Raw genomic sequence first — 72,089 nt, 5'->3', positions numbered from 1 at the left:
CAAAATCATGCTAGTAGCTATAAGGGATACTATTAGATTCTCTGTCTCTGCTTCATTTAAAAGCAAAATGGACCAGTAGGCTTTTGATCTCTGAGCTACAATCAATACTCAAGAGCCCAGAGTCACCTGCTCCTAGCCAGGATTCTAAAAACAGAGACAGGATCATCCTGGGTTCAAAAGTTTCCCTTCCTGTTCTCTGGTCTTGCTCTTACAAATGCTAACATCCCACTCTGCAGACCTAGATTGCCTGTCAGTTAAGACCCACAGTATACACCAGGTTTTCTTGCCCCTTAGAAACAACATCAAAAGACTTCAGAACTTTGATCAACGCAGGGACCAACATGACTTTGGAAGGCAGGTGGTTTAACATGCCTCCTACCTCTTGGTAGAGAAGTGGAAGACTAGACACACAGAAAGAGGAACACACTTTCAAATGCCCAGTGTGTTGATTTCTCTTACTTACAGCTTAATCCCCACAGCCATCCTGCCACTGATAGAATCTGCAAAGCATCCTGGGAGAGATACAAAATGCCTATCCCAGACCACCTGCCCAACTTCCAACCTGTCCTCCACAGCCGTTATCTAGAAGAGCAGCAGACCACTTGCTATCTTCATTCAGTTTAACTGGACTCTCAATCATGGTACCTCCTAGCCAGCTTTGCCCATTGTCACCGATACCCCCCACAGAAGAGGCAATAGAATTAAAAGACAACAAGTTGTGGTATATGACGGTGATGCTATAAAAAACAGTGAGTTTGCTGTTTTAGAAAAACATGGATAGACTTGCATGAAATCATGAAGAGCAAAATAAGCAGAATCAAGAGAACGTTGTATACAGTAACAGCAATATTGTTTTAAGAACAACTTTGAGTGACTAAGTCATTTTGACTATTGTAAATACCCAAATTAATTACAAAGGACCTATGAAGGTAGACACTATCTGCATCCAGAGAGAGGACTGATAAATAGATGTATAGTAAAAAAAGAAATTTACATGATAACTTTATTACATATTTAAAACAAATAGCAAGTTGTACATAATAGATTTGAAGTTTCATGTACAATCATCTTTTTTAAATTCTACTATGCTATGGAAATGTTTGTTTTATTTAATAAATTAAAATAAAATAATTTTTTAAAGACAATATCTGGTCTTTTAAAGAACTTACACTCTTCTTCTAATTCATTTGCAATCAAGTCACGTTGAGATCTAAATCACAAAGTTATGCTGCTCAAATCTACTCACTCTGACAACCTCTCAAAATCCACGACTTTTCAATAAAAGTACTTTGTACATACATTTAGATGTTTCTTTTCTTTGCCATATCACATCTGAAGCATAACTGTACACAACTGTACAAGAGTGATGTTTTAACAAAGATGCAACAACTTATACATCAAACCAACAACAGCGGATATGAATGTTCGGTCACTGCTTCAGGATCAGAATGCTTTATGAAGTATAAGCCTGTGTAAGCAGATGTACCATGGAGTAGGTGTTGATCAAACATTCTGTACTTTGACCTGTCCTTTCAAGCTATGCTATGCAGCTGTCCTGAGTCTTCCCTTACTTCTCCATATTTATTGGCCTGACTATTTGGTTAATGCTTCTGGATTATATCTTCCAAAAAGCCTTGTACTTCATATTCCTCTTTTATCTTGGCTGCATTGATTTTGTTTATGCAAACATTATCCTTTTTCATATAATCAAGATGTGTTTCTTTTTGTGACCTCCTCTATTCCTTGTTTGGTTCAGAATTATTCTCCCTAGCCCTCCTTGTGAAAGATACCTACACAGCCTGACAGTATTATGTTCGTCCTTCATTGCCAAAGAAGACCATGTCATCAAGAAATGATGATATGACTTGCACTTGACTTGTTTTCAGTGAGGGACAGCTGTGCCGGTCACCAGCCTCACTTCCCCTCCAGAGCCATCTGAATCCGGTGACCAGATATTCATCAGGATGACTGGAGATGACCCAGGATGCACTGGAAAACCTTGGATCCTTTAGGCCAAGATCTTTGCAGGTACTCACTTAGGGTGATACAAAGTGCATTCATTGAATAGGCCTGTTTAAGAAGTAGCCAGGGTATAGCCCCTTTAATGAGACCAAGAAAAAGAAAATCAGGCTAGGTGGGAAACAGCAACAGTTACTGTTGATAGTGACTCTAAAGCTAGGAGGGTCAAAGATACTATGGAAGAGATTAATATGTAAATCAGCTTGTAGTTGATTACCTCTGAAGCACTTTGAAATTTTTTGATTCTGTCATGATGGGTGGAGCCAGTGGACCAGCCATGACTAAGGAAGTCAAGGTTGTTCTAAGTCAGAGCTGGACAATTACTCACAGAGATTAATATGAAGACGCATGAAAATAAGGTAGAAGGGAGAATCAATGGTAACTTTGCACTTCCAATAATTATCTTTAAATTCTGTTATAATTAACTTAATCAGCAACACCTATGAGCATTTTATTATGGAAAGAATAAAAGAGGATCATGTACAAAACCATGAACTTGTTACCTATATTTTGTTTTTAATGTATATTAAATTTAACACAGTATTAATTAAATAAGGCTTGTTTGCTTGTACCTCCTTCTGAACTTTTTTAATATTTTATGTTGATGATTTTCTCTTTTTTTTTTACTTCTCTATCACTACCCACTACCCACTCACTAACGCACCTGTCCCCTACAGAAAACTTTCCTTGTTATTGTCAAGAAAAACAAATTAACACTTTGGGCATGTTTGAAAATATATGTCTCACTTTATACCTCACATCTTCCAGCACCAGTCCTCTAAAGTTATGATTCCCCATGACATTGACCAGATTCCATACCTTCTAAAGTTGTTTTCTCCCAACATTATTTTGGTCATCATATCAAATTTTCTCTTTGTTCTAATCATTTCATTCTTTAACGGTTCATAAAAATCTTTCCAAGTTTCTCTGAATTCAGCATTCTATATAATTTCTTACAAAATCATAATATCCCATTATATTCAAATACCTCAATTTTGTTAACCATCTCCTAAACAATGGCTACTTTGTTTCTAATTCTTTGCTACTGCAAAAAGTATGGCTATAAATATATTTTGGTATATCTGAGTCTTTTAACCATCACTGACCACTTTGACACCTCTGGTCTAAAATAAATGAACAGCTTAGTAATTTTTGGAGGTATAGTCGCAAAATGGTTTCCAAAATGATTGGACCACTTCACAGCTCTACCAGCAGTGCAGTAGTGTGTCAAACCAATGGCTCCTGAGAGCTTTCTTTCATTCAATGGGGAAAAAAAATTAAAGGTATGAGCACAGCGATTAACAGTTATAAGTGGTTGCTGTTAAGAACAGCGTGGATGACCTGAGCTGCACACCCCACTTGGTGTTTAATTGCTATATCTTTTTTTTATTACAATTTGTTACAGCAAAATTATTCTAAATTATACTGTTGGTATGTTTTCTATTGGGCCACATGAATTGGAGAAGGTAATAAGAATTATAATGGGAAAAGAGGCACAAATTGTATTTTTGGAGATTTTCCCAGAATTCCAGGTGGAGGCAAAGTCACAAGTCAAGATTGCAATAAATTTATGAAATATTTTCTGAGAATGACTTTCCACATTCTAACCCCTTGATGGAACCTAGAAGAACCTGGGCCAAGATGCAGGGGGATACAACATGTTTGCTTAACTTAGGATAACTTCCAGAATCATCTGCAGCTAAGGATATCTATCATCCTATATTTCATTCACCCTTCTACATGCATGGACAAAGTTTAATCTTTGCTCATCTCCTTCCTACTTTACAGGTGGGACATGCTCTACTTTCTCTCTCTATTTCAAACACTATTATCTAACCACATACCACATCTCCCCCATTCTGATCCTTCTATTCCTTTAAAAATAGTCACTATGGGAAGGTATCCTCATATTGTAACGATGCTACTAAAGTGTGTCTAAATTCCCAATACATATTAATCCTTAGAATTTGGGAACAAGCAATTAGAATTCTCAGTAATTCTTGGAAGGATGAATTGTGTTGTATTTTCTAACATTTTATTTACATGTTTTTAAATAATAACAATAAAAATAGTGAATCATTTTTCTGTGATAAGAGTTATACTCAGTTTCAGAGATTTTCTGTTAAAAATATAATAACAAATGCATAGTTTGTTATTATTATGAACCAATATATTGTGACAATGATTTAAAGCATCTGGCAATAATCTGACTGATTTATCTTTTATTAAAAAATACTCCCAAAATGTTTCATACTCTATTTATTACTATGAATATCTAAAAAATAAGAAAGAGTAAGTTGAGTAGTATTTAAAAAGAACTATAGCCTATAGCAAGTAGAAAACGTTGGAAAACACCAGTGAGTATTATTGGGTAGTGTTTGAATACATACGTAACATTTATATATCTTAGCAGGGTTAACAGCACTACACAGAATCTCTTGTCAAAATTGCCAATTTAAGGACTTGTTTGCTTCCAAAACTTGTTATTTCTTGAAACAATACTCATAGAATTTATATAAATTTACAATATATTTTATATTTATATAATATATAAATTTATGTATAATTTATAAGTTTATACTACGTGTATAAACAATATTTATTTTATTTGGGAGAATGGCTCGCCGTTAGCAGCAAACAGAACCACAAACACACACTTACAGCATGGCAACAGCTATAAGAAAGATTGACTGATTAGATCATGACCACTTCTGTCCTACGTGTTCATGTCCCAGTTCCCAGAAATGTCAACCATAACCTTCACTCTGAGTGTCAGCATTTCCTGCTCTTGATTTCAGCTTGACGTTAGTGGGATTTCTTCAAACCAGTAATGTTGTCTTGATTGTTAACCGTTCAGTCTTGCAAGACAATTATAACACTTTTCCTCATTTTTTAACGGATATCATTTGTGTTCTGGGATTTAGAAAAACATAAATTTCCCAAGAAATGCTGGAAAGGAATTTTCACACGGAAACATTAGTTAGGAATCATCATCTGATCACTTCATGGTATATTTCACATTCAATTCTTCAAAATGGCTAATAAAAGGATAATGTAGTATTCTAATCTCATTTGAAAAGATTGTTCCTATTAACGCTGAAAGAATATTTTTTTACATTGTCAGATCAAAACTTTCAATAATTGAGGGCTTCTTTGACCCATGCAGATCCCAGCATTCTCATTTTGTGTAATCTTAATCCATGTTTTTTTTCCATAAATCCTCCTCAATGGTCTACCTACTTGTTGTAATAGATAGTACGCTGGACTTGGAGGTAGGAAGGCTTGAGTTCAAATCCACCCCCATATATTATATATTATATATAACCCTTGGCAAGGTACTTTTTACCTTTCATCTCACAGGATTCTTGTGAGGATTAAATAAGATAATAAATACAAAATGCTTTGCAAATTTTGAAGCTCTATATAAATGCTAGCTGTTATAATTAGTACCCAAAATCTAGAAGGCCTTATTCTTATTTTTTAGTACCTAGGGAATACCAATGCATTCCTTGGGCTATCCTTCTTTTGCCTCTCATTCTTGCTACATAACCACCAACTTATGTCTTTATTTGGTGGACACTATTAGTATATTCACAATATTAGCATTTTCTATGTACATGAAAGTTGCCATTAAAAATGTGTTGTATCCAACTTTGGCCACTATTCATGTTTCCAGTACCATTTGGGTCATTTATCATTTGAATGTGTCTGAGGTCATGGTGTCCTATGATTTGCAGCCTTGGAGTATCATTGGAAGAATAGTGGAATTTAAGAGTTGAGTTTTTATAGCAGTGAGTAGTTTGGGGTCATTAAAGGCTCTGAAGGATTTCCTAAATGTGATGCAGTCCTGAGCTCCTCTGCCTACTCAGTTCTGAGTACAGATCCATTGTCTCTCTTTAATAATCACTAAATATATACATATTGAGGGATTACTTTAATCTGAGGAGACTGTACAGTATAATCTGAACAATGGACATTTTTCAACCATTTTATTTTTCCCATTATGAATAATTGGAACATATTCTGTGGCAGGCTTAACCTAGGCTACTCCAATAGCTCAGGGTTAAGGGTTAAAGTATATCAAAGCACTCATGGATTGCAAAACACAAGAAAGTCAACTTTCGTTAAAAAAAAAAAAGGTTAAAAGATTATGAACTCAAAACTAAAAAGATATAGAATGCTACTTCCTTCTGCTTTCACAGTCACCAAGTCAGGTAGTTGGAGTTGAAGAATAACTTCAAACTCAATTTTGTTCCAGGCTGGGTCTCTGATTTTTCAAGCAGAAAGGAAAGAAAAGGAAAAGCTAACCACCCTATAGTCCCCTTAAAAAAACAGCCTAGCTCAGTCTGGTCTATAAAATGCTGGGTGGGATTCTCCATAGATAAAGAAGAAGCAAAGGGGTGGGAAAGAGAAGGGAGGAGATCCAAAGGGAAAAGAAGAAGGAAAGGCGTTTTGCCACAGAAACACAAACACAGCCTTGCCTTCTGTGATAAATGGGCAGAGCAGCATATTTGTCCCTCTTCCTCAGGGATAACCAGCAGCATGTGACTCTCTACCCCCACAAAACCAGCCTACTCCCATCACATCATGGCAAGGAAATGACCCCAGATTCTCAAAGGCTCGGCCAAGGGCCCATTTGCTTTCTTGGGTCCTAAGAAGCTTGGAAAGGCTTCAAACATGGCCCTGATAACAGATCATTGTGTCTTTCAACCCAGGACTAGGCTAACTAAATGCCAAAAGACTGATAAACAGAAAGGTGTCTACCAAGTGAACAATTTGGCTCCAACAAATCATAAATGAATCATAAGAGTAGGGTTTTGTTTTGGGGCTATTTGTTTTTTCTTTCAAATAGCCCCTCAAAGTGATCTGTATACTTAGGACAGTAGATTCCCTTTTTAAAACCATGATCTATTATAGACATGTGCATATTACATACATATATATGCATGTGTGTATATGTGTGTGTGTGTGTGTGTGTGTGTGTGTATAGATATGGATGTAGGGAAGGGAGGAAGAGGTATTGTTTTCGCAAGAGATTGGAAATAGGGGAAGGGTTGTTATTTTCTAAAAGAATCCCGAGCCCCAGATACAAAATAGGGGAACAGGTATTGTTCTCTAAGAAGGTTACAAGCTCCAGATTAATAGAAACCAGCTAGAATTGGTTCTGGGGTTAATACATCTCCAGGGGGGTCAAGAGTCATAGCTAAAAAGCAGAAAATATGCTTAATGATCTTATGATATTATCTCCCTGACCCAGGTGGAGCCAAGACTTAATTTGAACACACATACAATGTATATATGGGACAGAGGAACATGTTAAGGGGGTTTGTATGAACAAAGTGGATCGGAAAGGGGTGCACCTCTGGTACCAACCAATGGGAAAACAAGGAGGGTCCTCACTGCTGGGACAGGGATAAAGGTACCATGTTTACTACCAGGGTGTGTGTCTCTTTGTAGAACCCCCAGGCTTACAACTTCACATTAAAAATTACAAGGTTTTCTGGCTTTTATATCAAGTGTTGTTTTTTTCTAGACAGACATGTTTCTCACATAGATATAGATATAGATATCTTTGACATATTTCTCAGTCTAGTTGTTCTCCTTTTTTTCACAAGACCACAAAGTAAAGCTCCTTAAGTACTTCAGTCTTTCCCTTTTTGGAAAAACATATCAATCACAAAACCAAAATTTGCATGGAATTTTGTTGTACATGGAACTTTCTAGCCCAACATTAAGTTGAAATCATTCATGTTGGAAAGACTTCATATTTATTGCAAGGAGGATAACCCTTGCCTCCTTCGTTTCCTCTCCTTTCCTGGCAAGAGAGTGCAGCCGCAGACCCTGTGGTCTTGTCTGATGGAGATCAGCCACTTTTCAGCAAACAATAAATCACTTGCAGTTAACATAATTGCTGTTCAAGGTAGGGGTTTTTTCCAGTTTCACAATTTTTATTGGATTTCATACATCACCATGGAAATATAAGAACAAAATGCTTCAGCTCTGCTTTTGATACTAAGCTACACAAATATAAACATACAGTCATGAGCCCACAGAACCAAATGTATTATCACCAAGCCGAATTATTTCTAATGAGAAAAATCAAGTTGTAAAAAAAATAAACATTTCCAGGGCATAGAAGAAAAAAATTCCCCAGAGTCTTTCTTATCTGTGATGATATGTGTACCTGGATTCTCATAGAAATTCAATTAAATGGTACTGCTTTGGGGAGTATAATACATCATAAAGTGAGCTGCATGAAAGTGCATGGAAATAAATAACATCTAATATCATCATCATTTACTGAATAGCCACAGGGCAAGCAACTAGGAGCTTCTGAATTTATTGTGTCTGAGCCCCTTTAGGACAGACTATCCATTTATTTTTATGCTGATATCGGTAAATTATTATAAAGAGATAGGAGTGCCTCTCATATAGTCATTAGAGTATAAGCACCTTGAAGGTAGGGACTATTTTTGTTTCCCTTGTTTGTTTTTTGCTTCTTCCTAGTAATCCCAGCATTTAGCAAAGTGCCTAGCACATAGTAAATGCTTAATAAATTCTGGTTAATTAATTGATTTCCTGATTGATCTCAAGTCTAAGCCACATTGATACTCTTTGGTCTCTATAATTTCCAGTTTTAGATATAGCATGTATGTGTGTGTGTGTGTGTGTGTTTGTCCTTCATTGCCAAAGAAGACCATGCCATCAGAAAAATAATGACATGACTTGCACTTGACTTTGTTTTGAGTGAGGGAGGGCTGTGCAGGTCACCAGCCTCACTTCTCCTCCAGAGCCATCTGAATCCAGTGACCAGATATTCATCAGGATGACTGGAGATGACCCAGGATGAGGGAGTTGGGGTTAAATGACTTGCCCAAGGTCACACAGCTAGTGAGTGTCAAGTGCCTGAGGTGAGATTTGAACTCAGGTCCTCCTGACTCCTGGTGCTCTATCCACTGATATATATATATATGTATGTGTATATATATATATATATATACATATATATATATACACATACATATATAGCATGTATAAACCTCAGTGAAAAGGAATATTGAGTTTGACAATAGAACCATTATTTAAAGAAGTACCCAAATGAATTCAGATAGACTGAGAGCCTGAAAGCTGTAAATAGATAACTTCTGGATCAAACCTCCAATGTCTGAATACATTTTAAGGTAGTCTGACCACCTCTGCTCTAATTCCCCTCTAAGCAGCAAAAATGTTTGCAGTGTTCAATAGCCATTTGACATCCTCTTCAGAAATGGGAAGTCACAAACAAGAATGACTTAGCCCTGCTAACACCATGTACTTCTCTAACAACATTTAAAGCAGCCTTGCAAACAGTTCTCAAATCCATCTCATGGCTCCCTTAAAAGAGCAAAATCTGCATAGACCCTATATGCTTTCTCACTTCCTTATCCACACACTCTACCAGTCCAGTCTAACTAGTCTATCCTTTACACAAAAAATTCCATCTCCATCTGTGCCCTAGAATAAACAAATCCTGCAGAGTCCATCAGGTCTGGAAGGCACCTCCTTCTCACCTTTGAGTGTTAAAATTCCTAGTTGCCATGAAAGCTCAGCTAATGAGCACCACCTCCTACATGACATTTTTCGATTACTTCAACTAGTATGAATTACCTTATATTTACTTACTTTTCATTCATTTTGTATTTACTCTTGTTTGCCCCAACAGAATGTTTCTTAGGTTCTTGAAACGTTTCATTTCTATCTTTTTATATCCCTAGTTTCTAGTATATGATACATGCTTATAATAGTTTCTGGTCATACCTACTTCCTTCTCTACTCCTTTGGCTGAAAGACCACTAGCTTCTGCCTCAGCAAATATCCCCAGAGTCCTTTAATGACAGCTTTTTCCATGGCAATCAAACAACAACTGTGGGAATCAACTCAAAACAGTATCTAAAACATAGACAAATAGGATTTCATTTTGTCTGGTCCCGTTGCTGGATTGTTAGTAAGCCTATATTTGCTCTAATCATGGAAGGGAGTGCTTATACTTTCATGGCTGATTCACATCTGTAATAAATTCAAGCCTGAAAGTATTCAGACTATTTTGGGGAGGATAATATAAACAATATGAATATTTATAATATTATATAATATTAATATTATATACATTATATATTTTATATTATATATATTTTTCACATGACTATATGTGATATACATATTATATATAATCTTTATATAAATAAATTTATATAAAGATTATATATACATATTTATAAATAAAACAAATAAATAATAGCTTTCTGCAGCTCATCTTTTCCTACTATGTGCCCTCAGAAAGGCAGTATGGTCAGAGTCAGGAAAACCTGGGTTAAAGGCTGCCTTATGTGACCAAGGCCTAAGTCAGCACCACCAGTCATCTCTCCAAAGCAGGGGTCAGCAAACCACAGTCCAAGGGCCCAATCTGTCCCATAGCCTCAGTGCTGTGGGAGGGGGAGGAATGATTTTTGCATTTTGAAATAAAATAAGACCATTCTTACCTCACTGGAATACAAAAGCAGGCAGTGGGCCTCATTTGGCCTTCAGCCACAGTTTGCTGACCCCTGCAAGTGCTAAATTATAAACTAATTACTTATGTGCCCTGGAGAAGGAAATGTCCACACTGAAGTTCTGCATGTTGAATAAGTCATAGGTCTGGATTCCCCATCCCAGCCAGGAAAAAAAAAACCAATCTTTTCTGGATGTCCAGCAATCATTCTAGCTGCTTTTGACCTGAAATGCAGTTCATTGTACTTTTGGATGTTTCCGTTGTTTAATCTTTTTAGTTGTGTCAGGCTCTTCATGATATTTGGGGCTTTTTTGACAAAGATATTAGAGTGGTTTGCTATTTCCTTCTCCAGCTATTGTACAGATAAGGAAACTGAGGCAAACAGGTTTAAGTGACTTGCTGAGTCACTTAAAGTCACTAATAAGTGTCAGAGGCCAGATTTGAACTCAGAAAGATGAGTTCCTGACTCCAGGCCTGGCACTCTATCCATTGCACCATCTAGCTGCTTCATAGCTTTTTAGACATGTTGGTTCAAAAGTTTGGCCTTAAACTTAGACTAAATCTCTATAAATTCATCAGCTGTTCTGCTTTCAGGAATGAAAAGGATTCAGCAAATGTTTAGATATTTGAAATCCCCCATCACTACTGCATCATATCCCCATACTGGGGTTTGGGATCTGTTTTGTTTCCTAATATTCTTATCTAATTCCTCCTTCTGTCCAGGTGGTCTGGTGGTCTGGTTTACATTTCCAAAACAATTTCTCAGGCTAAAGCTAAGGTGCATATGAGGGATAGTGGAAACAGTCAATCCTAGAAAAGAGAAATTGGTAAGCCCATTTGTAATTCAAAAACACCCTTAACAATGGACTTTTTTGGTCCACACCTATTAATTCTATAAGTGTGAAATTCTTAGCACAGACAATTCCTCAGTCAATGCAGATCAACATGCAGTCTTTAATTTCCAGTCTTAAAGTGTTGACTGGGGCACTCAGAGGTTGCTCATGCATGGTCATACAGCCAGTATATTTCAGAGGCAGATCTTCCTTTCTCCAAGGCCAGCACCCCATCCCCTACACCATGATGCCTATTACATATAAACAGATAAGAAAACACAAGAAGCAAAAAACTCATATTTTGTAGCTGTTCCATGGATCTTAAAATGGAGATTTGAGGGAAGACTTAAGGTTAACATCAGACACTACCTTCAGATCCCAGTGCTTCTAGAATAGGAAGCTGGAAGACATTAGACTGCACCACAGGGAACAAAAATAGGCAATGAAGTGAAGTAGGCTGATCACCCATTTTGCTATTTAGAAAATCAGGTCAGAGTTACACAACAGCCCTTCTGCCCAAATAAGCTCATGCCATAGATTAAAGGAAGCTTGAATGATCCCTGAAAATGAGCTTGATTTCCTTGTCCCCCCCTCCCCGACATTAAGGGGGGACTGGAGAATGTGCATTCTCACTAGAAGAATTTCTAAAAGAAACTGACTTCAGGTTATAGCAAAAAACAATCCAGGACTGCCTGTTAGAATCCTTTTCTGCCTTCTTTATGAGTTTACATATATTAGAACGACAATTCTCCAGATTCAGGACTTGGCATTTTTATCTCTCCTTATCTAAGACAGGAATTTGCTTCTACCCTAGGAACTTGGGAGGTATGTTGTGGGGATTGAGAGGGGAAAGATGCCTTCATCCTTCTTCATAGGGGAAAAAGGGGAAAAAGAAAGGAGAAAAACTTATTTTTCTACCCAGAAAACCACCATCTCTAACTAGTAATATAATTAATAAGATAGAACAAGATGATAGACATCTTGCCAGTAGACTTAGGTAGAATTTCACAGCATGCAGTGCTTACTCATGAGGTGAAATATGAGATAGCAAATGGTACATTTACTACCAACACTCCTTTGGAATTTAAATGAAACATTCCTGCCTACAATGACAGACAAGTGAATGGGACACCTCATTTCCTATTGCAAACTCCTTGTTATGCACAATTCTAATTCATTGAGAGAAAGCTGGACTGATTGGATTTCAGTCATCTCCTAGGATGGAGAGTTGTCATCACACAGATGCCACAAAGAATATTCAAAAGGTCCACTAAGTTCTGCACTTAAGCTTTTCAATCAATTCTACACTAAAATAAGGAAAATTTTTAAATTATAGACTAGCTCATAATCATAGACTAAATTTGGAAATGATTTCAGATAATAGATAATAAAGACCATGATTGTGTAATATAAACTAAGTAAATTTTCTTTTATTGATGGAGTTGAGCCTTTTAGAAAGGAAGAAAACAATGAATTCAATACAGAATATTTTAGTTCCCTGAACCTCTAGGCATATATCCAATTAACCATATGCCTGGGTATTCATGGGTTGGCTAGGATCCCAGTGGCATCTGTGAAGGAAATGGTCATTCCCTTGGTTCTCACTCCCTACCCTAGAGGTGAAGTTCCAATAGCCTCAGTGACTTCTCTGGGGGTTCAGTTCATGACCACCTCAGATTCTAGGTTTTCCACCCTAGTTTACAGCTGCCTTAGGGAGAATATTGGAGGATAATTCTCCAGAGCAGGGATCATAGGATTTAAAAACTAAAAGAGACCATAGGGATCATGTTGGAGTCCAAACCCCTCATTTTACAGAGGAGGCCACTGATGGTTAACTGACCCCAAGATCACAAAGGATAGCATCAAGCAGAACTGGAAGTCCAGGTCTCATAACTCCCAAGCAAAACATTCTTAAAGGACAGGACTTAGAAGGCCAATAAGGGTTATCTCAGGGCAACCCTTGGGTTTGGGAACTGAACTGCATTCCCCAAAGGGGATCAGAAAAACCAGTGCTTCTCCCTACCATGCAACACCTTAAGCCTGGGGTCTTGTGGCCACAGCAAATCCTCGAACCTGTTCCAGTTCTAAAGAACAAATCTGAGATGACCCTAGAATTTCAAGATTCTATAGTATTGTCCCAGAATCAGAAACCAGAAAAACAGCAAACATCTAAATGGAGAAAGTACCAAGAGTCCTGTCACCTAACTGGAAAGTATTTTTCTTTGACACAATTTATTTATTTTAGTTTAGTTTTAACAGGATAGATTTAAAACCAAGTTGAGAAAAATATGGGCCTCAAGCATACTTCCCTAATAAATGGGTGCAAAAGTGATTGATTGTACATTTACTAGACAGATAGCATGATGTACTGGAAAGGGTATCAGACTCTCAAGTCTGGTTCTGGGTTCTAATCAAGTCTTATCTTCTCTCCATCATCATCATCACCACCACCACCACCACCATTATCTCATTCACCTCAACCAGTGGTTCTAACTCCTTTTTTATTTTTCTCTACCTTAAAGAAAAAAAAACCCTATGTGTTATCCTTAGTATCCATCACCAGCCTAGCTCATTCTGCACAGTAGCGTCCTGACCTTAGTCTTAGAAGACCAATGTCACTATTTTGTATTCATCTTCCACTGTCTATCTCTGCTTCCATTTTCTGTTCAGGTATTTTGAAAAGCTAAACCACTTAACATGTTGCCTATGCATCCACATTAATAAGTTTGGTTAGCATCCCTTTTTCTCTTGCATCTGAATTAATTTTTTGAGTTTATGTCTTCATAATTGGATTTTTTAAAGAATCAGTTCTTAACCTTTTCCTGTGTCATAGACCCTCTTAGAAGTCAGGTGAAGTTTGTATTGAAACAGAGTTAGCAATATATACACTTTTTAAAGAAAATAAATTTGCAGATCTCGGGTATAGAACCTCGGAGATACAGCACATATATGAAAGTTGATCTGAAGGTTGAATGGAAAGCCTAGAAGTCCTAAGAGTGCAGCAGTTGGACAAATGGTAAGGCCCAAGGGAACTTAGAGTGCAAGAAGGAATCATATGGAAATGTCTGAGCCTTTATTAGACAAAGAATGTAGTATCAGGGCAGATGATACAGCATGATGATTCTCCATCTTACCAGAAATCTTATAGTTGGTGATTCCTGGCTCAACCTAGCAGTATGGACAACCATGTCCCTCCTCTTGCCTCACAACCCAGATGACAGAGGAAGAGCCCAGGGAAGACAGAGAGGTATACTCCTACTGGTAATTCTTTCTAGTTGACTCAAATATTCACTACCATGTTTCCTCATTTCAGTTCCTGATTTTTTTCACATGAGTATTCCTTCTTAATATATAATGCTACTTTGCTACATCTTTCAAATATTCTATTTTCTTTCAATAAAATACATAACTACATTCCAGTCCTGAGTGCAATACAATTAACTCTCAGTGTACCTCTTGGGCAGTTAGGTAACACAGTAGGTAGAGTGCTCGGTCAGTAGTTAGGAAGATCTGAGCCTCTTGACACTCATTAGCTATATGACCCAGGAGAAGACACTCTGCTTTAGTTTCTACATCTCCAAAAGAGGGGTAATGATAAGACCTACCTCTCACAGTTGTTATAAGGACCAAATGAGGTAATTTTTTTTAAAAGTACTAGCACTTAATAAATGTTTGTCTAGTAAATTTACCTGTCAGATCTATGGAAAAGGGAAGAGTTTATGACCAAATGAGATAGAGAGGATTACAGGAAGTAAAATGGACAATTTTGATTATATGAAATTAAAAAGGGTTTGAACAAAGAAAACTAATGCAGCCAAAATTAGAAGGAAAACAGGAAACTGGGGGAGGGGAGATTATAGCAAGTTTCTCTGAAAAAGGCTTCACTTCTTAAACATATAGGGAACTGCCAAATTTATAAAAAATACAAGTCATTCCCCAATTGATAAATGTCCAAAGGATATAAATAGGTAGTTTTCAGAAAAAGAAATCAAAGCTATCAATATTCACACTTTAAAAATGCTTTATATCACTGCTGGTTAGAGAAATGCAAATTAAAGCAACTCTCAGAAACCACCTCACACCAATTAGATCAATTAACATGTCAGAAAAAGAAAATGACAAATACTGGAGTAACATGGAAAAACTGAGACACTAATGCATTGTTGGTGGAATTATGAACTGGTCCAACCATTCTGGAGAACAATTTGGGCTATCCAACTGTGCATGCCCTTTGTCCTAGGAATGCCACCACTAGGTCTGTGCCCCAGAGAGATAGAAGAAAAAGGGAAAGGACATATTGGTATAAAAATATTTATAGCAGCTCTTTTTCTGGTGACAAAGAATTGGAAATTGAAGTATGTCCATCAATTGGGGAATGGCTGAACAAATTGTGGTATATGACTGCAATAGAATACTATTATAAGAAATATTATTTCAGAGACTTATATAAACTGATATAAAGGGAAGCGAGCAGAACCAGGAGAACACTGTAAACAGTAATAGCAATATTTTAAGAATGATCAACTCTGATCATTGATCAAGACAATGATCCAAGAAAAGTTTTATCCATCTCCAGAGAGAAAACTGATGAACAATGAATGCAGATTGAAGCATATTTTTTCACTTTATTTTTCTTGGGGTTTTTTTTTTTGTCTTCTTTTGCAATGTAGCTAATATGGAAACATATTTTTCACGACTTTGCTTATATATTTGATACCATGTCGCTTGTTTTCTCAAGAGACTGGGGAGGGGTAAGAGGGAGGGAAAGAATTTGGAGCTCATAATCTTGAAAAAAAAGTGAATGTCAAAAAATTTTTAATGCAATCTCAAAATATTTAATGAAATAAATAAAAATATGTTTAGAATAAATAAAAAAAATTTCCTTCCTTCCTTTGAGGCAAAATGAGACTCCTTGCATTAAGATCTCTACCTTATCTATTTTCCATATTTTGCATATTTATTTATCACATCTATCCTCTATTGATAATCTTTTTTTTTATTTTATACCTGCTTTTATTCTTTGTAGTATCTAGTTTGACAGATGAATGTGAGCAGTTTTCTCCCTCCCCTTCTATTTTGAGTTTAAAGTCATCTGCATCAAAAAGCTTAATATGGAACTGAAAATAAAGAGTAACTGAAGAAATAGTAAGACAGTACCTAGGTGCTTGCTCTTAGTGAATTCAAGTCACCAGACCTAGAATAAGGGCATTGAAAGAACTGGGAAGTGTATTTACTGGGCCACTTTGGGGGAATCTCCAAAATAATTATAACAAATAGAGTGGCCCCAAATTGAAGAAAGGCAATTGTCTTAATTTTCAAAAGAAGGTAGAGTGTTCAAAAGTATAGATCAGTTAGCTTGAATTAGATACCTAGCAATTCTAGAATTTATTAAATAAGAGGGAGATTATCATTATTTAGAAAGGGAAATAGTGGAAAAACACAGGTCACACCATATATTTGTTTCCTATATAGCTTTGTTAGATTGGCTTATCTGTGGGATGACAGAGATAAAATATACCTGGATTTTAGCAAAGCATTTAACAACCTCTCTCATGCTATCCTTATGAATGAAATGGCAAGTCATGGGCTGGATCAGGAGATGACAAATTATAGTTCACATGGTCCAGTGAACTCAAATTGTTTTTACATTTTTAAGTACACTTTTATGTAAAAACATAAAAACTATTCTTTATTTAAAACCATAAAAACTAGGGCTGTCAAAAAACTGGCAACTGTCTGGATTTGGACAACAGGACAGTATTTGCTGATCTTTGCATTAGGTAGTAGTACATAGTAACAGATGGTACAGATGCATAGATTTGGAACTTTTTAAGTGTCCCTACTTCCATGAGTAACTAACAATAAAAACATGGCTCAGCATGGCATGCCCACATCAGAAAAGGTGCATACTCTATGAGCAAAGCAGAATTGAAACAGCGCAAAGGAAATATGGGATGCACAAATTTGGAGTAACCACCCCAAATGTTCACACAGACTCTCTGTGCCCAATCTGTGGTACAGCATTCCAAGTTCATATTGGTCTGATCGGCCACAGTCATACACGTTGAAACTTCACTTTATCGTGGTGATGTCATTTGGGTCCTCTTCAAGGACAAAGATCAATGAACACCAACCATAAAAACAACAAAAACAATAGATAAGTTACATAGTGCTTTAAGATTTGCAAAGCATACATTATATCATTTTTTTCTTCACTACAGTAATTACTATTCCCATTTTACAAAAAGGAAACTAAGACTCAGAAGTCAAATGACTTACAATCACTCCTACCAAGTCTAAGAGATAAAAGTAATCATTAAGTAAGTCAGTACTAACTTGGAGGACTATCACTAGCTGGTTGATCTAGGAATAAGAACACTTGACTATGTAATGTACAAAAATTTTGTAAATAGCAATAAAAGTGGTAGTGTGCTTATCAAAATTGCAAATGACTCACAACTGGGAAGAACCACTACTAAATTGGATGAGGTAGGTCCCCAAAACTGGGTCAAATTGAATTAGATGAAATTAAGTAGAGAGAAGAACAAAAGTACTTCACTTACATTCCAAATATCATCTACAAAGTACATGATGAAGGAAGTGTACGTGGCTAGATAATAGTTAATATATAAGAAATATGTTTGGTCCCATGAGGCAAAACTAAAAGGAATGGGTAGAAATTGTAGATGGGATTATTTAAACTCAATTTAAAGAAAAACTTCCTAATAATAATCCAAAAGGATTCATTAGGCAGTAATTTCCCTCTCAATTGCTATTCAGTCAGTTGTGTCCAACTCTTTGTGACCATGTGGACCACAACAAACTAACATTGTTATGGGGATTTTTTTTTTATTTTAAATACATGGAATAAAACAAGTATCTACATAACATAGTATAATAATAGAGATTTCTTGGCAAAGTTACTGAAGTGCTATACCATTTTCTTCTCCCATGGATTAAAGCAAACAGCTAGTGTCTGAGGCTGGATTTGAACTCGGGTCTTCCTGACTATCCACTGTGCCACCTGGCTGCCCTAGGGGCACTTAATTACCTTTTTTGGGATACTATATAAACCTTGGTTATTATTATTATACTTTAAGCAACTTAAATTGTCTCTTCACACATATATATGTGTGCGTACATATATATATATACAAAGTAGGTATTTATGGTTCAAAAATATGCATCATGAAATAGCTTTTCATGCATAATAGAAAATTTCAGCAACAAGAACAATCCAACTTTCTCTCAGTAAATGATACCTTAGTAGTATCTGTCAAAGAGTTAGAGACAAATAGAATTTGAAAATTGGGGGGGACCTTAAAGGTTATCTATTCCAACCACTTCATTATACAGATAAGGAAACTGAGTTCCAGAAAGGAGAAAATTTGCCCACAAATTGAGTTAGTAGCAATACTAGGGCTGGTACCAACGTCTCCTGCCTCCTGGGTCATACTTTTCCCTCTACATCATACTGGGAGGGAAGAAGGGGATGTATTGCATTACCCTTGAAATGCCCAGAGATTAACCTAGTTTATTGGAATAATGTAAGCTCAGGGAAAGGTCAGGATATCTTATAAGTTTGGTATGGGTTCATTAGACCATGCTATTAGTCTTACAGTGACCAATAATAGCTGTTATTTATATATTCCTTGGGCTTGCCAATCAATTTACATGAATTATCTCATTTGATCCCCATGAGGTAAGCTTATAATCATTGTACAGAATAAGAAAACTGAGGGTTAGACAGGATAAATGATCATCCAGATGACAAATGTCCAAAAAAGTATTCAAACCCAAGTCTACTCCTGACATCAGTAGAACTGCTTCCACTACACCAAGCTAACTCACTAACAGCATGAGGCAAGACACCACAGTATACATAACATACAAATGTCATGATGTAATTCTTCCATTATATTTTCATTTCCTACCAGCTGTACTCTTTGGATTCAACTCCACCACAGTCATGCTTCCCTTCCTCCCCGCAGGAAAAGGTCATCGCTAGGAAACTCATCATCACAGAGATTGCATCAGCTTTGGTGCTCATTCTCCCCTAATAAAAGGGAATCTCAATGCATGCTTTAGATACATCTACTGACTCCTATACAAAACAGTGAAGGGGAATTAGGGTCCCAGGTTCTAGCATCTGAACTAGATGCCTTAACCAAGAAGTGATCAAATCTCATGAAACTGTCCAGGGCTTAATGGCAAGCATTTTTAAGGCAAGCATGAAGAGGGGAAAAGAGGGATGGAAGAAGAGTGCTATTGTGAATCATATTCACAATGTGATTAGAAGAAATATGTTCTTTGAAACATAGCAGGTGGTGGAATATAGGTAAAATTTACTGAGCAGACCAGTGGCCCTCATCAAAGTTTTCATCAGGAAATGTACTATATTAAGAATAGCACGGCAACAAAACACAGGTGAGATTTATCAAGAAAACAGTACAGCAGAAATATAGCCAATTAGCCAGCTGAGGAATTAACAAAAAGTCTTCCATGCTGAATGCCAGAGAGCAGTGTTTGGATCCTGAGCAAGTCACTGGAGAATTTTATGAGAGCAGCTTATGAGGGCATCAGCTGTCACTGACATTGTCTCCCCTCTTAGATTGCCATCAGTCTTCAGGGATTGGGTGTGAGCAGGATCATTGGTAGGAAATGTGAAGTTTCTGCGCAGGGTGCATTTTTTAGATTCATTTCCTTCTTCCTTAATCTACAAGTTCTAAAATTCCTGTATCATGGAAGGAATGTAATACCTTCCCAGACCACACATTTTTCCTACCCATCGATCAGGATACAAAGTGACCAAAGAGTACAAACATGGATCATGGTCTCCTCACAGACTTCCTGAAGTGAATACACTGGTGAAATACAAATGAATTTTCCTTACAGCAAAGAGTTTCAAATAGTCATGCAACAGACTACTTTGGAACTACTGAACAATCTCCAAATAGCTTCTAATTTCTGAGATAATTGGACTGGACTAAAGAAGCTGTGTTTTATAGCCACACCAAGTCTCTGCCACCAGAAGTTGGAGAAAGTATAGCGTGGAAAGTGACTGAGATCTGCTACCCTGACCTTTGATCCTGTTTTACATATCGTTCTCTGATTTGTCAGTCTTTCAATCAATGAACATTTTTTAAGTGCCTGCTATGTACCAGGCACAGTGCTAAGCTCTGGCTATGCAAAGAAATGCAAAAAACAGTCCTTGCTCTTGTGGAGCTCAGCCTAATGGGGCAGATTACATGCAAACAAGGATGTATAAACAAACTATATATGGAACAAATTAGAAAAAATCAACAGAAGGAAGACATTGAAATTCAAGAGGATTATTAAAAGCTTCCTATAGAAGATGGGATTTTACCTGGGACTTCAATGAAGTCAGGGGAGCAAAGAGATAGACGAGGAAGAGCATTCCAAAATCCTCAGATGATGATTCAAAGGCTACTCATAGACAGCTTTGGCAATTTATAGTATATTTTGTAGGTCAGCCTAAGTAATCATGAGTACAAACTAGTGGGTCAACAGGACAGGGGATAAGAGAGGATAAAAACCATTGTTAAGTAGTATCGTAAAAAAGCAACGGAATCAAGAGACTTGTGTTTGAGCCCTAATTCTGTCTCTAACTAGCTACATGACTTATTAAACAAATCTTATAATTTCCATGAGCCTCAGTTTGATCATCTGTAAAATGAAAGGCCTGAACTTAGAGGATTTCTAGGGTCCCTTCCATCTTCAGCGATTCTAGAAGAATGTGCCCAATTATCTAAATGATCCTACTACATGTAAGACATGCTCTAGTTATTTCTGTGACAGAAAAATCTAATAGTCAACCTACATTTCATGCATCTCCTTTGTTCTTTCCAAAATCTGACGATCAGATTGGGTGTGGTATATAGCCACCATGAGCAGAACAAGTGTGGAGAATTAGTGGTGACCCAGCTAGGCAGAGGGATGGGATTACCTGCACAAAACTTTAACTTGCAGGTCACAGTTCACTTGGAAATGAAAATTTAGTCAACCAACCCCTATTCTCTTTCCACTTGTCAATGACTCTTCTGGGTATGACTTCTGAGGTTGTCTCAATCTCTCAACCTCCCTCATTGGCAAATTCTGTGTAGCCCCCACTTCTTCAAGCTTGTTTCCATAATGTTGTTAATTTGGAGCTATCTGTAAATATTCTGTTACAGCCAACTCGTGGGCTAATTAGGTTTCTGTGGTCTGTCTTAGGAATCTAAAGCATGATGGTTTCTATGGCAAAATGCAATGTGAGTTCCAAATAACCAAGTTACAAGACAACTTTTATTTTGAAACAGAACATATTTCTAACTTGGGGTCAGCTGGCATATTTTGCAGTATAGATTAAACGTGGCCTCATACTGCTCACAAGTTTTTCCCACCAGCCTGCTGTTCAAGTAGTTTTCTAGTGGGTAGAAATCACCCCAGCCCCAATTCTTGCTATACCCACCCCCTTGATCTATTCCCTGCCCCACCCCCTCCAGCTGCTAAATTATTCACTGTAAGTCCATTAGCAGCTGTTTTTAGCAAGACCCTGGGGGAAGCTCTGATTCCTGTGAGTTGCAGCTGCTGAAGACTGGGGAAGGCGAGGATTCAGCTGTGGTTTATAGCTAGCATATAAATTTACCCCATTTGGGGGAATTTTTTTTTACATTGCAGGGTCATCTTACATCTATAATCTCTGAAAGGTTTTGTATCGAAATTGCTATTTCCCAGCTTACCGTTAGAAAGAGTAAGATTCTCTCTAAAGCAGGGTCTCACTTGTAGTCCATGAACTTGTTTTATAATATACTAATAACTAGAATTCAAAATAATTGCTTTCCTTTATGATCCTATGTATTTTATTTATTTTATGCATTTAAAAATATTATTCTGAAAAGGGGTCCAGAGGCTTCACCAGGCTGCCAAAGGGATCTGTAGCACATACACACAAAGGTTGAGAACATCTAATCTTGAATAATTTTTCTTACTGTTGATATTACAGAGATTATGATGGAAGAAAGATGACTCTCTTGCTTACAGATTTCATCAAAAGCAAAAGTGGAAATGTTAGACATGAAAAACAATTTACTGCATGTGTCATGTCCCCAAACTCTCCACCTCCTTTATTTATAGGTAAGATTGTGGTTCATCCTTTTCTTTTTCAAAAACCAATGACATCATTAATGAGTGATTCGACTTGGGCGTGAATTGGATTTAAGGGAGGCAGAGTTGCACAAATTGTCAGCCTCATTCCCTCTTCCAGAGTCATCAAAGTCCAGGAGCAAGACAGAAGTCAGGACAATTGATGACAGGCGGGGATGTAGCGGTTGACCTTAGTATCTTTGATGTCTGACCAAGCTCTAAGCACTTTACAGAGCTTGTTTCAGCCACTTCCATGGCTGTTGAAACAAATTGTTTTCATGCTCCCATTCCTCCAAGCAAAGTCTTCACATGCTTGGGATAAACTAATTCACCAATGGATTTAAAGCCTGTTGGTTATCCTCAACATGGTTTAACCCGTCTGCTTAGATGGTTTATCAGCGTGTGGCCACTGTGCATACCACCACTTCTTAGAGCCACAGTTGAGAGTTGGATGACAGGTGCACACCAAAGGTGGGTGAGCAGCCCTGAAAATGGCCCAGCAAGCCTTCTCACCAAAGGTGCTAGTTCTCCCTAAATACCCAGTAAACCCTAGGTAAGATTTCATATATATGTGTACATATGTATATCTATATTTGCATATACATACCTATATATGTGTTTATGTATATAGCATAGAGATGTGTATATATGTATATATAGGTATGTATGTGTATATTGTGTTATGTGTATATATACACACATATGCACATATGTGTGTATGTATATGTATCTATGCATATAGAAACATATACAAATATAATATACGATATATATAAATATGTTAAAATTTATCATATATATTTTTAAAATATCCAGCTAATAACTGAACAATTTAGTTAAATCTCTATATATTTCCAATCATGTAGATATATAATATTCTGTGATGACTGATTGAATTTTTCATTTTTCACATATTTTGGTATTCTCTACACTAAATGTCATATCCCTCCTGGCCCTTGTCTAGAAACTCAGTGGTAGGACTTTCTTAGCAGACAACCTGGCTGCCTTGCCTGGTAGAAGCTGCCCTTGGGGTATGTATGGGGGCAGGGCGGAGAAGGGGGAAAGACGTATGAGTCTTGACAGTACCAGAGGGGAAGTAAGAGACTTGTCAATATCCAAATCTATCTGTCAAAAAAAATTTTTTTAGGAGAGGAAGAGAGACTTAAGCAGGGGCATGCTGGAGCCAGCTATACTGGCTCCTCAGAGCTGATTGTTAAATCTTTAGGGCATTCACACCTCAGAAAGAGTCCAATGCTACACATCAGGCTCAATTTATTGTTTTGTTAATTATCTAGATAGAGGAAAGGTTAGTAATGCTGATTAAACTTTATAATGTGAGATGTACAATATTTCCCCAAAAACTCAATGGCTAAACATTTACCACCATATTATTAGGTCAGAAATGAGTCTTTTCAAAAGTCAGTAAATAATATTGAGGAAAGCTTACACTAAATCAAGTCTCAGGTGTAAAGCCCAGAGAGCTACAGGTTAGATATGTAAAACAGGATCAAAGCGGGAAATAATAGGCAGCTGAGTGCAGTACTGGACAGAATCATAGGCCTGCAAAGAGAAAGACCCAAGTTCAAATACTGTTTTAGACCCTTATTACCTGTGTAATCCTGAGCAAGTCACGTTTAACCTCTCTCTGCCTCAGTTTCATTAGTCCAATATAATTCTCATCTGTAAGATGGGGAAAGGAAAAGTACTTACTTCACAGACTTGTTATGTGGACCAAATATACAAGATAATATTCATAAAACACATTGCAAATCTTAATATGCTATTGAAATGCTAGCTATTATGTTGATGAACAGATGTCAGTCAGCTTTAATCAATGCTTTTCTCAGTCTCTGAGAATAGGGGGGCCCCTTTTGAGCTGCTAGTGTCCACTAGCTACTCAGCCCTCAAATCAATAGCTGTTAATGTAAGTAATGCAATAGCAGATACTACTTATTCCTTCCACATGCTTGGGTTGGTGATGTGTTACTGGTAAGTCTCTACCAACTCTGGAGTAGAGACATGGGATGTAGATTCTTCTGGCCCATAGTCCTTCCACTTTACCAAACACCAACAATCTCTCTGGAATCTCTTTTATGAAAAGTCCTGCTGCTCTTCTGAAATGACTCAGGGAACAGGGAAGATGGGTTTGGGTTTGGCCCCATATAGTCCTCTAGTGGGCAGCTAGATGGTACCAATCAGGAAGACTCCTCTTCGCAAGTTCAAATCTGGCCTCAGACAACTCCTAGCTGTGTGACCTGGGTAAGTAACTAAACCTTGTTTGCCCAGTTTCTTCATCTTAAAATGAACTGGAGAAGGAAATGGCCAACTACTCCAATATCTTTACCAAGAAAACTTCAAATGGGGTCACAAACACTTAAAACAACTGAACATACAATATTTATAATAAGGATCTGTGGAACATGATACATTCAAAGTGAGGCAGGTAGATATAAATGTTAGGCCACTATCACAATCGGAAATGGATATATGTCACTATCAGCCAATTTCTTAGATTATCATCATATAGATTCTACAGCATCAGACAAATCTGATCTCCTACACGAAAAGATTCCCCTGGGATGTGCTGGTTATCAGTTCCTCACTTGTAAAAAGATTTGGTGGTCTACAAGATCTATTGAGTTATCAAGCAAATCAACTTCAGTTCCCCTAGTTAGTTGGTTTCTTTATTTTTCATTTTATCATAGGTCATGGATCAAAGTTTATTGGTCATAGAATTTAGAGCTACAGACTAAAGACTCTATATTCTTTCTGTTACAACTGAGAAATAGAAGTATGGTATGAAGATGAGGGAAGAAAAAACCGTTGTAGAAACCAGGGGTGACTTTTCACCCATCAGATTGGCAAAGAAGCCAAAAACAAAAATGAAAAATATTTAAAAGGTTGAGGGGAGGGTGGACAATTAATATACTATTGGTGGAATTGTAAATTGGTTCAGTCATCCTGGAAAGCAATCTGGCACTATGGCCAAAAAGTTGTCAAACTGTGCACAAACTTTGAGATAGCAGTACCACTCTACTAGACCTTTAGCTCCCAAAGAAATCAAAGACAGAGGAATCAGCTGTATGAAAATATATATAGTCACCTTTTTTTGTAGCTGTGCAGAACTGGAAACTAAATGGGTATCCATCATTTGAGGAGTTACTAAATTGTGGTATATGAATATAATATAATTGTTGCCATGTAAAATGATAAGAGGATCAGTTTCAGAGAAACCTAGGAAGACTTGTCTGAACTGATGAACAGTGAACTGAATAGGAACAGAAAAACAATATATATAATGTTCACAACATCATGAGGACAAAAATCTGAAACATTTAAGAATTCTGAGTATACAATGACCAACCACTATTCTTAAGGACAATGAAACATGCTAACCACTTTCTGGCAGAGGGGTGATGGATTCAAGAAACAGAATGAGATATAACCATTGGGGCAATACTTCACTATGTGTATATTTATTTGAGTTTTAGTGTGTATTTTTTTTAATTAAAGGGAGAGGGGAGAGAGAAAAATAAATTGAAGAAATTAAAATAAGAGTTAAAAAAAGTCTGAGTTGTCATAGACATCTTTTTGTGTGTATGTCAGTGATAGATACAGGGTTATTTCAAGTGACAGCCTTTGTCAGAAAGTACAATAACCTGAAGGGAATTGAACAATATTGACCAAAAACAGGGAACAAAGAAGAGCCCAATCAGATATAGAGGGAGAGAGTGTATAAGATCTCTGAGATCTCCCTGAGAAATAGGTGGCTGATTTCAGTAGCAATGAAAGATCCAAATTAGGTGATAAAATGGGTCATCTTGGAAAGTAGATCCGCAACCACAAGAACGGTGTTGTGCTCCTTAGATAGCAGAAGGCCAATGGCAGAACTTATCATCATGTTAAGATGCCAAATAGGAATTTATACTGAGTCTGGCAGCTTCCCCACAGAATATATGAGACAAGAATGTGATATGGCAGACAAGGGTGCTAATGAATCTTCCTAGATGTCCTAGTCTACCTGGAGAGGTTTAATGTCCATGACCAGAGAGGTGATTGTCCTGCTGGATTCTGTCCTGGCCAGATTACATTTAAAGTCCTGTGTTTAAATCTGGGTATCACATTTTAAGGAGAACATTAATAAGAATCCTGAGGTGGTTGACCAGACTGGTGAAGGATTAAAAAAATATCGTATGAAGGATCTGAAGATGAAAAAGTTTAGTAGGAAATGATCATACACTCATAAGATAGATTTAGATTCATGGTACAGCTAGGTGACTCAGTGACTAGAGCACTGGCCTGGAACTAGGAAGAACTGAGATCAAATCAGACCTCAGACACCCACTAGCTGTGTGACCCTGGGCAAACTCTGTTTGCCTCAGTTTCCTCAACTGTAAAATGAGAGTAATAACAGCACTTACTTCATAGGATTGTTGCAAGGATCAAATCTTTGTAAAAAGTGCTTAATGCAGTGCCTAGCACATAGTAGACACCATATTAATACTAGCTATTAGAACTGGAAAAGATCTTAGAGGTCATCTAGCCCAAGTCCCTTATTTTACAGAGAAAGGAAACTGAGGTTGATACAGTAAATAGAGCTGGGATATGAACCCAATTTCTCTCACTCCAAAACCAGTGGTCTTTCTACTAGTTCATACACAACTGACTCTAGGTATTTGAAAGATTGTAATATGGAAGAGGGATTACACTTACTTTGCTTGACCCCAGAGGGTAGAGTCAGAACCAATGAAAGAGAGACACAAAGAGGTAAATGTCTGCTTAATAGAAAGCGAAAACCTCAAGGCAGAGAGGAATGGGCTTACACAGGAGGTAGTACGTTCTTACTGGAGGTCTTCCAGAAGAGACTAGTTGATCATTTGTTGACTATACTGTAAAGGAGATTGTTGCTCAGGTAGGAATGAGACTAGATGGTCTCCCTTCCAACTCTGAGATCCATGATTCTCTAGATGGTACAAAGCACTCCATAATGCTCCACGTAGAAAAGACAGACTGTGACATGAATGTGGCAGTCAGAGTTTTCAGATGACTAAAATAAGATTAGTGTTTTGAAGTGATTACCATGACCAGTGGAGAAACATCATGAGGCAAACAGAGCCAAGCCATCCACTGGCTCCCCAGAGACAGTATGCAATCATCTGGGAGAGTTAATAAGATATTGAGGGCCATCCCTAACCCTCCATTGCCACCCTCCATTAGCTTTTGGCCCTGGAATGACATACAGGGGGAGCTAATACATGCTCAGATGGGTATAATGATTGGAGTATTGGATTGAGACTCAAAGGTTCTGGGTTCGAATCCTTCCTTTGAACTTTAAGATTTGTTAAGCAAAACAGACAAATCCTTCCTTCAATATTTATTATTTGTGTGGTCCTAACTTTTCCAGGGCTCTTCCATAAAATGAGAGGATAGGTCCCTTATGAAGGCCTATTATTTCTTATTGGATGATTTTAAAGCATTTTTGTTTGTGTAATTCAGGGGCAGGAAGGGGATACATCTGATCTACGTTTTCTTAGTTAACCTCACACACAAAGGTTATTTCCATCTGAACTATGTACTTGTGAAATAAAGGAAAAATGGTTTGGTTTTTTAAAAAAAATCTAAAAGGTAATCAACACCTAAGGAAAAATAAATCCTTTTCAATGCTGGAGGGGGTGGTGATCTTGGGTAATTTTTGACATAGAAATGAAAGATTTTATATCAAAATCAACATTTCCAAACTTCCTGTTGGAAGCCATAAGATTATCCCCAGAATACCTTTCCTGGCTGTCAGTTAGAACAGTCCATTGTCAGAAACTCTAAATGAGTTTCCATTCAGGTCTAACACTGGGAATGATCAGGAGGGATACCTGTGCAGCAACTGCTTAAACACAATTCCAGAGACAAGTTTTTTTGTGTGCTCATGTAGAGAAAAGTGCTTTTTCATCAGGGGAACTTTCTGAATTGATGCTGAGATTGATGCAGCAATTTCTGCGGTAAATTCTAGTGGTATTTCCAAATTATCTGATGTTGTTAGCAATACTTTGTATGCAGCCTTTCACCTCAACATCTCAAAGCACTTTGCAAACACCAACTCAATTATTTCACCCCACACCACTGAGAGGGAGGTGGGTGGAAAGTTGTTATTTTCCTTGTTTTACAGATTTCTAAAGAATGTGAGAGTGCAAAAAATTGGCATATTTTATTTTTGAAATAACAGTGTTGCTGTAATGCCATCTCCAGCTATGGAAGAGAAAGAAAATGATGCTCAGCGATGCAATTCTAGATCCATCTTATCCCTCTCTGAGTTCATGAAGTTTCAAGAAAACATTTTAAGTCTCCCAAAGAAGGGATGAACTCATCTATAAGTCATTTAATAAGTGGCACCAATGGACTATTAAACAGAGAAGATAAATGAAAGTTAGGTAGGAAGCATGGACAAGAGCCAGCAGGTGACCAAAGTCTTTCCTCCCTAGTCAGGGCATGCCACAACAAATATTAAACCAAAGACTTCATTTTCTAGAATTCTGTTAGAAGAAGGTGCATACTCAAGAAGAACAAGGCAGAAGGTCCTAGAAGAAAGAACGACGAGAGAGGAGATAAATGACAGATGCAGGAAGTAGCTACCTTTACTTCAAGCAGTAGGGTCTTCTAAGATGCAGCCAGAAGAAGTGTAAGCTGGTAGGTGTTAAAAAATAAAAGAGGAATTCCAGACCCAATCAGGAGAGTTCTTGGACCAAAGCAAGCAAGACATTGCTTGTGGGGATGCCAATACATTCATCACCAAAGATTTCTCTAGCTGCATCCCTATTGTAGAAATTTCCTATTCAGGCTATGGATTCATTCCTTGCCACTAGACTAGTTCCCAAGGCTCATTCATTTCTATTTTGTCATAAGTATTTTGATGTTCTTAATGTTTTTTGGTTGCTAGTAGGTGAGCTGATTCAAATATGATGGAAGAGATATCTTCAGAGGCTGCCAGACTTTTCTGGAATAGGGCACAAATCATGATGATGTTATCGATCATTCTTTATTTTGGAATCTGGTCCATCTGGTCTCATGGCACACATGGATTGCATTTTAGAGGTTCATCTGGGATATTTTTTATCTGTTTTGCTGTTCTATGGTGCATTCTAAAAGCACTAGAAGTCTTACATTGATATTCACTAGTTCTGTATTAATAGTCTGCTTACCCTGTACATTGGTCTATAAACAGCATAAGCAATGATTTTTCATTTGCCATTTACTAAATATTTTAATTACATTTTGAAGGATGCTGCATTCTAGACAAGACAAATATCCAAAAATGAGGTAATTAATTTTTGAAGGTAACCACACTTATATATGCATTTTTCATAGTAGGAATTAATTATTCTCAAGATGACTGTCTTTTCCCCTGCAAATTAGGACATTTCTCCCCTAATTAAGTGAAATTGCCTGTAGGAGATTATCACCACTGAGCTAAGGCACTCACTTCCTTCATGAGCAATTCCATTCACCAAGAGAATACTTTAAAACAGAAAAAACAGTATCTACTGCATTCTATGTGCATATAGAAATATATTATCATATGTAGATGCTCTTTATGTGCATATATAATGAATATTTAATTCTAAACTTTGACATAAGCAGTCAAAATAAGTCTCTGTATGTTCACAATTTATACAGTCTCAGAGTTGGGGAGGAGCTCACAAGCTTTCTACTCCAAAACATTCCTAAATAGGCTTGTCATCTACATCTGACAAACGCAGAGTTCGCCTCCATTTGAAGAAGTGCAGTAGGTAGAAATCACCCATCTCCTGAAACAGTACATTCCACTTTTTTTAACCTTAAAAATTTTTGTTATTTTTTTCTAGTCCATCTTTGGCATTTTATTTTTTAATGTATTTTATTTCCCCCCAATTACATATTAAAACAATTTTTTAACATTTGGGTTTTTTTTAATTTTGAGTTCCAAATTCTATCTCTTCCTTCCTCCCTCCCTTCTCCTCTTTCTGAGACAGTAAGCAATCAGATATAGATTATACACAGGCAATCATGTAAAGCATTTCCATATTAGTCATTATGTACAATAAGATTCCAATAAAAGAAAAAGAATGAATAGCATGCTTAAATCTGTATTCAAACAATAACAAAAATTCTCTGGAAGCGGATAGTATATACTTCATCCATCAGTCCTTTGGGATTTTCTTGGATCATTGTATTGCTGAAAATAGCTAAGTCATTCACAGTTCTTCATCATACAACATTGCCGTCACTATGTACAATGTTCTCCTGGTTCTGTTCACTTCATTTTGCATCAGTTCATGTAAGTTTTTCCAGATTCTTCTGAAATCATTCTGCTTGTCATTTCTTATAGAACAATAATATTCCATCGCAATCATATGCCACGGCTTGTTTAGCCATTCCCCAATTGATGGGCATTCCTTCAATTTTCAATTCTTAACCACCACAAAAAAAAGTTGTTACAAATATTTTTAGTACCTTCCACTTTTAGGAAGCTCAGATTAGGAGTTTTCCCCTTCTGTGACCTTCTTTACAACTACTTAGACCTGTCCTCTGGAACCAAGAAGAAAAAAATATGTAATCCTTCCAGATAATAACCTTCAAGAGTTATCCCTTTAATAATAACACGGTGCTCTAGAATTTTGCCAGTAATCAAAGTCAAGACTTTCAGTTAGAGTTTATAGACTCTACCCTCCTCACCTATTTGATAACTGGAGCAATGCTGAACTATTTTGGTCCTAAAGTACTGTTTTATTTCCCATACTCTTTCAAAGATCATCATAATTGCTGTCGCTGTGTACAATGTTCTTCTACACAGAGTACAAGTTATGCACAACTGCATGTAGTTCATGCATACCTAGTGACTCAAACACACTGAAGGTAGTCTCATTCTTCTTCACTTACCCATTTTTGTTCCATTCTTTGCAGGCTGAAAACTATTCTTCTTGTTAGAGAAATCAGAAATAAAATGAAAAATGCCTTATTTATTATCTATTATAATTGTTCATGATACCCCAAGCACTGACTGTATGCCTTTTTTTGATCTTCTCTGCACATATCTAAAAAAGGGGGTGGGACCCTTTTTTTTCTGTTGAAGTTTATGGTCAGCCTCAGTTCATTATGAATTTGAATGTAACTTAATACTGTTCTCACAAGACCATACTTAACATTTTAATTTACATAAAGAAGCATTCATTAAATATTTACTATTTGTAAGGCACCATTCTTTATATGCAGCCTCAATTACCTACCTGCCCTTGCTTCCATCTTCTGAATGTATATTTCTAAAAATATAAATTAACCCTGTGAATCCACATTACTTTTTTTTTCTCTCATCTGATTTTGTGTGATCCCAGTTTCATTGGTGGGAACCTCTATTCATTACAAATTTTTTTAAAGAAAAATAGTAAATATTTTAAAATAATATTTTTAAAAGTAACTTGTAACTTTAAAAGCATCCTGAACAGCTGCAATCCTTGCAAATAGAGGCTGAAGTTGGCAGATTGTTTGAGCTCAGACATTCCGAGCATCAGTTCCTAAGCTGATCAGGTGTCCCCACAAACTCTGGTACCAATATGGTGAGCTCCTGATATCAGGTGAGCCACAAGGATGCCTGAGGAAGATCAAATTGATCCATATCAGAAATGGAGTATGGAGATGTGCCTGTGAATGGCCATTGAACTTCCAACCTGGAAAAGATAAGTACATTTTAAAATAAAACAATATAAAATATAGTAACTTGTCCTATAGACATTAGGTATTCTAGCTATACTTCCTCTGAAACTTCTGGGATCCTTTGACATTTGATTCTTCTATCTTTCAAAAAGAGCTTATGTTAAAAATATCACAATCCTTCTTTCATGTCTCAAACTACATGCTATGATGAGTTATATTGGGCAAAGCTGTAGAACCACAAAAATGCACTAATCTGCATATTGTTTGTACAGTATACAAGACAATACTTCCTAGGTCTTCTGTCTTTTGTGTGACTGTCCATAACAGCCCCAGACTCTTCTCCTACTGGTGTTCCCAGTTCCAGGACCAGCCTTGGGATAGATTCACCTGATCCCAACAAAGCAGATGGTGTTTTGCCTCGGTTTGCTCAATCTCAGCTGCCGTCAGTGCTGCCAACACCAAAGCAATTGACAATTCAATTAGAAGGAAAAAATAAGGCAGTCATAGGTCATAAAATTCAGAGAGAGGAGAGAACATAGAGATCACCTAATTCAACCCCTTCATTTCACAGACTAAGAAACAGAGCCCCAAGAAGGAGAAGTCAGTGACTCCAAATACTTGGAAACTCAGAGGCAAAGCAATGCTTTCCAACCAGTTGTTCCAGCATTTTGCAGACCCTTGTTGTGTCTACACAGTCAAAATAGTTTACATTTTTTTTTTAAGTGAAGCTTAGCCAAACAACTGTTACTTTGAAAAAACAGCTCACTGGATTCAAACAAGCCATTATAACCCATTGCTTTCAAAATAACAGATTGTTTGGCTGAATTCAATTGGTTTGATGTGTTGATTCCTATCACTGTTCCAAATCGCTTTGTGTGCATGGAGTCACTGCTTTAGCTAGTGGTACAGAAAGGAAATCTGCCTTATTTATGAGAAAAGGAGAATCTCACAAAACAAGAAAAAAATTGCATTAATCCTTTCAGGAAAAAGAAGGCTTTCAGAGCATCAAAGTATACTTTCCCCACATATCTGAAAAGAGGTGTGGAAATAGCAATATGGGGTTGGAAACCTTTTTGTTAACCATGGAGTTTATGGTTAGCCTCAGTGAACTATGAATTTTAATGTAATTTGTGATACTTCTGTATTCAATTTATTGAACAACAAAATTATTAAACATCTGCTATTGTTAGATCCCATACTTTATATACAGCCTCAATTACCTGCTCTTGCTTTCATCTTTTGAACATATCTTTCAAAAATATAAGTTGTGTTTCTTTAGGCTTAGTTCTCCCAGGGTTTCTTTACGCTTAATTCATGTTGTTGAACTTTCCTGGATGATCCAAAGTAATACACTCTGCAAACAGAAATGGAATCATAAATGTGAGAAAGATCTCAAAGACTACCTAGCCCAGCTCCCTCATGTTTACAAATGAGGAGACAGTGGCCCCAAGGAGGTTAGGGGTCACACCAGAGGAAAGATTTGATCTCAGATCCTCTGACTCATATCACATACTTTTCCCATAGTGTTCTTCAGAGCCTCTGGACAAGTACTCAGTTTTTATAATGTGCTTAGATGGTATAAAATGCTTACTGAACATTCGTGGTATGAGTTACAGGCAATTCACCATGCAAAGCTCTAAACATATATTGATAAATCATATATAGACAGCCTCAAAGAGTTTACAATCTAGAGAGAGAAAACATATAAAAGTACTGAAAATTAGCAAAAATACAGCATAAAAATGTAAGAGACTTATAAATAAAAGTCTTCAAGAGTGGTGGGAGGAGGATTTAGGAGTAAAAGTGGAGAAAAGGGAGGAAAGGAAAGGAGAGTGGGAAATGGAGGGCTGACAGCAAATGAAAGGTGATTTTCAGTAATAAAAATGTAAATAAGCATTTTAACAAAAGATAAAGTTAAAAAAATCTATTCCTTCCAGGAACTTTTTCAGACCCTATACAAGTCATTTAACCTCTGTTTGGCTCAGTTTCCTCATCTGTAAAATGGAGGTAATAACAGGACCTTCCTCTCAGGATTATTGTAAGGATCAAATGAGATAATAATTGTAGGGCACTTAGCAGAGCATCTAGCACATATTAAGTGCTATGTAAACATTATTATTATCAATATTATTATTATAAGAATATAGAGTTGCCCCTTTATCACCTCCATATTGTCTGACTAGCAATAGTGATGACAAAGTATTTCCCACTAGAAATAGAAGCCATTATCTAGTTGCTAATGATCTAATCAAAATAAATCAGTGTCATCTTGGCTCAGATGAACACCTTGAACCTAAAATTAAACTTGCTAGGAAAAACAAAGTCAATGAACTCTTGCATAAACCCTTATTCAGTCCTTGATGAGCTCAAGACACAAAGCGAGAACCTTCCAATTAAGCTAAGGGACACAGTCCAAACCAAAATGACTGGACTTAAAAACAGTTCTAGGGTTCCTGCTTCCTTGCTATTGTGATGGTCTGAATATCTGCATCAACTTACAAACACAACCAGGCAACTGGCCTATAGCACTAACCTTGGAGCCAAGGATGACTGAAACTCAAGGTAACTCCCAGATCATGCTGGATTTTGTAAACTTTGGGAAAAGCAAAAGCTTTCAGTTGGGCATGACCATCTATAAAAAAGAGCCAGGGATTTTTTTCCCCAAAAAACTGCTGTTGCTTTTCACATTTGACTCTCTTGAGTTTCTTTCAGATGTCTATGTTTGTTTAAAGGTTCAGGGCCAGGTAGCTGAGAAAATGTAATTTTCTCTGTTTATTTATAGGTCAGTTCTTTTAAACAACCAGTGCTCAAAGATCTCAGTTCTTACCTGGAAGTGGCAAAGGGAAACTGGGTTGGAAACAAGCCCAGCCTCACAAAAGCCTCTAAACCTTATTCAAAATCATTTTGAGGCCAAGGACATTTTCCTGAATCTACTCCAAAGTAGAATGAAGATACAAGTATCTGGTATTTTTATTTTTATTTTTTGCAATTATGTGCAGCATTTGACAGATTTCCTATTTATGTCAGATGTGTAGGTATGACTTATGGGTCCTGGTTGAAGAAAGTTGTTCCATAAAGTCAAAAATCATAAAGAAAAACAACTAATCAACAAAGTTGGCTCCCAAACTTTCTGTTGAAATCTGCCCATTTTTTCATTTCATGTATTGACTCTTGGAGAGCAAGAATAAAATAAATTAGAAAATTAGGGTCCAAACTATATCATCCTTATTTTCCTTATGTTAATTCTCTCTCAAATATCAAGCACTTACAATTCTTTAATAGGCTATTTTCTTTTTTTATTTTTTATTTATTAATTTATTTATTTTAAGTTTTCAACATTCATTTCCACAAAATTTTGAGTTCCAAATTTTGTCCCCATCTCTCCCCTCCCCCACCCCAAACTCCTTGCATTCTGATTGCCTCTTTCACCAATGTGCCCTTCCTACTAACACCCCTCCTTTCCCTTATCCCCATCTTCTCTCTTGTCCTGTAGGGCAAGATAAATTTCTATACCCCATTACCTGTATTTTTTATTTCCCAGTTGTACACCAAAACAATTCTCAACATTTGTTCCTAAAACTTCGAGTTCCAACTTCTCTTCCTTCCTCCCTCCCCAGCCATCCCCACTGAGAGGGAAAGCAATTCAATATAGGCTATATATGTGTAGTTTTGCAAATGACTTCCATAATAGTCATGTTGTGTAAAACTAACTACATTTCCCTCTGTCCTATCCTGCCCTTCATTTCTTCTATTCTCCTCTTTGACCTTGTCCCTCTCCAAGAATGTTTACTTCAAATTGCTCCCTCCTCCCATTTGCCCTTCCCTCCATCATCCCCTCCACCCTGCTTATCTCCTTGTCCCCTACTTTCCTATAGTGTAAGATAGATTTTCATACCAAATTGAGTGTGATGTTATTCCTTCCTTGAGCCAAATGTGATGAGAGTAAGCTTTACTTTTTCCTTCTTTCCTCCCTTCTTTTCCCATCCATTGGAAAGGCTTTTTCTTGCCTCTTCTATGAGAGATGATTTACCTCATTCCATGTCTCTCTTTCTCCTCCCAATATATTCTTCTCTCATCCTTTAATCTTATTTTTTTAGATATGATCCCTTCCTATTCAGCTCACCCTGTGCTCTGTGTGTGTGTGGGTGTGTGGGTGTGTGTGTGTGCAACTACCCAGATACTGAGAAAAGTTTCAAGAGTTACAAATATTATCTTTCCATGTAGGAATGTAAACAGTTCAACTTTAGTAAGTCTCTTGTGATTTTTCTTTCCTGTTTACCTTTTCATGATTCTCTTGATTCTTGTGTTTGAAAGTCAAATTTTCTTTTCAGCTCCGGTCTTTTTATCAAAAATGCTTGAAAGTCCTCCATTTCATTGAAAGACCATTTTTTCCCCTCAAGTATTATACTCAGTTTTGATAGGTAGGTGATTCTTGGTTTTAATCCTAGTTCCTTTGATTTCTGGAATATCATATTCCAAGCTCTTCAATCCCTTAATGTAGAAGTTGCTAGATTTTGTGTTATCCTGATTGTATTTCCACAGTACTCGAATTGTTTCTTTTTAGCTGCTTGCAATATTTTCTCCTTGACCTTGGAACTCTGGAATTTGGTTACAATATTCCTAGGAGTTTCTCTTTTTGGATCTCTTTCAGGAGGTGATCGGTAGATTCTTTCAATATTTATTTTGCCCTCTGATTCTAAAACATCAGGGCAGTTTTCCTTGATAATTTCATGAAAGATGATGCCTAGGCTCTTTTTTTGATCATGGCTTTCAGGTAATCACATAATTTTTAAATTGTCTCTCCTGATCTATTTTCCAGGTCAGTTGTTTTTCCAATGAGACATTTCACATTATCTTCCATTTTTTCATTCTTTTGGTTTTGTTTTGTGATTTCTTGGTTTCTCATAAAGTCATTAGGCTCCATCTGTTCCATTCTAATTTTTAAAGAACTCTTTTCTTCAGTGAGCTTTTGAACCTCCTTTTCTATTTGGCTAATTCTGCTTTTTAAAGCATTCTTCTCCTCATTGGCTTTTTGGACCTCTTTTGCCAATTGAGTTAGCCTATTTTTAAAGCATTTTGGGGGTCTCCTTTAGCAAGCTGTTGGCTTGCTTTTCATGATTTTCTTGCATCTCTCTCATTTCTCTTCCCAATTTTTCCTCCACTTCTCTTACTTGATTTTCAAAGCCCTTTTTGAGCTTCTCCATGCCCTGGAACCATTGCATATTTATTTTGGAGCTTTTGGATGCAGAAGCCTTGACTTCTATGTCTTCTCCTGATGGTAAACATTGTTCTTCCTCATCTGAAAGGATGGGAGAGAATACCTGCTCACCAAGAAAGTAACCTTCTATAGTCTTACTTTTTTCCCCTTTTTGGGGCATTTTCCCAACCAGTTACTTGACTTTTGGGTCCTTTGTCAAGAGTAGGGTGTACTCTGGGGACCTGTAAGTTCTCAGTTCCTCCAAAGTGGCAGGATTAAGGGAGAGGAGTTTACTTCCTGACTAGGCTCCCAACTGAGGTTTAGATCAGCTGCTCAATTCCCCCAGGGCTTTATGCTGAGCACTCCAACAGTGGAACAATAGATGCTGGCTGCTGCCTGCCCAGGCCACCACCAGCTATCTCCACTGCTGCTGCTGCCAGACCACTGCAACCTGGGGCCAGGGGTAGGGGAGGACCCTGCTCCCTTGTCATCGAGGTGAAAAAGCCCTTTCACTGACCTTTGAAGATGCCCTTGGCCCTTGTGGGCTGAGGGATCTGTGAATCTCTGCTGCCAGGGGATTCTGTCACTGATGCCTGCTCCAGCCCTGCTCCTCAAGGTACAGCACGGCCAGGGCTGGGCTGTTCTCTACTCTCTGCATCCAGTGCAACAGACCCCTCCCACCTGCCCTCCAGGTCACCCTGGGTTGGAAATCTCCTCCACTCCCTCACTCTATGACCTCTGCTGCTCCAGAATCCATTGAGAGTGTTTCTTCACAGGTATTTTATGGGCTGTGGGGGAAGAGCTGGAGTATATGAGTCTTTCTACTCCACCATCTTGGCTCCACCACAATAGCCTATTTTCTAATGGAAATTACAGTTTTTCTTTCAGGAAAAAAAAAGGGATTCTTCCTTTGATTTCAGAAATGGACCTTTTCTTAGAATTACTGTATTTCTAAGTTACGACTATAACTGCAAGATTAGATTAAAGTATTAGATCAATTTACTTGCTATATCCCGATAGGTTTTGCTTATGCTATACTGAAGGCCACATTCAATCAAATCAAAAAAGGAAGAGGAGAAAAAGGAATAAGCATTTATATAGCTCCTATTATATGCCAGGGACTGTTTTAAGCATTTTTTTTTTACAAATATTATCTCAAATGATCCTCACAACAACCTGAGGAGTGATATTATTTTGTTTTCACAGTTGAGAAACTGTATTTTTTACAGTTGAGGAAACTGAGGCAAATAACATTTAAGTGATTTTCCAGGGTTACATAGTAATGTCTGAAACCTAATTTGAACTCAGAGCTTACTGAATCAAGGTCCAGAGCTCTATCCCTTCCCTTTCCTTCCTCTTCTCCACCTCCTTTCTTTTCCCTTTCCTTTCTTCCTTCCTTTCTCTTTTCATTATCACTTTCCCCTATACCACTTACTTCTTCTAAAAAGGAAAGGGAAAGAGAAAGGGAGGAAGGACAAAGGGAGAGAGGGGATGGAGGGATGAAAAGAAAAGAGACTCTGGTTAAATCACATCTGTAATATGATGTTTAGTTTTGGATGCCACATTTTAGGCAGAACATTGACAAAGGGGAGCAGAGTCAGAGTCAGAGTCAGGTTAAAGGAACCTAGGATTCAATAGAATTCCTATAACAGTGGTCTCCAAACATTTGTAATCATGCTCTCTTATCAGTAAAAAAAAAAAAAAAAAAAAAAAAGTTAGGTAGGGAAATGATAGATAGATAATGTTTACTTATGCATAAAAATACTCATAAAGTATGTATGTTTAAAAACTGACACACAAAAACAGACATTTTAAAAGGATGAGATAAGGATTAAAAAATATTTGATGCTACATTAAACAGAGAGCCAGTGGAGTTTATTGAGTAGGGAAGTGACCTAGTCAGACCAGCACTCTAGAAATAATAACAACTGTGCCTAATACTGATAAGCAAAACATCATTTTCAAAGTCATCCCTTCACTTTGCCTATGGTGATAGGCTTAAGCATCTAGCTATAGGTAGAACACTGCCCCCAAAGCACTACTCTTGAAGCATCACACTGTCAACGATGGAATTCCAAAATGTTGCTTTCTCCATCAGTCTCATTTTTCATGTACTCTATACACATACCTTCATAAGATTCCTATTATGCAGAAAATATTTTAAATAATTGTTGTAATCAACAGATTTTTTAAAGACCTTCAAGCAAAGTTCCCCTGAAGTTTAGAAATGGCACTTGACAAAGATTTTCTTCTCTGCTCACTAATAAATTGAGAAATGAGTATAAAGGCAACTAAGGCATTTCCTACCCAGGAATTTACTATCTTTTAATAAGCACTGTGGACACAAAGGAAAAAGCAAAAAATAAATCAAAGTAAGGCCTGCCCTCAAGGAACTTACATTCACGAGAGAGAGAGAGGGAGAGAGAGAGAGAGAGAGTAGAATAGTTCTTCAATTTGAAATGAACTGCTACCATTTCACAGATCCTGACAATTTTTCATCCCTTTAAGACAATGCAAAACAAACTGTTTAATGATGTTCACATGCTTAATTAGTCCACAATACATTAAGCACCATATTTGAAAAGGAAAATATGACATTACGGGTAAAGAATGTTCTTTCTCACCATCTTCACTCCGATAAAGGGAAGAATGAAACATCTGTCAGCTTACAGTTTTAGAGAATCATCCATTATAAGTTAAAATTAGAGTTTATTTCCCTAGTGTTAGCCATTCTTTCCTACCCTTATTAGCCTCCCTGCTATGCCTGTCCTGTTTCATTACTTACATGTTTTAAACAGGCCTTTCCTCTTCTGAAGCCCAAGTGAAAACACATGCAAGTCAACGAATGAAGAAGCAGAGTTTACAAGACTTTATTAAAAGGTCAGAGATTTAGTATTTTTTCCTTGAAAAACTGTACTCAATTTACAAACCTTTTCTACATTAACAGAGTAAAACCTCTTTTCATTTTTAAATACCATAGAAATCCATCTTTCCACTATAAGTATTGAGAGGGTTTTGCAAGACTGTACCCAAGGATATTTTTGGAATCAAAAAACTTCACAGCTATGTAGACTCAGCTTGTGAGTTAAATAAACTTTCTAACATAATGTCTTCTTTTCTATTCCCCCTGCCTTTTCCCTAAACTTTCAACATGAACAAAGTAATTTATAGGCCAATGTTGTATCTGATATTCCCTTATTACTCCATTAAGACATTTGCTGAGTAAACATCAAAACCTTTTTCTTTTCTTTTCTCTTCCTTTAAAGTATCCACCTGTATATACTGTCCACACAGCTATGCTAAGTACTGTACATAGCCATTTAAATAAAATATAACCTGTGCTGCAGTGAGATACAGGTTCTGTGAAAGCAATCTGCTGGGGTCCTCTCGTAACCAAAGGAATTTCCCCTCTTTGTGTTCATGTTTAAAATACAACAGTTTCAGTGTTGGCATTCGGAATTTACTTGAATACTTATGCTGATGAGATCACTGAACCATGGAAATACCATCCAATATAATGCCATTCATTCAAACAGAGTGAATTTGTTGTTGTGGTGGTTTGAAAAGCCTATGAAATCACATGAGGTGAGGGAAAAGGGGAGGTTATTTGATTGCCTACGTGGTCTCAGAACTAAAAGAATTTGAAAATTCAATTCAACCAACATTTACTGACCACTATTCTTAGTAAGGCACTGTATTTAGGTGCTGAGGATATAAAGAACAAATGAAAAACTGTGCCTGCTCTCAAGGAGTTTACGTTCTACTGAGGAAATATGTAGACAGATAAATAAATACTAACAACTAGGAGCATGGGGAAAGGTTTCCAGTAAGAGGTGGCAGTTGAATTGAGCTTTGAGAGAAACCTAGGATTCCAAGACACAGAGAAAAGTAAGGAATCATTTCTGACATGCAGAGAACTCCTTCCCTAGGACTACATGTGAAAAGAGAAAGGCACACAGACAACTGGATAAAAAAATAGAGACATGTATTATTAATATTCAGACTGATTCTCCTCCTTGCAAGGGGAAAGCCCTATAGTTAAAGAATTATTTTTCCTCTAAAAATACAAATCCTGAAATTGTCCACTATTGCTAAAATTTCCAATTCTCTAGTTCCTCCTATGAAGTTTGTCTTCATCCTCAACGTGACCTCTACTCCCTCACTCCACCCAACATATCCTTAGTCATTTTTATAAGATTGTAAAGTGAGAAGGGGGCTTAGAAAAGGGGTGGTGAAGGTAAATGGAGTAAGGGTATACTAACCTGTAATTTCTTCCATGTGGATTAATTTCAGGTATAACAAATTCCTTCCACCAATGCAATTTAGTAACTAGTTTGTAACTTAAAGTCTTAGAAAGTTGCCTGGTGCGATACGAAGTTAAATAACTTGCTGAGGGTAACATAGCTAACGTATGTCTGAAGTATTACTGGAACCTAGCTCTTTCTGATTCTAAGGCCAGTTCTTTATCCACTTTATCATATTACCTCACTTAAGTTACAAACTGTAGATCAACATTTAGCAGGCTGCTTTGGACATAGGTATTTCATAAATATACGTTTAAGGGAACTTAAATTTAATTGGGTCCTTGCTCATTGCCACCCTTGCTTAATTTCCTTTATTTTCTCTGTTCCCAGTCCAAGAATTGTTAAGTGTTGCTGATCAGTCACAAAATCATCCTAAATGGGCCCATTAGAAATGCATATTGTTGAACTTTAGCAAGGACTTCACTGAAAGTCATTATCTATTTATCCATCACTAATTATCTCCCTACTCTGTTCCCCACATTAGAAATTGTGTTCATCCCTTCATTGCCATTGTATAGGTCACCAGCCTCACTTCTCCTCCAGAGCCATCTGGGTCCAATGACCAGATATTCATCAGGATGACTGGAGATGACCCAGGATGAGGCAATTAGGGTTAAGTGACTTGCCCAAGTGCCAAGTGTCTGAGGTGAGATTTGAATTCAGATCCTCCTGACTCCTGTGTTGGTGCTCTATCCACTGCACCACCCAGCTGCCCCAATTCCCTACATTAGAAATATCAAACCTTTAGAAGTATAGGATCATAGACTTAGAGCTAGAAGGAATTTGAAAGTCTATCTCTTTCCAGATGGGAAAACTGTAACTCAAAGAGGTTAAATGGCTTGCCTAATGTCACCTAAGTAGTAGTCATCAATAAACTTTTATTAGGCACCTGTTTGTACCAGGCAGAATGTTAAGTGCTAAGGACACAGAGAAAGGGTGGTAAAAATTCCTGCTCTCTAGGAACTCCTAGTCTATCGAGGGAGATTAATCCCTCATTAATTAATTTAAAAAATGAATCAATCAATCAACATTTAAGTGCCTATGCTAAACACTTAGGAAACAAAAAAAAAGGGAAAATTCAGGTCTTGACCTCAGGGAGATTACGATCTAAACAACATGTAAACAATCCGGTAAAAATAAGAGAAATAAAGGAAAAATTGGAAATAATCAACAAAGGGAAGACACTAGAGTTAAGGGTTATCAAGAGCGATTTGAACCAAGGTCTTCTGACTCCAAATTCATTGTTCTTTCCACTGAACCAAGCTGTTCAGCAAAATGGTTTTTCCATTGTTTGCTAAGGATTTACATAAGGGTTCTGTGTTCTTAATTATCTTAAATAAAACTGCTCTATGTTTAATGTTTTCATTAAGCCAATGCTTGGAAGATGTTGAAGGCTCTTTGAGAGACCCCACGACAGACTCTGACATTTCTAGGGTAAAGTCCTGACAAGGAACAAAATGAGCTATGAACATAGAGACCCCCCTGGTCCATCTGTCATTTGGGTTATACTAAAATCTCTCCACTTTTCTCTTTTCCACCTCAAGTGAAGATGTAGCTTAAAGCTCTGCTTTCACTCCTCTCTCTAAGAATTAAATGTTCCTTCTTTATTGTAAGACTCATCCTTCAACCTGTGATATTGATCCCATCCCCTCCTTATTTCTCTTGGAATTTACTGTAACAATCATGCTTTGTCTTTCTCTTATATGGTCAATGTTTTCCTCTCTACTAGTTACTCTCTCTCTACCACACTCTTAGATCTCCCTTATCATTTAAAAAAATCTTTCCCTTACCCTGCTTACCTCCTCAAGTGATGATTCTTTTTCTTTTTTCTTTCACCATCAAATATCTTTGAAGAGTAACTTCAAGAGCAATAATTCCATTTCCTCACCACATACTCATTTTTTAAGCCCTTGTAATCTACCTTCTTTCCCAGTATCCTATTGGAAAACATTCTATCAGGAGAGTCCAATGACCTCCCAATGGCTGAATGCAAGAGGCTTTTTAAAAGATCAATGTCAAATCCTCTTAATGTCTTTGCAGCAGTTGAGATTTTTTGTGTACCTTCTCATTCTTGAAACATGCATCCCTTGACTTCCAAAACACTGACTTCTTTTCTTACCCCTCTGACCAATATTTTTCTTCTTCACGGCTCCTTTTGCTTTTCCTTCATAAACATAGGTATTCTCCAAATGATTTCCTGGCCTTCTTCTCTCCTCTCTCTACCCTTTTTTTCTTGGCAATCTCCTTTACTCCCATTGTTTCAATTATGATTCTACATGGCTAAAATCCATATATCCATTATCAGCTTTCCCCCCCTCCCCAAGTTATATCTGAATATCTAGCAGGGACCTTGCCAAATTACAAATCAAATTCAATATCTCATTTACCTCCCCCTAGGGGGCAGCTAGGTGGTGCAATGGATAGAGCACCAGTGCAGGAATCAGGAGGACCTGAGTTCAAATCTCATCTCAGACACTTGACACTCACTAACTGTGTGACCTTGGGCAAGTCACTTAACCCCAATTGCTTCATCCTGGGTCATCTCCAGTCATCCTGATAAATATCTGGTTGCTGGATTCAGATGGCTCTGGAGGAGAAGTAAGGCTGGTGACCTACACAGCCCTCCCTCACTCAAAACAAAGTCAATTGCAAGTCATGTCATTATTTCTCTGATGGCATGGTCTTTGGCAACGAAGGACGAACACACATACCTCCCCCTGTTTCCAACATTTTTATGTCTTTTAATGATACCACCATTCTCCCATTAACTCAGGCTTGAAAATGGAAGTATCTTTGATTCCTTCTCTCTTCCTTACCCCTAACATCCAGTCATTCAGTAAGTACATAGCCAGCTGAACAAAAAGAAGAGGACATTAAATAAAGAACATAAGAGATGAGAACAAATGTGGTAAATTCTTGACGTAGTAGTCAGGAGTCCATCCTTACTATGGCCATATGTTTTGAAAAACATAGGAAATAAGTTGAGCTAATTAGTATGGAGCCTTGACAGCCAGTCTGAGAATAGCATTTTTTTAGGTGAGGCAATCAAGGTCAAGTGACTACGCACACGGTCACACACCCTGGTAAGTGTCAAGAGTCTGAGGATGGATGTGAACTCAGATCCTCCTGACTCCAGGGCTGGTATCCACTGCACCACCTAGGTGCCCCAGGACAGTTTCCTAAAAGTCCCCAATACCAGTTTTCTAATCTGTAAGTACTATGTAAAAGTGAATTATAATACAGCATTCGGAGGAGTCCTATATTATTTCTCTTGGTTTTCAGGAGAATTATGGTTAGAAATAGAACTGATGAGGAAATAAAATTTTTGGAGAGAGTTTCTCTTGCTTAATTTACTCAGAGCTAACCCTAGGAAACTCATGAGAATGAAAGGAAACAATAGTGGATACACCAGGCACGTACACCTCCATTCCCCGTATTACCTCCACAACATCCTCACAGCCCTTACCATTAACAGACTGTGTGGCAACCAGGAGCCACAGTACAAGCTGTTCAACGGGGAGGTACAAAAAAGAAATGCAATTAAAAAATGCATTTTATTAAAAAGCCTCAAGTTGCTCATTAACTTGAGTCCCCTTCTGCTGTTCTGGGTTTTATTTCAGAGCTGGTGGTCTATAGCAGGTATTTTCCCCAAATTTAGATTATGGGAGCTTATTAATAACATAAAAAAACACTTGTTGACTAACTGGAAACCTTCCACTAATAATCAGACTTTTCATCGTTTCTAGTATTATGAATTATCTAGTACATTTTACATTCACTCTCTTAAGGAACAAATAGGAAGAAAACATGGTATAATAGTAAAGAACTGAACTGGGATTCAGGTGAACTGGATGGAGAATGAGTTCTACCACTAACTAGCTGAGGGATTTGGGGGAAATCATTTCTGCTCTCTCATCATACTCTCAGTATTTAACTACATGTTGACACTGACAGATATTCATTGGGAAGTCCCTTACTCACTCTGCTATTTTGTAATTGCCCCAGTGAGATGAAAATGCTGAGTAAGAGCCAGGTTCTCTACAGTTATCAGATAATTACAGAGATAGAGATATGGATGTCTTCCATTCTTCCGTTCTGCCACTCATACTAATATCAACTACCATCTAGAGGTACATGGATTTGTGCATCTACCAATTAAAATAAGCTCTGAGCCCACACTCCCTGTTCATCTTTTTTGGTCAGCTACTTTTGATACCTGAACAAGAAAATATGCCCTGAAAGACCTAATCATTTTACCTCTGGAATTTCCTAACTTGATGCCCCAACCAACCCCCCATCTAAGCCTGGCTCCAGCCATTCTTCTGTTAGTGCTTCTGCCTTTGGCAGATGCTTAACCAGCATGCACAGTGCCTCCATTACTTCCTACCCTTCCCAGTCCTTGAACCACAAGCATACTAATTGTGTTATACCCTATTCACCAGTAACTTTCTTAACAAAAATACAGCTTCCTGGCCATCCTTTCTAAATGTGTTGTCGCCCCTACACCAGCTCCTTCCCCTGTTAGGATGTAAAGTCCTTGAGAGCAGGCACTGTGTTCATTTTTACATTTGTATCCACAGGGCTTAGCACAATATTTGGTACATGATATGTACTACATAAATGCTTTTTCTTTCAATTGTTCATTTATTCACCCACTGGCTAACCTCATTTCTTTCTGAATGTGTTTTTATTTTAATGAGTTCAAGTCACATGAACTTGACATAATGGAACTGGTTTCCTGTAACTAGACACACATTCATCTCTCTCTCTCTCTCTCTCTCTCTCTCTCTCTCTCTCTCTCTCTCTCTCTCTCACACACACACACACACACACACACACACACACACACACACACACAAACACACACACACACAGAATCAATAATAGTACAAGAACCCACCTCTCCTAGGCCCCAGAACTTCCCCCAACACATGAGATCAATCTGGACCAAAAGTTCTAGGGCATAAACAATATGAGTCTTCCTTTGAGCGGCAAAAGAGTACCACACACAGTTCTAACATATTTTCCCTAGGAGAGCAATTAATGAAGAGTCTTGGCTCACCTACAATATAGAAGTTAACACAGGCTCGGGGGAAAACTGGGACTCAGGATGGTTGGTATTTCTACTTCTGGACTTTCTGAGCACTGGTCAGGTTTCTCTCATTTTGCCTGGCCACTGGATTCTATCTCAGAGCAGGGTGAGTAGGATCAGCTGCAGTCTTCTGTGGGGTGCACTACATATGGTGCCTCTTTGTTGCTCTGACCTTTCCTACCACCTCCCACCCTCTGACCTTCCCTACCACCTCTCTAACTCCTCTAGTCTAAGCAAAAGTCCCAAACACTCCTCACAAAAGTGAGAAAGTTTGCCTGACAAGCCAAGGATATTCCATCTTTCTAAAACAATGTGGTTGAATTCAATCATTTTGAAGGGAGTCTATGAAATGTCTTGGTGAGAATATTACTATAATATATTCACCCAGCAACATAATTTTCCACCTTCAGACACAATGCTTATAGAGAAGACAGCTGTGAGAATTCAAAGCTGCAGGTGTTTTATTAAGAAAAATCAAGCAACACAAATAAGCTGAGTGGATAATGCCACCTGGCAAAGGAGCAGAGGAGCAGTGTTTAGGGACCGTGATTTTTCTTATTACTTTCAAAGATTATGTTTTATTCCTCTTGTGCCAAAGCCCATCAGATGGAAATCACTGATTTTTTTTCCTTATCAATTCAAAGTTTAGTGAACTTGAAGCTAGTACTTTGTTCCAACCAAGTGAGCACAGTAAAATTTTTTTAAATCATATTTAATCTGACTCTTCCTAAGCACTTATCTAATCAGCCACAACTAATTAACTAAAAGTTTCAATCATCCACTACTCATCAAAAAGGGGATAAGAAACCAATTATATACAGAAAGTCTTTATTTTAAAGAAATCATTAGGAACAGAGGGTGAAGGAAGAGATGTAATTCAATCTTTGAAGAGTAGGAAATGTTTTACAGTTGATAACAATATAAGCTTCCACTCCTCTTGTGGAAAAATCTACCATCTTGTTTCATTTGTCAGGTGAAAATTGTTCAACCCAACACAACCCATCTTAAATCTTGGAAATTAATTCCTTTGAAAAAAAATTCAACTCAAACCATAACATATGCCTCTAGAAGTGAGCTTTCTCTGTTCCGTAATATCCAATAATCAAGTGCCAGCTGGACAGATGCAATTTTGTTTCCAGATGAACACTCTAGCATATTTTATTACATAGAAGGGGAAAGACAAAAGAATATTTGCCATAATAAAATTAAGTTGTGAAAGATCCAAATGCAATTATGTCAAGTAAGTCTTATTTGCAGGCATTAGACATAGGTGGAATTAAAAGCAAAAAAAATCAATTTATACTCTAACCTCATAACAGCTCATTCTGTTCTCTTCTTGCTCTGTTATAAAGCTATTGATCCTTAGCTTCCAGCTACAGTAATTAGACTTCCATTATATTCACCCTTTATATAGAAAATCTGATGCTAGAATCATAGAATCTTAAAGTTCTTGTACCACACACATATATTTTTTAAAAAAATCCTTAACAGAATTCATGCTCCAGTGAGAAGAAGGATATCTACAGCTTTGCCCACAAATTGGGAATTAAGCAATTCAGTGTAATTCAATTCAAAACATTTAATAAGTGCCTACTATGTGCCAGGCATAAGAGTTCCAAAGATAAAAAGAAAACAGTCCCTGCCCTGGAAGAACTGACATGTGATACGATATGTGTATGAATAAATAAATTCAATGTACACAAGGTATTTTTAAATAGGAGGCGAGAGGAAATGCTAATAAGGCAAGGGGAAAAAAAGAAAGGCTTTCTGTAAGAGGGTATATTGTCATCTGTTGCTCATGCCACCTGACCAGTTCATCTTCCCTTCCTGTCATATGGATCTCTGATAACATCCCTTAGAACATCTTCAGAGTTCCTCAGTAATTATGCGTTGTAGCTTGCTCACCTCTAACAAGGAACTCCCCATTGCCTTCTGTGTGGTATTCTTTAGTTGTCCAGAAGTAGTAGTGTTCTATATGTCTGCCAGAGAGCAAAACTGGTAGAATGTTAGTATTTCAAAAATGGTCTTGGCTTTCAATTTCCTAAAAACAATCCAACTCACTCTCCTACTCCTGTATTCATTGTCCATCTGCATGGTCTGTTCCAGATATATATATAGTGCTAGATAAACTGTATAGGATGTCCATCCAAATGCATGTTGAACTCTGAGCAACAGACCTTCATCCACTACGTCTTCCCTGTGTGTATGGACAAGCCAAAATCTTTTTTAAAAAAATTTTTTTGCAGTGTTATAGGGTTGATGTAACGAGAACAACATCTTCCACAAATAAAAGTATCTGAAAGACCTTATCATCCCCAGGGAATCTTTTTCAATCTACTTCTGCATTGGATCTCTTCGCATTCTTTCTGTTGCTACATTCTCCAAGGGACCTTAGATCTTCAGTTATCTTCCTCTTTGTCAGAACATCCTTGCAATCATATCCCTTCCAGCATGGATTTCTTCTCTATACGTATATGATCTAATTCTCTACACTTTCCTATTGTTTTCTTCAGTACCATTTCTAGTTCTTCAATCAAAACATCTAGGACTGTGGTATTAACAAATACTGTGGTTCCATTCTTGGTGACAAAAAGGGTAGATTAAAATGGTTTTTGCAAATCTTTTCTATTTTTCTTTTGTTTGTAATGCTTCCATTTTCACCCTTGAATGCCTTTAGGACCACTTTATTTAGCTGGATATATTGCTGAGCTTTCTTTAAACTGGTTTTTACCTTCCACTATTTCTTTTTACTCTATAAGACCATACTATTTATAATTGTCCATCATCCTTCACAAAATTTTATAAATGAGCTTATATTCTAGTTTGGAGTTGCATTTAACAGCCATCTTGTTCCTTTTGGCAAGTAAGTTAGATGTTTATTAACTAAGATGCTTCCCTAAGGCTCTTTTGGTCTCCTTCTTATAGTGGTTAATTTACATTGGGTAAACTTCTGGATGAAATTTTTATTGTTAGTGTTGATATTTTAATTATCTACTTTCCATTTTTGACTTTCAACTATTTGTTCAAATAGCTCGAGGTCAGATTGTTTCACTCTTTCCCATCACTATTCTTCTTGGTTTGGAGTTGTTTTTTTTGTTTTGTTTTGTTTTTTTAACAATTCTGGTCTTAGCTCTGACAAGTCAATGATCTGACTATACACAAATAGCTGACCCAAACATAATTCCTACATCAATAACATATCTGTTCTTATCTTTTATATTATAATCTATTCATCTTTCATAGTGTTCTTAGCGTTTTCCACATCCAGCACCTATCAATTCATTTTTAATAGAGTGTAAATGCTAGAGAAGCATTAGGTTTCTTGGCCTTTGGCCTTCTTTCTTTCTAAACCAAGCTTTCCCAAAATTTCTCTGTACCCTCACCTCTTCTCACCTTTTCTTTGAAGTCAGCATGTATGGGTGTCATTTGATGCTGAGGGTCTCATCAAGATCTTCATAGAATTTCTCTACTATTTCATTTTCAGCAAACAATATTGGCACAAAAGCTAAAATTATTTTTATGTTGACCATTTTGCAGATACTTATCATTAGCATTATAATACATTATTCCTAAATACCCAAATAAATCATGTTTCTTTTTACCTCTGAGAATACAATAAACCCCACTCTGCCTTCCTTTCTTCACCTCTACCAAGAAGAACTGTAAACCATCCTTCCATTTAGCTGCAACTTCCTTCCTTTTTTCCCCTCCAGTTTCAGTTGTAGCAAGAATATCAACATTTATATGATTCATCTCCTCCAGCAACATGCCTATTTGTCGGTCATGGTAGAAGGCTCTCACATTCAATGTAACAATATTCAAACCAAAGGGTTTTTTTGATTTTCTGAAAATTGTGTGATTTTCAATATCCTCTGCTGCTCACTTCACCCCCTTTCCTGTTACAGTTTCACCTTCACTGCAGAAGTGGAAGAGGCCATACAAGGCAGAAGGTTGGTTTACTTTTTTTTTTTGGTCCATGGATTGCCATGGCCAAAAAGAAAAAAAAAGTTCATCACCACATGGTCAGCTTACTGTTGATATGCTTTTCCATAATTAGCAAGTCTTGGTCTATTATCAGGGACAGACTCAAAGCTCTTCCAGCACAGAAGAACTTTGCCAGAGCTTGTGCTCCTCTGGCATAGCTTTCGAGAACCTAGGGTAACTTCCATGCCACAACAAGGCTACGCCAGCAAACTGCAAACACTGCTCGATCTGTCCTATACTGAGCTGGAAAGGAGCTGTATCCAGAGCAACACAAGTAGAGCTGTTCCACAGGCACCACTCAAATTTGGAAGACACAAAATTTAGAAGGCTTATTCCAAAGGCCAGCCTTTCCCCTTCTGAACCAAGTAAGGGGGAAATATCTAAAGGTCCATATATAGCATAATAATTATTATTATAGCTAACATTTATATGTGCCTACTAGATACTGGAGTGGTTTGCCATTTCCTTCTCCAGCTCATTTTACAGATGAGGAAACTGAGGCAAACTGGATTAAGTGAGTTGCCTAGCATCACACAGCTATTAAGTGTCTGAAGTCAGATTTGGACTTAGAAAGATAGGTCTTCCTGATTCCAGCATTTTATCCACTGCCTAAATAACCAAATAAATCATGCCTTTAATAATAATAATAACTAACATATATGTAGTACCCACTATTGCCTGACACTATGCTAAGCACTTTACAAGCATTATCTCATTTGATCCCCACAACAACCCTACAAGGCAAATGTTATCATTATTCCTATGTTACCATGGAGAAAACTGAGGTAAACTGAAGTTAAGTGACTTGCCTTGCATCACACAGCTAGTGAGTATCTGGGGCCCCATTTGAACTCAGGTCTTCCTAACCTCAAAACCTTGCTTCTCTCCTTTGTCTAGCTTCCTACAACAGTAGTAAGAATAAGATTACCAAAATGAGTCATGAGAAGAGGCTTCATCATAAGCTCTTATAAAGTCAGAGGCAGGCACCTCCTCATCTCTGACTCCTGCCATGGCCAAACATGCTGGGTGTCTGCCATACAAGCAGAGGCAAGGAGATAGTATGGGGATAACAACATTGATAACACCCAATCTTTAAGTGCTATACTGCGGCCAACAAGTAGCTGGGACAAGGGAGGGGAACTCATGGTATTCTTTCTAATACCGTGTCACTTCAGGAAGAATCTTGGTCATTTGTCACCTGGCAAAGCCTCTTGCAATGCAAGTGAGGCTAAAAGAGCATGAAAGTGGTATATGTCTTACTGGAACCAGAGGTGCTCTCACTCTTTCCTGCCTCTTCAGGGTCCCAGTCCTTTCCCCTTGTGGCTAGGTAAGAGGAGAAAATGGGATCCAAGGCCACTTACAAACACTAAGTGTCTGGTCAGGGATCATCCCCTCCCCTTCCCTACACTTTACATCACCTAAAGGCATTCTTCTATCCCCTCTCCAATACACATGGTATGTGGAGGGGAAAAGAACAGAACTGATGATAAAGGGAAGAGGCAGGTGTTTGGGAAAAGATGTCAGACATTTTTCTCTCCACCACTATGACATCCCCATTCTGGGTCCACTCTATCAGCCATATACCCAATTAAAAAGGATAATTAATTAAAATAGAAAGATGATCCAGAGAGGTAAACTCCCCACCCCAACTTCCTACTTCCAGTAGTATAGCTGGGGATCTGTCTCCTCTCTACCCACCAAATGAGGTTACTATTCCTGCCTCATGCTCAGGGCACAATAATTCCTAGTTATGACTCTGGTATTTACATACAGGTTCAGTGATGGACTAAATATCTTTCATCTGAAGACTAGCCTGTCTAAATTCTGAGATGCTTACTACCAAGTGACCCACAGAATAATGAACTATCAGGCATAGCAACACAGGAAGTCCATCCACTAAGCGAATGAGAAGTTTTGATGTGGATTATGCGACTGGCAAAAATTATAAATCTTTGTCAGTTGCAGGCTACATGGATGTCTTTCACTTTAAGTAGGCTTTAAGAAGCTGAGTTAACTTCCCTTTCCAAATAGAAAATTCCAAATAGAATATTAAAAATGCAAAATTCTAGCTGACTCACTAATAGATATTTTGTTGTTTTCATTTTGCCATTTCAATGTGCTATAACTATATAAAGGGGGTCCCAAAAGTCTTAGTGCTATTTTAAGCCTGAATAGCTATATGTCGTATTATCTATTTCAGTTACATAAAGCCATCAAAAACCAATCATTAAAATGCAAGCCCTCTGAGAGTAAATTGTCTCGTCCTTTGTATTTAAGTCCCTAGCACAGTTCCTAGTATATGGTAAGATCCTAATGAATGCTTGTTGACTGATTATTAAATAGAAAACTTTTAATTTATAAAGATTTGCAGGGGGCGGAGCCAAGATGGCGGAGTAGAAAGACGCACATACACATAGCTCTGAACCCACAACCCACAGAACGGCTACAGGGGAGTAACTCATGGCAAATTCTGCACCCAGAGGCCACGGAATATTGAAGCGAGGGAGATTTCTGTTCTGGAGAGACCTGCAAACCTCTCGCGGGGGGTCCTTCGCGCTGCGGACTGGGTGCCAGGACTGGGAGCTGAGGGCAGCCCTGCAGCGGCCGCAGCACCAAGAGGAAAAGATCCGAGCGGGCTTCGGGGACGGGATCTCCAGCGGCCACGCGGGTCCCTCCACCCACAGAGGGACCTGCAAACCTCTCGCAAAAGGTCCGTTGCGCTGCAGACGCGGAGCCCAGCCCAGCCCAGACCTGCTGCGGCCACGGCACCAAGAGAAACAGACCTGAGCAGGCTTCAGGGACGGGATCTCCAGTGGCCGCACAAGTCCCTCCACCCACAGGTGACGGGGATCGGTGAGAGAGTCTCTTTGGTGGGTCGAGAGGGGAATGGGGTGCCCCCATGATTCAGGCCCCCCCAGGAGGTAGAAGCTGAGAGGCAGCTGCAGAACGGGGCTCCCCAAGCGGACGGGAGCCTGGATCCATTGTGGAAGGTCTGTGCATAAATCCCCTGAGGGAACTGAGCCTGAGAGGTGGCCCTGCCCCGACCTGACCACCTGAACTTAATTCTCACACTGAATAGCAGCCCTGACCCCGACAAAAGCCCTAAGGCTGGAAGCAGCATTTGAATCTCAGACCCCAAACACTGGCTGGGAGGACCAGGAGGCGAGGTGGGTGTGAGGAGAATATTCAGAGGTCAAGTCACTGGCTGGGAAAATGCCCAGAAAAGGGAAAAGAAATAAGACTATTGAAGGCTACTTTCTTGGAGAACAGACATTTCCTCCCTTCCTTTCTGATGAGGAACAACAATGCTTACCATCAGGCAAAGACACAGAAATCAAGGCTTCTGTGTCCCAGCCCACCCAATGGGCTCAGGCCATGGAAGAGCTCAAAAGGAATTTTGAAAATCAAGTTAGAGAGGTGGAGGAAAAACTGGGAAGAGAAATGAGAGGGATGAAAGAAAAGCATGAAAAGCAGATTAGCTCCCTGCTAAAGGAGAACCAAAAAAATGTTGAAGAAATTAACACCTTGAAAACTAGCCTAACTCAATTGGCAAAAGAGGTTCAAAAAGCCAATGAGGAGAAGAATGCTTTCAAAAGCAGAATTAGCCAAATGGAAAAGGAGACTCAAAAGCTCACTGAAGAAAATAGTTCTTTCAAAACTAGAATGGCACAGATGGAGGCTAAGGACTTTGTGAGAAACCATGATATCACAGAACAAAGAGAGAAGAATGAAAAAATGGAAGATAATGTGAAATATCTCATTGGAAAAACAACTGACCTGGAAAATAGATTCAGGAGAGACAATTTAAAAATTTTAGGACTACCTGAAAGCCATGATCAAAAGAAGAGCCTAGACATCATCTTCCATGAAATTATCAAGGAAAACTGCCCTGAGATTCTAGAACCAGAGGGCAAAATAAATATTGAAAGAATCCACCGATTCCCCTCCTGAAAGAGATCCACAAAGAGAAACTCCTAGGAACATTGTGGCCAAATTCCAGAGTTCCCAGGTCAAGGAGAAAATATTGCAAGCAGCTAGAAAGAAACAATTCAAGTATTGTGGAAATACAATCAGGATAACACAAGATCTAGCAGCCTCTACATTAAGGGATCGAAGGGCATGGAATAGGATATTCCAGAAGTCAAAGGAACTAGGACTAAAACCAAGAATCACCTACCCAGAAAAAGTGAGTATAATACTTCAGGGGAAAAAATGGTCTTTCAATGAAATAGAGGATTTTCAAATTTTCTTGATGAAAAGACCAGAGCTGAAAAGAAAATTTGACTTTCAAACACAAGAATGAAGAGAACCATGAAATGGTGAACAGCAAAGAGAAGTCATAAGGGACTTACTAAAGTTGAACTGTTTACATTCCTACATGGAAAGACAATATTTGTAACTCTTGAAACATTTCAGTATCTGGGAACTGGGTGGGAGTACACACATACACATGCACACACGCACACATACATAGAGACAGAGTGCACAGAGTGAATTGAAGAGGATGGGGTCATATCTTAAAAAAAAATGAAATCAAGCAGTGACAGAGAAATATATTGGGAGGAGAAAGGGAGAAATTGAATGGAGCAAATTATCTCTCATAAAAGAGGCAAGCAAAAGACTCATTAGTGGAGGGATAAAGAGGGGAGGTGAGAGAAAAACATGAAGTCTACTCTCATCACATTCCACTAAAGGAAAGAATAAAATGCACACTCATTTTGGTAGGAAAACCTATCTCACAATATAGGAAAGTGGGGGACAAGGGGACAAGCAGGGTGGGGGGGATGATAGAAGGGAGGGCATGGGGAGGAGAATGCAATTCGAGGTCAACACTCATGGGGAGGGATAGGATCAAAAGAGAATAGAAGTAATGGGGGACAGGATAGGATGGAAGGAAATATAGTTAGTCCTATACAACACAACTATTATGGAAGTCATTTGCAAAACTACACAGATTTGGCCTATATTGAATTGCTTGCCTTCCAAAGGGAAGGGGTGGAGAGGGAGGGAGCTAAAGAAGTTGGAACTCAAAGTGTTAGGATCAACTGTAATGTTCTTACCACTAGAAAATAAGAAATACAGGTAAAGGGGTAAAGAAAGCTATCTGGCCCTACAGGACAAAAGAGAAGACAGAGACAAGGGCAGAGAGGGATGATAGAAGAGAGAGCAGATTGGTCACAGGGGCAATTAGAATGCTTGGGTTTGGGGGGGGGAGGGGATAAAAGGGGAGAAAATTTGTAACCCAAAATTTTGTGAAAATGAATGTTAAAAATTAAATAAATAAATAAATATAAAGATTTGGAATATTTGATGTCAAGCAAAGCAAAAGCAAAAATAGACCTAGTTAAAAGACATAATCAGGGAAACTACCTTTTGCTAAAAGAAACTACCTTATGCCATAGAAAATGAAATAATATTAAAATTTTTACAGCAAGTTACTCCGATAAAGGCCTCATTTCTCAAATATACGTTTAGTATAGAACTGAGTCAAATTATATAAATAAGAGCCATTGCCCAATTGAAAAATGGCCAAAGGATAAAAACAGGCAGTTTTCAAAAGAAGGAAACATAGTTATCAGATTAAAAAGAAATTGTCTAAATCTCTATTGATTAGAGAAATGTAAATTAAAACAACTCTGAGATACCATTTCAAAACTATCACATTGGCTAACATACCAGAAAAGGAAAGTGACAGATGCTTCAGGGAATGTGGAAATTTGGAACATTAGTGCACTGTTGGCAGACTTGTGAACTTGTTCAACCATTCTGGAGAACAACGTGGGACTATGTCCAAATGGCTATCAAACTGTTCATACCCCTTGACCCAGCAATACCACTACTAGGTCTGTATCCCAAAGAGATTAAAAAAAAAAAAAAAAGAGGAAAAGGATCTATCTGTACTAAAATATTTACAACAATATTTACCTCTCTGTGATTTTTTTTGGTGGCAAAGAATTAGAAATCAAGGAGATGCTCATAAATTGGGGAATGTTTGAACCAGTGGCTACGTTTGATTGTGATGGAGTATTATTGTGCTATAAGAAATGACAAGGCAGGGTGGTTTCAGAAAAAAAAAGTCAAAAACTGTATGAACTGATGGGGGAATTAGACCTTATTTATTTATTTTTATTATTTTATATATTTGTAATGTTTCATTATTTATGTTATTTCTACTTTATTCTTTTTTCCATTTATATCATGCATATGCTATTGTTATATGTACATGTAGTATTTTTACATGTGATCTTTGTGTTTACAGTATGTAACTCTGTTACATGTTCTGCGCTGCATGAGATCTGCGTCTTTAGTTTAGTATATGATATTGTCACATTATCGATTATGGAGTATATATAATATTCATTGCATGCACCAATGCCAGCTCCACACAGTTCTAGTATGTATCATGTTTTAAGTACCTTCATGTACATCAATCACACTATACAATTTTGGCATTACCTGTGATAATGGAACCTATTAGCTAGGTTAGGATGATGATGATGCATGATCACAGGTGTTTTAAATGCCATGTGTAATTTACAGACACTGCAAATATTTCACTGGAGGGGGAATATTGCAGGGGATAGCTATGCTTTCACTCACCTTTCTCCCATCTGACTAGTCCTGGGCCTCAGACTTAGGTCAACCACACCCAGAAAGCTTCAATGACTGCCCAAAGCAGATAGGTTGACAAAGCTTTAGCTACTAAGCAGACATGGCAAGAACTAAAGAGAGAAGGAGCTGGGACCGACCTGAGGCAGAAAGGACCTAGAACACAGTTGGCGCACAAGCTGAGAAAGAACCAAAGAGAGATGAGGGGGGAATGATCAGAACCCCCAGGTGTTTTCTTCTCTAGAAACTGAACAGAACTGAAAAATCTTTGTCAGTCATGCCTTGTAAAGGCCTGCATCCTGTGTATTTGCTAGTGTAAAAAAAGAACAGAGAAAAAGAAGCAGACTTGAGAGCTTCAGAACCAGAACTAAGAAATACTGTTCCCTCCCTGTAGCAGGAGGAGATGGCAGCTTGAAATGTCACCTCATTTGGGGAGCAGAACCAGGACAACACTGTACACAGTAACAGCCACACTGTGTGATGACTAATTTTGATAGACTTGGCTCTTCTCAGCAATGCAAGGACCCAAAAGGCTTGTGATGGAAAATGCCATCCACATCCAGAGAAAGAATTTTGGAGTCTGAATTCAGAGGGAAGCAGACTATTTGCGCTCTCTCTCTCTTTTTTGTTTTGTTCTGTGTCTTCTTTCTCATGGTTCATTCCATTGGTTCTAATTCTTCTTCACAACATGACTAATGTGAAAATATGTTTAATATGAATATATATGTAGAGCCTATATTAGATTGCCATCTTGGGGATGGGGAGGGAAGGAAGGGGAGAAAAATTTAAAACTTCAAAGCTTGTGGAACTAAATGTTATAAACTAAAAATTAATTAAATTTTTAAAAAAGAAATGTCACCTCACCTGCTTCATCTATTGCTGCAGTAAATAAATGCATTGAAAGATAGATGGTTTGGTGGCAAAAATGATTACAGCTGCAAATGTATCTTTTCCAATTTACACCACCTCTTTCCTGAACCTATCATAGCAAGTGGTTCCCATTTGAAAATGCAAGAATGCTTAGTGCCTTTTGTATACAGACTCAAATTATCTCTTGATTTAAATTCTTGGATTGGAAGTTTACCTGTGGACTGAAGGATTGAGGCTGCCTTATCAGAGAAAAACAATAGGTACCCACTGGCTCATATTTTATTGCATGTTTAAATGTATCTATTTCCCTTCCTCCTTGTTCTTCTATGGTTAAGGGCAAATAACTACATAAAGTCAAGTCACATTGATGAGATTGACAGCACTAAAATCTAGAATAAGAGACAATAGTTTCCTGATAGGTGGGAGTATGAACCACAGGGGTTGAATTAGATAAACCCACATGCACAGATTAATTAGAGAAGTCATGACAGAGACAAAAAAGCCAGAGACAGGGGAAAGATGTAACCAGCCCTATGAGGGCCATAAAGAGTTCGGTGGTTATCCAAAAAGTGTCTCTGGTTCAGGTAGAGTATATAACTTCAGGGGAGAGGAGATAACTGTTAGCACTTAACCCTCAGAACCAAACGGGGTCAGCCAACCCCCTGTTGGTTAAATAGGTTTTTGATGTACAAGGAGTTTACAATTACTTCACTCACCATAAATTTTCTGCCTGAAGACCTGAGGTAATTTTTTCCTGACCCTTACCTCCCCTTGATGAAAAAGGCCCTTTCCTATATGGCCCTAAAAATGTATCACTTGGGCTTCAGCCTTCCTTACACTGACCATACATATTCTGCACCAGCCTGGAGATTTCAATTGCCCTTAAAAGTTACCTGTCTCTGGCCTGCCTCTTTCCTGACAGATTTGTTCACCAAATTAGAAGGGCTGGTTCTATCCTTATTTGTGAATACAGGCTCTTAATCCTGCTCCCCTATCCTGGAAACAGGGCCCCCTCTTCTTTGTGGGCCATGGAGCCTGGAATCATGCAATTTAGGCCACCACGTTATCCTTTCTTGAGTTCTACAATCCATGCAGCTTCTATATTGAAACTGATCTGTCCTGTTCTGGCCTATGTTCTGTGATGGATGTTGCATCAAATTCACACTTCTCTGAGTTTCTCATCGTATCCCTTGCAGGTGCACCACACACGATAATAATTAGCACAAACATCTGACTTTAGGGGAAAATTAGTCCTAAGGCCAGAGAAGCCAATTCCAAATCAGAATCCAAGTCAGAGGATAAACCAAAGGCCAGGCCAAATAAAAATAGGTTAAATAGGTTTTAAATAGTTTCTTGTGAAACAGAAGAAAGAGAACAGAGGTTTCACGCTAGAAACCAGTAGGCACAAGTGAGTGTACACAAAATACTTACTGACTCAGTCTTCCTCTTAAAGCTCCACATTTTATTGGGGTAGTATGTCCTCCATCCCTAGCTTGCTCTAGTTACCACACCCACACAGGGCCCTTCCTTGTCCTGTGGGCATTACAGATGATAGAATGAAACCCCAGATCAATAGCAGAGTGGAGTTGACAATTTCACCCTAAGTCCAATAAACAAATAATAGACACTCTGTGTTCTGTTTATTCTTTCCCCTTCTCCTTGCTTCAGGCTGAGTCATATGCATGCCTCACGCCCTGCCTCTGAGGGTTGATTTTCTAAATTCCAGATTTTGTAATCAAACAAAATATTTGGCACATATCACAAACAATAGCAAAGAATCCTCTCAAATATAAGAGCAAAGTCTTTGCCTACTCCTAGTGAACTGAAGCCTTTACACCTGTATTATAAATGAAAAAAAAAAGCATAGCAAAGTTAAACGACTTCTGCGTTAAACTCTGATCAGAAACAGAGGTAGACAAAAAGCCTGTTTATTGGTTCCCATTTTAGGACCATGCTTCCTCACAATAATAGACAATTTATCAACGGCCTGACCCAAAATATTCTTGGACAACATCATGTTACCAACAAAATAAATAAATTTGTGAAAGGCCATCAACACAGCAGCAAGAACTGGAAAAAAAAAAAAAAAGCAAATTCTGAAGATAGAGAACATACACTATTACTTACAAAAGGTACCTCTGCTCCAGGACTTCCAAGTTCAGTGCCTCTACTAATTTGCAAATCATACACCTGCTGTGGCTAATAGTAAATAGTTTCTATGAGTTTCTGGGGTCAAAAAAAGCTCACCATTTGGCTTGCGACCTCCAAATAATAAGGTTCTCAAAACTTAACTAGGTTGACAATTCGACAAGAGACATACAATACATTGCCAGTACAATACTCAAGGCCTTTCCAACCCAGTCAGAGTTAAAACAGTGCTGACAGTCTTGATAAACACAGAGTGATCTTTATATTATGATTATATAGAAGAAGAGGATATTAGTGGAGATTAAATGTATATAAACATACTGTATAAAAGAAGATATAATTTTATATACTAGATATCTGTTTTGTGTTTCTGTATATGTATATAGATGCATATATATATATATATATATATATATATATATACACCCTTTAAGTATGTTAGTATGCATATATTTCCATATATGTATATCCCCTTACTCAGTATGTTAGTGTTATATGTATGTGTCTGTATATCCCTGTAGTCAGAGTCCTGGCTCCTTCCTTTGTAGCACTTGTCTCTGCCTGTACTTCTAACTCTCTCAGCTCAACATGGCCTCCTACAGATTTTCTTTCTCCAATTCTGAGCGTCTTCTCTTTACCCTCTCATGAGTTGGGTTCAACTCTTAGTTGTTAGTTCTAAGACTCATTGAACTGACTCATAAAGGCCAGTCAGAGGCATGGACTGTCATTTTTCAGTCTATCAATGTTGCCTCCCTTCTGATTCACTCAAAGGACTAATTTGAACTTCATAAAGGGATCACTTGATATAGGCACATTTTTACAGTTAGTTTAACACCTTATTATCCAGCCCCTTTACTGTGATTAACCTTGTGAAAAATCAACTCCCTTACCTGTGTTCCTGTTCTTGTGAAGTCATTTATATATTTTGCTTCACTCATCTGGTTAGTTAGTTAGGTGTGGTATAGTGGATTTATCCAATTAGCCTTCTTTTATGTCTCTACCCACTGGGAAATTCCACCTTCCCTTCACTGCTGTGTTTCAAGGGAATCAATCACAACAGCATCACTTCACTGTATACAGTATTTTACTCTTAACCACACATTATATAAAATTAGAGAAAGAATTTTTGTTCCATAGTATTCAAAAATTACAAGAGAGGAACTGATCACCAGCTGAAAGTCCCCGAGAGGTTAGCCAGCAGTGGTAAATACTCCAAGAGGGTCAAAATTGCCTAATATTTCTAAAATCTGGAACAGAAAATAATTCCAGACATCCTCCACATGGAGCTTAGCAGAGAACGATCAGACATGTTATACACATGGAGTTGATTCAATTTAAGGGACACTCAATTTTGCAACTTCTAATTTCCATATGGTAAGAATTATTTATAGAGGGGAAGAAAAGGCACTGCTCCTTGGGTGACTCCAATGAGATGTCTGCAGTGGACCACTGAATGTGTTCCCAGTCATTTAACTCCTTTGCTCAGGAAGGTAGCCTTTTGGAGGCTGATTCATTTCATGTAGTGAGTTAAAACAAGAATTAGGAAATTGTTTTTCTTTTCACTGAGCAGTCTAATCAACTGGTTAGGTTTGGAGTATTGTTTTTTAACATACACCCTTTTCCTCACCCCTAAACCAACATATCCCATTCTTTGTTCTCAAGTATTTGGAAAAGTGGTGGTTACTAATATGTCCATTTAGAACTACCTGTGGAATTTCAACCAACCCCACCTGCTAAAAAATTCCAGATTAACATCTGTTTCTCAGTAAGTTTCTGTTTATAGACAGTTTGATACTCATTTAGCTTGACTGAGATGTTTAAAGGTCAAGTGATATGCCCAAGGTTATAGAGTAGACAAGGCTCTCACTTGGGGATCTGGATAACCAGTCATTTGCTCTACAAACTTCAAAAGTAAATGATTCCCAGGACACTTGAAGCGAAAGAGATGGGAGAATTTTCAAAGACTAGCTGAAGGAAGTGTCTGTTCTGGTGTAGCTTATAGGGTGAGAGGAACTCCTAAATATATACTTATTTTTTCATCTTTTCCAAACTCGAATTGTAATTTTTCAGCTTTACTTTACACCTCTATCAAGTTTCTTATCCATTGCAATTTTCTGTTGATGCAGGAGAAAATTGGAACTCCCATGGGAGCCCCATGGGGCATGCTGGAGTCAGTTCAAGCCAGCTCTTAAGATCAGATTGTTAAATTTTCAGTGTGAGCATTTAAACCTTGAAAATTGGCAAATGCTACAAATCACGGCTTGGTTTATTATTTTATTGCTTATCTAGACATTCTACCCATCCCCAAATTATCTTTGCCAATTATTTCCAAACAGAAATAGCCTATGAGCACCATAAGTAGCCACCTATCTGATGTGATTACTATGGTACTTGGAAGCCCCTTCGCCCCCAAAATATTTCCCCTCCCACAGACTATTTTCTGAATCTTGGTCAGTATAGAGTGGATTAGATAACTGGATAGTCTCTGAGGTTTCTTTCTATTCTTAGATTCTATGATTCTGTGGATCCTGGTTAGAGTTTTATTCTTTTATTTTTTAAAATGTTATTTTGTTTCAACCAATAAGTATTTATTCTCTTTCCCTCAGTCCTCTCCCTCCCACCTTAGGAACAGAGAGAGAGAGACAGAGACAGAGACAGAGACAGACAGAGAGAGAGAGACAGAGAGAGAGAGAGAGAGAGAGAGAGAGAGAGAGAGAGAGAGAGAGAGAGAGAGAGAGAGAACCCTTGTAACAAATATGCAAAGTCAAGCAAAGCTAATTCCTACATTGGCCATGTCCAAAAATGTATGTCACATCTTGAGTTCATCACCTCTCTGTCAGCAGGTGGGTAACTTTAAGAGGTTTATTCTTTTAGACTAAAACTTTGCCAGCTTATTAAAATGTAAATCATTCTGGAAGAGGTAACTTGAAGCTGTTATCAGTCATTCACGGATATATGAATGAGTTTTAGCTCTCTTCCTAAAAACAGGTTTTGGCAAGGGGGAAGATAGAGAAAGAATTAAAACACTGGGCACCTGAGGGAAGGAAAGAGGCAAACAGATCCACTGGGCTTAGGAGGAGGGAATCTAGGGGGATGGGATGAGAGAGGAATGAAGATAAACCTGCTCCACAATTTTGCCTGGGGCAGCTCTGCTTCCAATTGTTGGACTTAATGTATTCATCAGCTACATATAAAACTGAATTTGGAACAAGAAACTATTCAATAATATTCTTAAGATAAAAACTATTTTTTCGGGATATATTTGTACCATAAAAAAAACAAAAACAGAAAGCACTGCATCTGAAGAATCAAAAGACTAAGGGTTGAGACCTAGCTTGATCATTTATTTACTATCCGCTTGACCTTGAACAAGCATGTCATTTCACTTTTCTGGATCTCAGTTTCCATCTAAGAAGTGAGTAGCTTGGGCTAGATAACCTCTAAGGCCCCTTCCACCTCTATACCTATGACCCTATTACAGGACCCTGCTCAGGTTCTTCAGTGATGGTAGAACCAACTGAATTTACTTATTTATTAAATTAGATGAATTTTTTTTTTAAAAAGTGCTTCCAAAGGGCAAGAGATTCTGTTGAAGGATCTGAGGTAGGAAAGGGGAAGGTGGGAAAATAAATAAATAATTGTAATGGAGCCTTAGCATTTTCTCATTTCAAACCAAAAGTTTAAAATAGAAATGTTTGGCCCTCAATGTGAGATGCTACAAGAGGACACTTTTTCTTTTTTGTTGTTCTTATGCTACATGCTGTCTATTTTTAAATGATAGATTTGAAACATCAGGTTTTTCTCTGTTGCTTTCTCCTACATGCCAAATACTTGGGAGCCAATCTCCTTTCAAATGTTGTTTTGTCTAGAGGCAGCCGAGATGCTTTATAATGAAGCATATGCAGAGGCTGCAATTTCAAACCCTGACATTAAAAAGAGCATACATAATTACCTATAACTAGGAAAACAAGGCAGAGATTTCTCTATTGTTTCTCCTCACAACAGCCCCAAGAAGGAAGGAGCCAGGCCCGTACTCTAGCATGGTGTGAACCAAGTAAAACCCTCTCGTCTTCTAGACTCTCAAAAGTACCAACAGAGCTAGGTTTGATTTGGAGTTGAAGGTTCTTGTGGTTGTTCAGTCCTGCACGACTCTTCATGACTCCATTTGGAGTTTTCTTGTCAGAGACACTGAAGTAGTTTGACATTTCCTTCTCCAGCTCATTTTATAGATAAGGAAACTGAGGGAACCAGGGTCAGGTGACTGGCCCAGCGTCACACTGTAAGTAAGTGTCTGAGGGCAGATTTGAATTCAGGAAGATGAGTCTTCCTGACTCCAGGCTTGGCACCTAATCCACTGTGCCACCTAGCTGCCTGAAGAGGACTGGTAGAAGGGGCCATGCTACTTGATACAATATCCAATACATAAATGTATGCAAGGAATTTCTAACTGCTTGAACAGCACATGTAAACAGCCCCACCGGCTGTAGAAATTCCTGACTAGGGGAGAGAGGCCAAAACATGTGACTCTTTTCAAAACATAATACCAGCTTTGCCAAAAATAATTTTTTAAAACTCTCTCCAGATTTCCCTGCCCTCAAAATCACCTTTATTTTTCTCCATTGTCCATTCCGTGTTTCATTAAACCGACTTTTTTTTAACACTTTCTTAGGATCATAGCTGGAAGGAACTTTAGACGCCTATTTTAACTGCTCTTTTCCTCTCATTTTATAGATAAGGGAACTTTTGGCTAAGTGATTTGCCCATCTTTTAAGTGTCTGAGCTAAGCTATGAATCCAAATCTCCCTGTCCCCTGTTTAACATGCTCCCTTCTCATCTCCACCTCCTGACTTCCTTAAAGTCTCAGTTAAAATCCCACCTTCTTGGGATTATACACACACACACACACACACACACACACACACACACACACAGAGAGAGCTCAGGGTGAGTTGAATAGGAGGGATCTTATCTACAAAAATAAAACTAAGGGGTGAAAGAGGAATATATTGGCAGGAGAAAGGGAGAAATGGAATGGGGCAAATTATCACTCATAAAAGAGGCAAGAAAAAGCCTTTTTCAATGGAGGGGAAAAGGGGGGAGGAGAGAGGGGAAGAAATGAAGCTTACTCTCATCACATTTGGCTCAAGGAAGGAATAACATGAACACTCAATCTGGTATGAAAACCTATCTTACAATACAGGAAAGTAGGGGAGAAGGGGATAAGCAGGGTGGGGGGGATGATGGAAGGGAGGGCAAACGGGAGGAGGGAGCAATTAGAAGTAAATACTCTTGGGGAGGGACAGGGTCAAAAGACAGAATAGAAGAAATGGGGGGCAGGATAGGATGGAGGGAAATATAGTCAGTCTTACACAACATGACTATTACGGAAGTCATTTGCAAAACCACACATATATAGCCTATATTGAATTGCTTGCCTTCCCACTGGGGATAGGTGGAGAGGGAGGGAGAGAATTTGGAACTCAAAGTTTGAGGAACAAATGTTGAGTATTGTTCCTGCATACAACTGAGAAATCAGAAATACAGGTAATGGAGTACAGAAATTTATCTTGCCCTACAAGAAAAGAGAGAAAATAGGGATAAGGGAAGTGAGGGGTATTAGAAGGGAAGGCACATTGGTGGAAGGGGTAATCAGAATGCTAGGTATTTGGGAGTGGGGGGAGGGGAGAGATGGGGAGAAAATTTGGAACTCATAATTTTGTGGAAATGAATGTTGATAACTGAAAGTAAATAAATTAATTAATAATAAAAAATAAAGAAAAAGTTTTTTAAAATAAAAAAATAAAATCTTACCTTTTACAAGAAGCCTTTCCCATTTCCCCTTAACACTAATACCTTCCCCTTGACATTACCCCCAATTTAACCTATATATTTCTTGTTTGCAAACAGTTGAAAGTAAGGCCTTTTGTGGGGGTGGGGGGGAGCTCCTTTCTTTGTATTCCCAGAATTTATCACAGTACCTGGCACATAGTAGGTACTTAAATTTGAATTAACTGACTGACTGAAACCATGGGAAAACTTGCTATATTTTGCAACTATATCCAAAAGAAAAGGATTTCCCAAATGGATCTTTGCCTCTACAAGTAAGGAAATATACTATATCATTCTTGGGCTATACCCAAAATTAAGTTCTTGCCAAGAAACTTGGAAACGTATCCTTTGTGTGTCTTAGAATCTTCATTATAGTAGCAATGTGGTGTTCACTGTAGTTACATACACACATCGATATTTATTAATAATAACTGATATTGACATTACATTTTAAAGCTTGTAAAGCACTCTATGCACATTATCTCATTTCTACCTCACAACAATTCTTTGATGTAGGTACTACAGATATTATGATCCTTATTTTGTAGATGAAGGAGAAGTAAGGATTAGAAAGGTTGAGGAACCTGCCCATGATCACACAGCTAGCTGATGAGTGTCAGAGGGAGATTCTGAGCATAAGTTTTCCTCTCTCCAGCTCCAGCATTCTACCTATGTTCCCCATACTCCACTAACTCTCTGACACCGATTTTTCTAAATAATATTAAGAAGTTAGTTATTTTTATCAGGGGCAGTGAGTAGAGTAAAATATAGCATTGAGAAAAATGATTAGTTCTTTTTTATATTAATATTGAGTTAGGATTAAAGGATTTTCCACTTCCTTATGCAGAAATCAACCATTGTAAGAAGCCAGGCTGAGAGAATTGGTGAATTTCTGTTCATTGTGTTTAGTCAGATAGATCTGGGGTAGAAGTAGATTCCCTCTTTGATATGTACATTAATAAGTCTCTTTGACCAAGACATGAGTGATCCAAGTCTTGAACCCCCAAGATCCTCATTAGAATGAGCCTACATCTCACTATAATATTCATTCTCTCATTAGTTGTTAACCTATCAGAGTTGATTCCCACCCTCGGGAACACCTACTCTTCCAAGAGCATATAAACACTGAGTCAATCACCAGGAGGGGTCTTTGACATTCAAGAGTACCACTGACCTCTTTTATTAATAAAATGCTAGTGTTATTAATAGAATGATTAAATTACCGAGAAATTATGTCTCTCAAACTTTTATGCCACAGCATCGAGGACATATGTAATTACACTGAGAAGCTGATCAGTCATGTAGTAAAAGAAAAGAATGACAGACAAATTTATAAAATGGGCTGGAGAGGAAAATGGCAAACTATTCCAATACCTTTGCCAAGAAAACTCTCAGTGGGGTCAGACATAACTGAAACTACAACAACAAAACCCCATGTGCTGTACTGGTATCCATTAGGATTAAAAGACCTAAAAGAAGGTCTCCAGGATGTTGGATTTCAGATTAGGAATCCTGGATCTTCTATGGAAGATTCATGGTAGGACATGGATAAAACCTGCAACAAGGAGATATGAATGTGTGCATTTACTATATGCAAAGTTCTGTACTAAGCACTTATAGGAAAGCAAGGTAGTCCTTGCTCTCCAGAAACTCACATTGTGAAGGGAAAGACACAGGGGTGTACTAGAACCAGTTTGAATCAGCTCCAAAGAGCCAAATGTTAAATTTTCAGTGTAAACATGTGCATCTCAGAAATCAGGGTTTAAATCAAGCCCCCTAAACAGGACTTGATTTATTGTCCTATTGCTTGTCTAGATTTAAGAAAGTGAAGGCGAAAAGGTTAATAATGAAAATTAAATTTTAACGTGTCTTGGGTAGATTTTTCCCCTGGAGAGCTAGATGTTAAAACATTTCTCAGGACAGTTTCAGGAAGTTTATTGACAGAAGAAAAACAAGGTAGAAGGAGAGAAAGGTATATAAAGACAAGGGGAAAAAAGTAATATTTCCCTCAATGGCTGATAGAAATTCAAAAATTAGAAGATCTTTTAATGAGCACATTAGATGTATAAGGGTAAGGAATCTGTAGCCTCTAGGACACATGTGGCCCTCTATATCCTCCAATGTGGCCCTTTGACTGAATCCAAACTTCATAGAACAAATCCCCTGATGTACAAGTGGCTGAAATAATTGATAGCATAACAACTGACATGGATCAACTTTTAACCCCCACTCAAACACTGTATTTCCTACAATCAACTCCCCCCCCCCTTCACTGTCTTTCTGGCTTAGTTCCTTCTCCCTCAAACACCTCCACAGTCCCTCCCCACTTACCAATATCTACTTCATCCTTTAAGGAATAGCTGAATCTCACTTTCTCCACAGAGGCTGTCCACCAAAAGTGAACCTTCTCTTCTCTGATGCCCAATATGACTCTTACCGTAACTTCAGCGTGGTAAACTGAGACAAACACTCTCTTGAGGGAATTTGGATTTTTCTTTGCCCCAAAGGGGAAAACAACCAGGGAACACAAAAGCCAATTCTCGAGACTTAAATTCCCCTTTTCACTAAAAGGGAAGAAAACCAGAGGAAGACAATGCCTGTGAAATTAAGCAAGGTTTTTATTAAGCAAGGAAATAAAACATGCACATAGGGCCTGCCAGCCTCTGTTGATAGGTCCCCAAGTAGTGGATGGGTAGGGTTTATATATCTTTTGAACAAAGGAAGGTAAGGAATTTGGGGGGAAAGGTGTGCTTAAAATGGAATGAGTCAAGGAGCCCCTTGGGAGTTAGGGGGAAGTTTAGAATCCCAGGTGTCCAGACTGTGGCCTTTGATACACAAATCAGATAAACATTCCATAGTTCAAGGCTTAATAAAGAGATGTCTCCAAAAACAGTATAATTAGGAGAGCCCCCTAACCAAAATTAGGGGAGTCTCTGGAGATAATGTCTCCAAAACCCATAAAATCTTTGAAGATAGGGGTATCTCTTGAAGGTCCATGAACCACCAAATGACTCAGGGTCTACTTCAAAGCTGGCACGAGCTTAATTAGCTTCAGAGTTGTGGATTTTCTGCATGTCCAGCTAGGTTTACTTTCAGTCATCACAAAGAGCTGTTGGTATGTCAAGTCAATACAGCTAATCCTCATACAGTTCTTCTGGTTACCTGCATAATTGGGCGGGGGGGGGGGGGGGGTCAAGCAAATCAAGGTATCCAGGTATCCATTGTCACAGCACTGCTTTTTATTCTAGTTATCTTGTCACAAGTATACATTTTTTCAATCCACACCTAGATTTCTAAGTTCTGTGACAGCAGGCACCTTGTTCATTGATTATAGAATATTAAAGATAGAAAGGACTTTAACAGACCTCAGGTCAATCCTTTTCCTTTTATAGATCAAGAAACAGAAGTTTAAAAATATGAAGTGATGCCCAAAATATTACAATAAGTTAATGGCAAAGCTGGGATATGAACCCAGGTGTCCTGATTTCCAGTGACTTTTTTTCACTGTTCCATGGAGCATGTTTTCTATTTCTAGGCATATGCCACTATGATAACGGCTTGCACACAGTAGGTGCTCCATAAATAAGTAAATGCTCAGTTAATTAGGTAGTAAATCTAGTCAGCTGGAGGCACTTCTGAAGAGCATATTGGAGCTTGTTAACTCAGTAGCAGTAAATACTCAGTAGCATATGTTTTAATATAACCTAGACATTAATTTACTAAGAAAAGTTTTTCAAACACAAACTTACTTTTGAATCCTATCTTCATTACTGGCCATTATCCAGTATACATCATTTGAATTTTTCAGTTTTAAAAAAAAATTTGTCAGCAAAGATCACAAATATTTTCAGTCAATTATTTGGGGGAGGAGGCAGGGATAAAGGGACAGGCATTCTTGGTGTAGTATGTTGAAAACTTGGCTACAGAATTTACTGTACTAAAATTTTACGATAAGATCATAATCGTCATAATATTTGTTCTTCAATACTTTGCTGGATCTGTGATTTCATTGATGTGAATAATTTCTTCAGCGGTACAGATTACATCTCATTCAACACCTCCTCACACTGTGCTTTTCTTATCTATGTTCTCTTATAAACAGGATATTCCAAAAGTCTTAAGCTCTCACAGATTAACACTGCTAAGGCTATTAGACACCCTGTAGATTTTCCACAGAGGAACCAGCTAACTTGCTGGAGGCTTTCCTCTAGGTTGGTTTATTTTTAAAACATTTCAGGGACATCAATAGATAGAAAATGGGGGATTTCTGTCTATTATCTCTTTCTTTTGTTACATGATTGGACCACCTCCATTTTTGATTTCACATTTTTTGTTCCTTACTCCATTTTTTTGTCTTTAGGTCATCATTGGAAATGATGCAGCCTACATATACTTACTATGCATCTCTCCATTGCCCTTTAGGTCACTTAAAACTTCTATTTCTCACCAATTGTAATGTTGCAAGTGTTTGAAACTTTATAAGATCACTAGGAAAACATTAGTTTTAGAAAGATGATTATTTGTGCCAGGAAATTACTCAGATTCATTGGAATCACTACATAGTTCTCCAAGTACAATTCAACCTGCTCTATTCTTTCTTCAATTCTGGGACCAACTTATTGTCATTTATTGGTGCCTGGGTCAGATATCAAAATACTAACTCAATGGACTGGCCTTCTAACTTCATGTCTTTTTAAAAAATCCATTTAGTTTTTTTTTTCCTGTATGAATTGTTAGGCTATCAATTTTGAGTAACCTTGGATCCCATTAAAAAGGTATGACTACACATATGCAAAAGTGTTTATAGCAGCTCTTTTTTGTGGTAGCAAAGAATTGGAAATTGAAGAGATGTCCATCAATTGGGGAATGAGTGAACAAGCTGTGGTATACAAATGTAATGGAACACTACTGTGCTATAAGAAACAATGAGTAAGCAGACTTCAGGAAAACTTGGAAAAACTTATATGAACCGATGCTGGGTGACATGAGCAGAACCAGAACATTGTACACAGTAACAACCACACTGTGTGATGATTCACTTTGATAGGCTTAGCTTTTCCTAACAATGCAAGGATCTAAGGCAACTCCAAATGACTCATAATGAAAAAGGCTATCCACATCCAGAGAAAGAATTTTGGAGTCTGAATGCAGATGGAACCATACTATTTGCTCTCCTTTTGTTATTTTGTTTTGTTCTTTGTCATGGTTCCTCCCATTAGTTCTAATTCTTCTTTATATCATGACTAATATAAAAATATGTTTAATATGAATGCATAAGTAGAGTCTATATCAGATTGCACACTGTCTTAAGCAGGGTGGGGAGAAAAAAGAGGGGAAGAAAATTTGAAACTCAAAATCTTATGTAAGTGAATGTTGAAAACTAATAATAAATTAATTAATTTTTTTAAAAAGAAAAGGTATGATTATATTCTGGAACTTGACAAAATGAAAAGACTCATATACAAGCAGGAGCATTTGGGGGACCTCACCATTTATATACCATCTTTTTTCAATTTGGACTCTCTGGCCATCTCCCACAATAGGGGATAATTATTATAATTTATACTATTACCACCCCCCCACACATCTTTTTTCTAATGTGAACGTTTTATTTACTGAAATGGATAGTGGAAGGACATTTTTGTATAGAATATAAACAGTTCTGAGAGAAAAAACAAAGTTGATCCTCAGATAAAAGTGCTGAGATACAGAGAGTTCAGGACAGACCAGAGTGAAAACATGCCCTATCAGAGGCAAAAGTACTAACTGATTGTAATGATAGCTGTGGTACGTTCTTTCCCAGCAGGTAATTTACATTTAATGTTTTTAGGACTTGAAAGGTTATCCTGGGAAG

The 72,089-nt window shown here is 37.8% G+C and overlaps 1 long non-coding RNA gene across 2 annotated transcripts; it reads right to left on the bottom strand.

The window, feature by feature from the left end:
• Positions 1-31,813: 31,813 nt before the first annotated feature.
• Positions 31,814-60,004, bottom strand: LOC140506830 (uncharacterized). 2 transcript variants are annotated; one of them, XR_011968105.1, is made up of 3 exons: positions 59,690-60,004; positions 33,423-33,556; positions 31,814-32,651 (listed from the first exon to the last, which is right to left on the bottom strand). It is a non-coding gene; the product is annotated as an uncharacterized lncRNA (long non-coding RNA). The 2 variants fall into 2 exon arrangements; XR_011968106.1 differs by having other exon boundaries at positions 31,814-32,216.
• Positions 60,005-72,089: the final 12,085 nt, after the last annotated feature.

The sequence above is a fragment of the Notamacropus eugenii genome, chromosome 5 (assembly GCF_028372415.1).
Source record: "Notamacropus eugenii isolate mMacEug1 chromosome 5, mMacEug1.pri_v2, whole genome shotgun sequence".
In the NCBI taxonomy this organism is placed as follows: domain Eukaryota; kingdom Metazoa; phylum Chordata; class Mammalia; order Diprotodontia; family Macropodidae; genus Notamacropus; species Notamacropus eugenii.
The sequence above is the reverse complement of the archived record's forward strand: the minus strand, read 5'-3'. Positions and strand labels throughout refer to the sequence as shown.